Source organism: Acanthochromis polyacanthus, chromosome 4 (assembly GCF_021347895.1).
Source record: "Acanthochromis polyacanthus isolate Apoly-LR-REF ecotype Palm Island chromosome 4, KAUST_Apoly_ChrSc, whole genome shotgun sequence".
Taxonomy (NCBI): domain Eukaryota; kingdom Metazoa; phylum Chordata; class Actinopteri; family Pomacentridae; genus Acanthochromis; species Acanthochromis polyacanthus.
In genome coordinates this window covers 27,441,208-27,513,296 of record NC_067116.1, presented here as the reverse complement: position 1 = coordinate 27,513,296, position 72,089 = coordinate 27,441,208, and the positions used below count along the sequence as shown (strand labels likewise).

At 40.4% G+C, this 72,089-nt stretch overlaps 4 protein-coding genes, 1 long non-coding RNA gene and 1 pseudogene across 8 annotated transcripts in view; 3 read left to right on the top strand and 3 right to left on the bottom strand.

The window, feature by feature from the left end:
- Positions 1–28,737: 28,737 nt before the first annotated feature.
- lrrc8db (leucine rich repeat containing 8 VRAC subunit Db) lies at positions 28,738–37,122 on the bottom strand. Its single transcript, XM_022221565.2, has 2 exons — positions 36,223–37,122; positions 28,738–33,576 (listed from the first exon to the last, which is right to left on the bottom strand). The coding sequence occupies exon 2, from the start codon at positions 33,572–33,574 to the stop codon at positions 31,019–31,021; it is 2,556 nt and encodes an 851-aa protein (XP_022077257.1). The 5' UTR covers positions 33,575–33,576; positions 36,223–37,122; the 3' UTR covers positions 28,738–31,018.
- Positions 36,418–48,426, top strand: LOC127533634 (uncharacterized). The gene is made up of 2 exons (XR_007941398.1): positions 36,418–36,536; positions 47,282–48,426. It is a non-coding gene; the product is annotated as an uncharacterized LOC127533634 (long non-coding RNA).
- Positions 37,960–38,627, bottom strand: LOC127533633 (nicotinamide riboside kinase 2-like; annotated as a pseudogene).
- Positions 40,358–44,230, top strand: LOC127533632 (uncharacterized). The gene is made up of 3 exons (XM_051947178.1): positions 40,358–42,703; positions 42,804–42,903; positions 43,213–44,230. The coding sequence occupies exons 1-3, from the start codon at positions 42,267–42,269 to the stop codon at positions 43,660–43,662; spliced, it is 987 nt and encodes a 328-aa protein (XP_051803138.1). The 5' UTR covers positions 40,358–42,266; the 3' UTR covers positions 43,663–44,230.
- A 282-nt stretch (positions 48,427–48,708) lies between the features above and the next one.
- lrrc8c (leucine rich repeat containing 8 VRAC subunit C) lies at positions 48,709–61,343 on the bottom strand. Of its 2 annotated transcripts, none has more exons than XM_022192005.2 (3): positions 61,022–61,343; positions 56,759–56,904; positions 48,709–52,030 (listed from the first exon to the last, which is right to left on the bottom strand). In XM_022192005.2, exons 2-3 carry the CDS (start codon positions 56,894–56,896, stop codon positions 49,781–49,783), a joined length of 2,388 nt encoding a protein of 795 aa, XP_022047697.1. In that variant the 5' UTR covers positions 56,897–56,904; positions 61,022–61,343; the 3' UTR covers positions 48,709–49,780. The 2 variants fall into 2 exon arrangements, with proteins under 2 accessions (XP_022047697.1, XP_022047698.1); XM_022192006.2 differs by having other exon boundaries at positions 56,759–56,901.
- A 6,651-nt stretch (positions 61,344–67,994) lies between these two features.
- LOC110949778 (kynurenine--oxoglutarate transaminase 3) overlaps positions 67,995–72,089 on the top strand; it is an 11,034-nt gene continuing 6,939 nt past the window's right edge. The window contains exons 1-3 of one of the 3 annotated variants that reach the window (XM_022192003.2): positions 67,995–68,295; positions 70,612–70,702; positions 71,006–71,067. In XM_022192003.2, the coding sequence (XP_022047695.2) occupies positions 70,613–70,702; positions 71,006–71,067 (152 nt within the window). In that variant the 5' untranslated portion in view covers positions 67,995–68,295; position 70,612. Of the gene's footprint in view, positions 68,343–70,611; positions 70,703–71,005; positions 71,068–71,949; positions 71,998–72,089 lie in introns of those variants that run through there. The other 2 variants (XM_022192004.2, XM_051947439.1) reach the window with 2 other exon arrangements.

Here is a 72,089-nt window from a genome sequence, read left to right as displayed (position 1 = left end):
TTCTCTCTCCATGTCTTGGACCTGTATGATAGTATCTGCTTCAATTCCCCAGTCTGAGCAATCTGTTTGAATCCACAAGGTTGTGAATAAAACAAACCTGCTCTCCTGCTCAGCTTAGTGTATAATGCAGGACCTCGCCATTGGTCATGAATTGACAAAGTCCACATAGAGCTATATCCCGCACCCTTACCTGCTGGAAATAGCCATACAGCAGATATGCTACTATCCGAGCAATGAGGTGGGAGGAATTGCACAGCAAATTCTCGTTGAGTAGGGAAGGAAAAACCTTCGGTGAAGATGAGCAGAAAATGGGACATTATGTTTGGAGGGAGTGGACTCCTGAATTTCACCCCCTCAAGAGCATCGCAGTTCAAGGTGCAGAGTGGACAGTGGACAGGAGTGCAGGGCGAGGCGTGCTAACAAAGCCACAGCCACCAGCCTGGTCTCAGGGAAGCACTAAGCCTGAATATTTCATGGCTCCTCCAAGCACAAAAAGACTGCAAAACTGACCCAGCTCATTTGGAGCCGCGCGCTCGCAGAAGGTCAAGACCCGAAAACAGAAAGGCAGGGGCAAAAGACTTGTATGAAAAGAAAAAAAAAAGGCCCAACATCAAACGTAATGCTCAATAATATCAGTTTTTGTTTTGCATATCGCTGCTTCTCTCCTGGTGTGGATCCGCAGCTAAAAGTACATGTATTATTTTACTCTCCGGAGTAGTCGGTTCATTAGATTGATGTATTTTTCGTCGAGTTGTAAATGCATACAGTTTGTCTCATTACAGAAAGCCTTGACGAGGTGGGTGTAAAACTCACATTCGCTCACTTCTCCTAACAACACAAAAAGAGAAAACAATGGGGTGGTTTATACCCTGCAGACCCTAAAGGGAGGCGTTTAGCTCCTTGTGACTTTGTGTGCAAAGCAACCCAAACTCCCCGCGCTGGCGCATGGCAGAGAAACAACAGCAAGAACTCAAGGGCTGTCTCTGACAAAAGGGAGCAGGATAGCGGTGTCTGAAACCCTCGTGTACCTCTTCTCCTATTCCCTCCCTAATCAATATCAAAAGCAACAAAAACGCAGGCGCGAGGAAGACACACAAAAACACACGCAAAAGCAAACAAATGCCTGTTCAGTGGGGGGAGAGAATTAGAGCACAGCGCCATCTCCTCATCTTACCTGTCATTATCTGCTTTAGCTCTTAATGAGTGCTCCTCTACACTTGGTCACATCACATTTGTTTTATACAAGTCCTTTTGAACAGCTGAGAGATATTGAGCCTCCTTTGATCATGGAATCCGTCTGAATTTCAAATCAGATATGAAACACCCCCCCAACACCCACCACCGCATATCTCGCACTGGGTCGTCTCCACATTTTCAGTCACTATTTTGTTTGTTTATACTCCAGCAAAGGAGGGAAAAAAAAGAAGAAGAGAGAGGGTGAAATAAAAAGAAAGACTGATAAAGAAAAAGTGAAGATGTGGGAGCTAGGAGCATGTGGGCTGTATAAATTTTTGTTATTATTAATTAATGTTTATGAATTTAACATAGCAATAATAAAAGAATAAAAGAGAAACACTGCCACAAGATGCTGCCCACTTTATATATATATATAAATATATATATATTGTTTTTTTTGAAGGCAGCTGTCTTATAATGATGACCCTTGGCATGCTGTGGCACCTGGGACCTCCCCTAGCATGAGGGAGGCTGATGAAAATTAGCCCATTCACATTTCAAACAGAATTTGGCCTGGCCCCTGATCACAGTGCCAGGGCCCTCCTCACGGTCCTGCAGAGAGAACACGCACCACCAGAAAAGATCTCCACCCGGCCAGAGCCTCTCCCCTGGCGATCATTGCAGGAACACATGGTGACATGGCTGTGGGACGCGAGGGGTCTGGATGTACTCCGGCTGTTATTCCCTGTTAAAAGATTTAAACCATTGGGGTATGATAGGTCCCTTTGATGTTTGCTAAGCACAGAGCTGGGGAACAAGGAAGAAGAGGGACGGGGGGGAGAGACGTGGGGCGAGGTGCAGCGCTGATGGTTGCGGTGATGCGGGGCAGAGGCTTGTTACTAGAAGGGAATCATCTTTGTGGAGCCACACCAGAGGAGGGAGGAGACGCGTTCAGTCTCTGTTTCAACGCAGCCATGCCGACAAAGGCAAGATAAAAGACAGAGGTTGAAGCCTGGGCCAAGACCCACTGTGAAGCCAAGATTACTGCCAGCACAAAGTTTCGGCACTTCTACCACTCCAGCAACTTTTACGTTTCTAATTGCCCCAATTTGGCTCTTATATATGGAGGTGGGAAAGGGTAGCAGACATCACAGTCCAGGGCTGAGCGATTTGGAAGAAATATCCAATTGCAGCTGTTCTGACAGATATTGCTAATTAATTGACAACATAATTTGTGAAATCAAACTTGAATTCAACATTTATTGTGGTTTCTTTGAAAATGTGATGAACAAAGCTGCATGAGACATAATCAATAGCATGACTGTCAACACTTACTCTAAACTGCAGCCATTGTGGATCACTAACTGCGTTGTTTCAAATGAATTGTTCAGAATTGTTCATTGTTCGTATCACATAACAATGATGTATATTTTTTTTGAAACCGCAGGATTTAGAGGTCAACCAATACTGTTTTCATATAGTACCAATTTCACTGAGTAAGAAATTCTGATACATTGGCCAATATTGTAAATATTCCATATGCATATAGTATGTTGGAGTTATACTGAAAATGGAAAACAATGTGGTCATTGTTTGGTAAATTTCCAGCAATTTATTTACCAAACTAGTGTGCAACTTAAATTGAAGAACCTGCCTGACTCAGCAGCACTGTGACTCTGCTACATGTGCTGCTGAAAGGTTTGTCAACACTGGAGTCTGAGCTGCTTTACATTAAAAAAAAAACTATGTAATAGCACCATTTTTTTGAATTAGCCTAAGAATGTTTTTCTGTATTGTGTTTGATTAAAAAAGTTTTCATATGGGCACATGTTGCAGACACTGATATATCTGTCATCGGTCAATAATATCAGCTAACTGAGGTGTCCGTTGCGCTACTGGACATAGTTCCAAATAGTGGAACACATTCTCACTGAAGAAATCAGTATTAGTTTCTGTGAATACTTTTAAGGAGAATGTCATTTTCCTAACAGCAACCGTCGGTTCTGTAGGTAAATATGACATATCACTCATGGAACATGGCTGATGATCATTGCTATTTTGTAAATAAATAAATAAATCCATTTCACCAAGAAACACCAAAGTTCAAGGTATCCAACAGGTTGTTAGCAAACCCTCAGATTTGACACATTCATTTGGAAGAAGAGGTTGTTTTTTTTAAATGTCTTCACTAACTTTTTTTTCCAAACAGGAGGAGTGTCATTGAGATTAAGAATCACACATAAAACTCTTTACATAAATATTAAGAGTGCATTACAGTATCATAACATCACAAAAATGTGTCATCAGTCAGGGCCAGTGCGAGTCAGCCATAATACCCAAATATGTCTGCCTCCAAGTCACACACAGTTGCTTTGAATTCGTTTGGTGAAATGAGCTCTTTAAGACTCAACCAATTTTTGTCTGATTCCAGGCAAAGGGAGCAGCGTACTTAAACGCCCTTTTCCCAGTTCAGTAGGGGTTCTGGGAACATAGAGCAGAAAGAAGTCCTGAGGGGAAACACAACAGCTTCCTGTTCTTTTCTAACAGATATAGATCATAGATATGAAACATGCGGACCAATAGTAGATTTATAAAGACATATGTCATATGAGTGGACAAGATGGAAAGTCTCACTCACACATTTAACACACAAAAGAAAAAGCATGACTCCAAATTTCTTTTCATTATCTGTGTCTATATTTCTATTTCTATATTAAGTTCTGGGTCTTCCTAAGTTGAAGCTGTGTTTTTGTACTGAACTATACAAGTAAATTTTAAAAAAATCTACATACAATGCTAAAAGTAATGCAATGAGTGCATTTTTAGAAGATTCTTTTGGTTTTCTATTCGTGACCTATAGCTTGCAGTAGAATTCCAGCACTACAGTTACATTGTCGTTCGTGTTGTCGGTGAATAAGCTAAGGACAAAGCTCACAGTTTTCACAATGTGTATGATCCAAATAATGTGAGGTCACACAAATACGTCCACCGTCATCTCTAACACCAGATAATTCATATTGTGCATATTGAGAAACAAAAAAATGTGTCTTTGCTGTGTTGCCTGATTCTAATCTCTTGGTCCGGTTAGCTCATTAGCTTAGCTAAACACGCCATTGCTTTCTTTGTGGTTATTGCACAGTATTTACCTTTGTCTTTAAATCGTTTTATGTGTTATTCTTAATCTCAGTGAAACGTTTCCCAGTTAAATAAAGACAAGTGTCTTCATGCCATGAAGAAAGTACGAGGACAGATATTTTCATTGGCGCATCATCAAGTCCTGTGACAATCAAAGAGTTAAGTTTGAGTTAATCAAAGATGAAATGTGTATCGTTTGATCTTTAGTACAGACAATAGTGGCGAATTAATAGTTCAAAAATTAATGGGAGTAGCAGAACTTTTAGCCTCTAATGTGTGAGCAGAGCGTAATTATCAGAGCCTTACATTTGTCCTGTGTGTGCGTCTGCATCCCCCTTCATGGTACAGGGAGACAGATGGAAGACGGTCTCAGCAAAGGGAATACTAAAGATCTGAAAGCGTTTTAGAAACAATTAAAATCTTTGATGGTTTAATCTGTTCACATCAAAAGCAACAATCCCTCTGTTTGATTTTCTTTTGATGACACAGTATAAAACTGATTGAGCCAACTGTTGGCAAACACTGATGTAAACCACAGACTGAGGAGAGGAGCGTTATAGACTGCAGTACATGATCACAGTGTGAAGCAGAACCATGTTGTTATAGAAATCTGAGAACATGCAAACAGATGATGATCAGTGTTTGATGAATATACGCCGCCGTGTAGGATTTCTTTAGTTTTTTTTTCTGGTAAATGCTCAACTTAAAGGACGGCAACATGCAGACTGAGGCAGTTAATGATCGAAGGCCAAGTGTTTTATTTGCCCTAATCTTTTGGTTAAATGTTTGCCTCCGAGGGAATGGAGGAAGAATTTTTAATCTACACAACATCAGAGGACAAAAGTCTTACCAAACTGCCTAGGAAGCGTTATTCTGACCTATTTCATTGCTGTCTTTGTGCATGTTCATTAGACAGTTAATCACAGGAGGGAGTGCTTCACAGTCGAAGGGATTAGTCGAGTCAGGGAGGCTTTTTGACTTTCTGACAATGTTCCACCGGGTCACTCCTCCTCGTTTTCCTCCAGAAACTCAGCCTTCCCCAGATGCTCTCTGAATCTGATATCCCCCTGCAACGGAATTAATTTATTTTGTTAAATTAGCAGTAAAACAAAGGCAGATTTGAACTGCTTCCATTGTGTTGATGCCGGTTTTACTGTCGTCACATTGCTGTCATCAAATTTTCTTTTTTTTTTCTTACAGTCAAAAAATGTGTTTTCACAGCTATTGTTTTGAGAATGTACTTCTCATAAAACATATCTTTTCCTGTCTAATTTACACATCCTTTAGTGGAAGTCAAATCACATTCCTGCCTGCCTGCGTGCGATGACCCCACACTACTGAGATTTGCACTTGCGCGTTGCATGCGGCATGTTTACATTTGTCTAAAAGCAGTGTAAATTGAATTCCGCTGTATGTTCCCGACAGTGACTACAAGTGTAAAGTGGCGTGTACAGAGTTGTACATACCACTCCTCTGGGGCCCAACCCTCCCTCATTGTTCCATCAAGGCTCAGGATGATGGCTCTGAGAGCGGGAGGAAAATAATCAATAACTCACTTGGCATCCTGCATCCAGGAAGATTCTGCTGTAAATTAACTTGACAATGGGGATGAAAAAGGAGAGAAAGCTCCTCTGGATATCTGTTTGTCTGCTCTCTTCCTCAGATGCGGTGGGGAAAGAAGTACCAAACGGGGAGCAATTGAATGCAAAGTGCTCGTTTTCTCGCCGACTTTTCTGCAAGCGCAGCCTACCCCCCGACCCCTTGAGGCGAGACCAGCAGAAACCCGCGTCAGATCAGAAGGTGACATATCAAAAACCGTGTCACAAAAAAAGGCAGTAATGGTTGCCAAAGATGTGGCAGCAGTTCTAGTTTTTCTACTGGGCGCTTTCTATCGCTCCCCTGTCTATTGGGGTTGTATGGTATCAGAGGGAAACGCACTCTCAGGCCTGCCATGTAGAAGCGGGATTTGATCTTGATGGCTTTGTGACAGTTTGGGATGAGGGATAGCGGTTAGTGCTGAACAAGAGACTCTGCGCTGATCAATGGGGCTCCTCAGACAGGCCTATGTGCAGAGAAGTTATGGGATGGTACCTCTGTGCTGCTCCAAAGCTCCCTTTTCCACTTTTTCACTTGTTAATAACCACTCGTCTCTCTTCCTTCACTCTCAAAGAGCACAAGATGATAATATACACTTACAGCAAATGACCTGCTGTCCACTTGCAATTTTTATTCAAGAATATATAGTGTTAATTAAAATGAGCAAGCATATCCTACTGCTTTGGTGGAGACTGAATGGTATAAAAATTGGAATTTGAAGAATCTTGGATCTTGAATTGCATGAGCTGCCATATAAGTCAAATTACTACATTAAAAACAAAGTCGTAACAAACTGTTAAACCGTTAATAAGATGTGTATCTGGTCAATTTTACACCACAAGAGAAAACATTTTAAGTATCAAATACCAGCAACTGTGTGCAAAATTGTGATTTCACAGCTATTGTGGCTAATAACCATAGTAGCTATGGCAAGCTGACAACGTTCAAAACTGTAAGTCATCACTGTTTACTCTGAAAATGCTAAAGTAAAAGAATATTTGATATTTGGAAGGAGTATGTGGCCTTTATGCTTTGCAAACAGAACAAGATTGTGTCTTTGGGCATCGGTGACACAACATTTGAGGACAATTTCAACTTTAGCAGATTAAAAGATCCTCATAAAGAAGGTGGAGGTTTAGTGGTGGCATAAGTGACAGCACTGTCACTGAGAACACTGAGCTCTATGTCCAGTTTTGTTAACTGGGGTTTTATTTGCTCAAATATAACTGGCATTTTGATTGTTCCATGATCAGAAATCACAGAGAAATGCACTGATTTCTGACAACTAACATAGCACAGAGTCCTTACTAAGTGGATTGATCACGCTTCAAAGGCCTGTTCTGAGCCAATAAAAACCCCAGATCTAGGGCTGGGCGATATGGCCAACAAATAAAATCTCGATTTTTTTTTTTAGTCATCTTGGACGATTACGATTTTAATCGATTTTTGTTGTTTCGTTGCGGTCTGTTTGCTATGGCTAGTGCTAGCCATGCCACACTCCCGTAGCTGCGAGCACTCTTTCCATTCTTTAGGATGCCTCTGCCAGAGGTGCTGAAAGAGCTTAGTTGTGCTGCTACTCTTCGTTTTCACAGTACTTTTGCAAACCTTGCACATGACTGTAGTTTGCTCTGTGTCAGTCCTGTCAAAGCCGAACCACTTCTATATGATCGATGTAACATGAGGCCCTTTTCTCGCGACCAACTCTTCATCTGCTGTTCTGTCCGCCATGACGGGGGTGTGAGTGTTTCGCGGAAGGAAATGAGAGGTGGAAGCAAACGCCAGTGCACAAGTCGTGAAAGGCAGAAGTAGAATCTGTATTGTTATATATTTAAGCTGGCCTCGATTTTACGATTTGGCACATTTTCAAATCATCAGGTTTTAAAAAGGCGAATTAATTCAATTTATCGCTGTGCCATTTCAGTAAGTCTAACATTTTATTTGTTTTTCAGTGTGCTAAATTTGTAGTTTTTTTTGTTTACTTCTAGCTTTACCATTCTCCAAGTCACCAATTAAATGAACGCAGCAAGCGCCTGCACATTTATTTAGTTTCATACAGTACATAGTACACCACCTATACACTTGAAATTTTGTTTCTAAAAATAATTGCATTATAGTCAAAAAATAAGATATTTCTTCTTTAACTAATTCTACCAACTGAAATAACCGCCACTGAGGGGTATTTCTGTTGTCTGTTTATAGCAAGAGAAGAATTTCTTTGAATTATAGCGAGGTTAGTTTTCCACATTAGGGTCACAGGTTTGCTCAAAGTCGTAAGACATGAGGCGGTCTGAAAGGTCCCTCCTACTTGTTCACAGAGCCGAATCAAAGAGCTGCAGACAAGCTGAATGAATGAAGGCACCCAACTTCTATGCCATGATGACAGGTCCCAGAGTTGAATGGTCGCCAAAAGAGGAAACACGTTAAGGATCAAATGCCAGAAACGGTGTGAAATCAAAGGCAAAGACATACAGCAAGGCACCTTTTACCATTTAGAGGCAGCTGCAGAGGGAGTGCAGGTTTCATTATGGATGTAATGGAGAGCCGGCCAAGGTCAGAAAGCAATCATCATTCTGACACTTCGCCCAGCAGGCAGCGCTGGAAGAGCCGTCTTACACATAACAACAACAGGCAATAGAGGCCAAAGGCAATGTCACAGGCCACTCCTCCATCGATAACAGTGCAAAGGACCTGTAAGAGAGCGCTCTCGTGGCAGAAAATAGAGCCTGTCAGCGTTCAAAATTCTAGGGCTCCATGTCAGACACCGTCGTCCAGCGACTGATCCTGTGTGTGGACATGTGTTGACTTGACATACTGTATGTCAAAGCTGGCTGGAGGAGCACTGAGGCGAGAATCAGTGTCTGTTTTCTAGGAGCGCATCAGTGCTCAGCATATGGCGAGGCCTGTGGTGGTGTAAAGAAGAGACAGGAGGCAGAAGAGCACGAGCCTCGTCCCAGGCAGGAGCTGCCATCCCTGTAGAGGAGCCCTGTAATTAGCAAGGCTAATGAAGAATCGGGCTGAGACTAATGTCCCCGCTGACCTCTTAGCCCTCTTGGCAGGGCGAGAGGGTGGACTTCAACAGAGCAGAACATGATACTATGCTAAAGCCATTAACCCTGACCCAGTACTCCCCTCAGGCTTACATCTGGTGCAGGACTGGACCGGTACCAAGTCTCAGTGGGCAGCAAGACTGAATACCTGGGTCCACAGGTAATGAATTGTCAGATAGGCTCCATTATCTCATTATCATCTACTGCAATTCACTAACTGCAAGTTCACCCTCTTAGAAGGCGGCGTGTTATTATCAGGTTGTGCTTCTCCTACTGCTGCTATTGACTTAAAAATGCAATTCAAAAGTGCATCTGAAGCATCGTCAAGATTCCTCGTTTTAAGTCTGCATGCTGTGGATATTCCATCATTATAAAAACTGTTGTTGTCTGTTTTGCACAGCATGGGTCCTCACACTATGATTACATACCGGAGGAAGACACCTGTCACATGGAGCTGTTACTAGCTGTCATGGCTTCCTACAGATTGGTTGCTGCTCATATGAATGTAGAAAAAACCTGACAAATCCAATCCTGAAGCATATCATTTTGTCTTTGTGGATGCCCACATTCCAATTTCAGAAACAAAATGCTACATCCTAAAGAGGCAGAAGAATTACAGAGGTTTAGAATCATTTGGGGTTTTGGTGGAAGCAGTAATGTTACTGCTCGGTGTTTGAGAACAGAGGCAGGGCATCTAATATGCTGGATAAAAGGACTGTCCTGCAGTGTTTTTCTGCATTAAATTAGTTACTGTGACACATGTGAACGGCAACAAAGCAACATGACTGTCAGCAGTCACCATTATAAACAGCAGCCTCACTGATGTGTGTCAAGTTTTACATGTAAAAGAAGAAAAATACACATCAAGCAACGCAAATAATGGACATCCAAGTAGAAATTCATATACTGCACTGATGGCTGTTATAGCAATTCTCTCCCAGTCTGTCAAAAAATGTTAAATTATTTTAAAATCTTAAATAACTACTATAATGCACCACTTGCTTCATGGAAGAACTGCTTTAGCCATGTTAGCAACACTGGCCTGTTATGCTTTTCACTGCTTTGATCTAGAATGAAATATCTCAACAACTATCATAATAAATGCCATTATATTTGGTTATTGGCACGAATGTTTCTCAGTAGTCCAAGCCTAACATTTTTGGTAAAATACTTCACAAGTGCTAGATGGATTGCCATGAATTTGGTGTACATATTCATGTCCCTAAGAGGATTGATTACTACCAGCATCAAGATCAGGTTACATATTTAACCCAGTAAATGAAAACTCCAGCACTGAAAACACAATGACTTAGAAACCTTTTTAGGTTATCAATAAAATATTTGGTACCTAAAGGTTAATCTGATATATATAATCTCATCCCTGATTCTGTATAAAAAAATCATGTTTCTTTGGTGTTTTTTTTTAAATCTCCATCAATGGCAAACACATTCATTTTTGCAGGAATGTTGGATACTGTAACATGGGGGTCTGTTAGGACCGGCCCACTTTTAAAGCCAGCCTCAAGTGGAAATTCAAGGAACTGCAGTCTTTGCCAGGTTACTGCTTATGTTTAACCTAATACAGGCCAAGTAAAATATCTGATTGTGTATTTTGAATGGACCTGATTACACATCATTTGAAACCACAATGGTGAAAACCATTTTGAAATATCAATATCACAGAAATAATAGTTCCTTGGGATATAATAGGAATGTGTAAACAGCAAAATACTAATTTCTTAAATTCTCTGTCTTTTATGGGGGCATATACTTGTTTGAGTTTCTTTTTTAATAATTTGCTTCATAAACAAAACTCTGATAACCACCGCTGTTCTTTGTGTTTCGCTCAGTATCGAATGTTTGCGTGCTACCACGTTGATGTTGATCCAGTATAATGTTTACTGTGGTGATACTTATCTTCCAGCCTGATAGGGTGTTGGCCGGCCTGCCAGGTATTTTCTATTCACAATAAAAATAAACTGACACTTTTTTTTTCATCTAATATATGTTCAGTGATGTCCCATGGCTGGAGTTACTGTAATTTGAAACTAAATAATCACAAAAAAGATGAGTTCTGAGCCTTTTAATGTTTATTCATTTTACCTGATAAATATTAGTGTTTATTTATTAACTGGCCCTTGGCCTCCTGTCATTTTGCAAAAAGTGGCCCCCAGGCAAAGCAGGTTGAGTATCCCTGGCTGACTACAATATGCTCTCCATCTTAAGCATTATACCCGAAAAACACCAGTTAGCATATTAGCATGCTGCCACGCTAATGTTATGATGTGCAGCAGGTAAAATATTTACTATATTTACTGTTTTTGTTCAGCATTTTAGCATTAGCTTAGTAACTGTCAGCGTGCTGACATTAAAATGTAGTTTCGTTTTCTCAGAGCTGCTAGCACGACTTGTTAATTTTAGACATTAAAAAACACAAAATTACAAACCTTCAAATGAGACATAAAAAGTTCCTAACAACATTCTTTATATTTATTGTTGTACTAATACCATAGATGTCTTTATTTCAGAAGAGTAAGACATTATGTCAGCGATTCCAGAACAGTGGCTTTGTGTGAAAGAAAAATATATTGGCAGGGTAACCAAATGAAACCCCTTTAAAGTATAATTATATAGAGCAGGCTTTGACAAAAGAACAGCAAGAACACACTAGCTTTGTATGTATGTGTGTTTGGTTAGACCAGGTTGAGGAAAAGGACAGATAAATATTGCATAAATGAATTTATTGTGTAATGTGAGCAATCAAATTAATTAAGGGGTCCACAGCTGTTGGAGGCGAATAAGGCCATGAATTTTTCAGTGCTACCACTTCTCCCTAAGATTTTACAATAAATATTTCTGGAGGTCTTGGATGAATTTTTCATGGCTGAGTGGGGGAGATGAAAGGCGAATGAGGGATCCAGGGGACGGGCGCTCTCTGCTGCTGACACACCACTGAGAGGTGCATCGGCTCCAATCTTTATCAATGAAACCCAACCGGCACTATTGCTTTAATTACCCTGCTTTGTCAAGCATTCCACTATCAATAAAGAAAGGCTGGGCCGCTGGTCGGCTAAAGGAGGAGGAGGAGGAGAGGGGGTGATATCATGAGTTGCTCTTGTTTTCATGCCCTCCCACTGTAACAGAGGAAATGATGTAACCGTGATCGAACAGACGAATCTAGACCACCTCGTCATGTCACTGCAATACGGTTGCAACCTGTGTTTGGTTCAGAAAGCTCAGAGATTTCCTTGCGGTCATTTAAATCCCAGCAGTGGTGGTGGTGTCAGAAACAGCAGCACCACCTTTAATTCAAGGCCGTATCATTTATTTATCTATGATATCCTTGTAGGAGACAAATCAATAAAGCATCATCTGCTATATACACACAGTATAGTGTACAGATATATACGATATACCATGAATGAGTAACAGATGCCATTGATTTGCATGCTGTTGTCTAGTCATGAGGTACAGACCGGATGAATAAATCAGAATTGGGCACAACTTGTGTGTTTTCCCTGATTTGGTATTCAGGGAGGATCCAGAGGTAACTAATTCAGGGGAGACATCTGTTTGGTGGGCAATACACCAGCAATATTCCACCTGGGATAGCATCCATAAACAGCATCTCCTCGTCATAGTTACCTCCAGCAGTGAAAACACAGAGAACACAGAGCAGACGAGGGGTGATGGTGCAGGTTATATGCATATATGTACAGGATGTGATGGTTTTAACACCACTTATTCTAGGTTTTAAAAAAATAGCTAAAAGTCTGAACATCTGTATGTGGAAGAAATGGTGATTTGTGGAAGGTGGGAGGAGCAATTGTTGTCCCGCATTATCATAGAAAACTGCAATGGGTGTCAGAAAATATGCAGATTTTTGGACACTTTACATCAGAGGATTGTTTTTAAGTATTTTTTGGGTTCAGGTCCTTCAGGTTGTGTTAAGGGAAGCGTTAAAACTGCGTTCATGGATTTTTTACTTTCAAAGGGACAGCAGAAAGCTGTAAACACATCACTGACATGAGATCATCATATGAAGTGGAGGTAGTACACTGAATAAAAAATGTAACTAAAACATAACACAATTAAAAATTGGTACTATCCTGGACATGGAATACATACTGTAAAGTAACAAAGTAACCATCTCAGAAAAACAGTCCAATAAGTTTCCATATTTTTTTTCTAGCCCCAATTTTACATGACATCATGTGTTTTAGACATTTAAATGTTTAATGACGGGTATTTACATGTGTAAAAGCAATTAAATTATATAAATTATATCAAATTACTTAAATTTACTTAAATCGAATGCCAATAAAAACAGATGAATTTTCATCAACAACTTTAACATTTCTGCAGCTGGAGCAGTTTGTATACAAAAGATAAACTCTTCCGGACATTTGGTCGACCATGATGATAGTGAAGATTGTGGGGAAAAAAGTGACGCCAACCCATTTAAAACCTTAAATAGAAATGGCCATGGGCTATTATATGAGGCACCTTTGTTATGCATTATGCAGGAATGTTGGATACTGTAACATGGGGGTCTGTTAGGACTGGCCCACTTTTAAAGCCAGCCTCAAGTGGACATTCAAGGAACTGCAGTCTTTGCCAGGTTACTGCTTATGTTTAACCAATACAGGCCAAGTAAAATATCTGATTGTGTATTTTGAATGGACCTAATTACACATCATTTGAAACCACAATGGTGAAAACCATTTTGAAATATCAATATCACAGAAATAATAGTTCCTTGGGATATAACAGGAATGTGTACACAGCAAAAGACTAATGGCTTAAAGTTATGCAGCATAACTTTAAGCCTTAATACAATTTAAGTAGGTGAGTTATATTAAAAACCAGCCCCATACAGTTGTCCTGATTGGGTAAATTATCTATCAAGACCAAAAGAAATGTTTGTACCAGGTTGTAAATGTGTTTATTTATGCTGTGAAGTGGCTTGGGTTTGGCACAGCCTCAAGTGAACATTTAAGGAACTGCAGTTTTTGGTACTTTTACGCTGGCTTCATTTTTTAGCTTGGAGATTGTAAGCTTGGCTCAGCAGCAAACACTCGGTCTCTTTGTTCTTCAAGCATGAGGTGGGAACAGTCAGCAGGATTCTGCCTGACGGTCTTTGGCTATGTATAAGGAGATTGGAGTTTTGGGGGGCAATAAGGGCTTTGAAAGGAAAAAGTAATCTGCAAACAGTCCGTTATTCAGTACTATAATTTCAACATGCACACAATCAGGACCTTAAAAATTGGATTATTTAAGTTTGTAATTTTATTTGTTTTGGTTGATTTTGCACATTACAATTTCCATGTAGTGCTTGAATTGGTGCCAATACGCGAAGTAGCGCTGTGGTGGTTTGTTTGGAGTGTGAAGTCTAAAACTGATGTATTCCTCTTTAAAACATAACCAGCATTTCTTTAACTCTAACCACATTTTTTAGTCCTAAATCAATGGGGCGGTAACAAGAAATGCGGTTTCAATGGACATTAAAGCTGCATGTCCAGAATCACCATTCAAATTTAATAAAAAACACTTGAAAAGTTTGATGACTTTGACCTAAAACAAGTTTAAAAGGTCTTTTAACCACCAGGTTATTCTTGTGCTATGCACAGCTTCACAAAATTGTGCTTGCGTCAGTGTAATGACACAATTAGATAGATGTTTTCTGGTTTGGATGTTGCAAAGTAGACTGACTCTGTAGGAGCAAGGTCAAGGACATGGGTCATACAACCACCATCTTTGGTGGGATTCAACATTCTGTAGTAAGTGAGTCTCTCCTTTTATAATGTCTCTGAATACCCTCAGCCATCCATGCATTTGTCACTGGCAGATATTGAGTGTAATCCAGTGTTTTGGAGGATTGTCCAGTATCAACATGTGGGAACTTGATTGGTTTTATCCCAGCATCACAATGGAAACAATCCCAGCAACCCAAATCCAAAGAAAATGTCAGTGCATTATGGTGTAACATTCAGCTGTCCAAATACTTTCTACCCCACAGTGTACTGTATATTACAGCGCAATGTCAACATAGCATTCTGTGTTCTAGCAAAGATGGTGTTTGTGATCTATTAATAGAAAAGAAAGCAGGCAACAGACAGCTCCACTCAGCTCTGAGCAGGACCGATTGTTTAATTCTGTTATATTCTCACCAATCAATGCGTTCACTTCAAAGCGATGGGAAACGCTTGCATCCAAAGTAGATTGATCAGTTCTAATACAAGTCATTAACATACAAGTTGTTAACAAGTGAGGCCTCTGTACTGTATCACGGAATCAAGAGAGCCATCGATAAAGCCAATTTAAGACTTTTAACGTCTTAAAACCTCGAGTAGACACTCCTCCACTGCAGAACAGGATCAACCGCTGTTAAACCGTTTTCTTTCTTTCCATTTTTCTGTCTCTCTCTCCGGCCTTCGTTCACTCACTCCACCCCAGCCACTTAGCTTGAAGCCTGTACTACGGCATGAGACCACTGGTATACTTTACTGATGATAAATTTATAAGCCAAACTGAGGGGAAAGTATTAAACAACCTTGTGAATAGCCGGGGTTCACTTTAACCGAGGCGGCGTATCTTTTTCATCAACAAAAATAACTCTTCAAAGGCAGTAAAAGCATGCTTAGAAAGTAAAAGGCCATTTTAGCAGACGAGGCCAACAGTGGGAGGGGTGAAAACAGAAACAATCCAGCTTCTGATAGCCCACAGCTCCCCTCCGCCTCCCCTCTGGTCCTCCCTCCTCTCCCTGCTATCCCCAACCCCTGGCCACACCAGCAGCACCGCAGCACACATCCCATCCCTTAAAAAAGCTAAATCAAGGCTTTGAAAAACATACAGTGTCTTTAATAATTCAAGCATTGGTGGGTTTGAATAGCCTCTTTAGCGTAGAAATATACAGTCTCCTGATATAAGATCAGTCCCTCAGGGGGCTTCCTCCTCACTGTGCCCTTTCTTAACTGCAATATGGGCTCCTGCTTAAGATGCAACTACCTGCCTGATTACATTAAGCAGAAAAATGGAATGTATACAGGCCTGTGCGGGGTGTACCAGCAGTTTAAAAAATATATATTCTTAATGGGTGTACATTAAAAAACAGAAAGTGCTCTGAACTTGTATAACACCCTCTGAATCCATGAATCAAGCGCAAAGTTTTGCTGTAAAGCAATTATTGCAGTTGACTAGCATCTTTACTGGGGTTGTGGACTAACACAGGATTGTAAATATTTAACTATCTTTGCACCCAATGCACATTCATATTTCATCAGGTTTCTTGCAGTTTATTCTCAAAGCAAAGTGTTGGACTGCATAATTATTTCAGTTTAGCATTTTTTTTCCAACCTATTACTTCCATAAATACAGGAATTTGAGTTATAGCTCCTCAGAGGGCTAATTTAAGAAAAGCATGCATTAATTAATACAACCTAGATGGAAAGGAAGAAATCCCTAAGTAAGTAAGCTGTTGGCAGATATCAAGGATGATTTTCGCCTTCAAAGGAAATGGGGATGGATTTGAGAGGATGCGGCGGTTTAATCAATACTGTTGACTCTTGAGGTTGGCAGGTGTGGTTGGTGCGTAGCTCTCAGCAGAAGCATTTCCATCATTCAGGAGGAAAAAACCTCAACGCTGCCTCTGTGGAGATGCACTCCCAGCTTTCCAAGGCCCTCGGTTGTCATTCGGAGTGTTTAATCGTGGTTAATTTCCAATGTTTCACTGTAAGAAAACATGGCAAGCGCATTCATTGATATTCGCCCCGGCCCTTCTTTGTCTTACGGTTGCAGCATGTGACTTTAAACCTTTTGTTGCGCACTTCCATTTGTGTGTATGTCCATTCTCACATCCGATGTGTGGAATAATGAAATAAATATCGAACTCTTAAATATTTTAGTGCATTCTAGGAGTAAAGTGGAAGTGTTTTTCTGACAGACCTTGCCTGCACCCCCCCCCCCCCTCCCTCACCACCACCACCACCATCACCACCCCTCCTCTCTGTTTCTCTTCACAAATGCATTGTGTGCAGCGGCCGGCCCAATCCATCACTCGGCGTCTGGCGGGAGAAAAAGCACTTTCCCAGGGTGGGTGTTTTTTAGTTCTGCCAGCGCTGCTGTTTCAGTGGGCACCCGTGAGACCTCGCTGATGGACACTCTGGTCATCACTGGCAGGGAGCTTTGGGACTCTCTTCAACCTCCCATCCCTTCCCCTCCTTCCTCCCATCCCTTTCCCGCCTCCCCCGTCTCCACCTCAGCCTGTTCCACTCACCTCGTGTTTTCACCAGCACCTTCCTTTGTCCCAGCAGTGTTGTGCACTTCCTTTTTGACAATGATGACTATCGTACCTGCCCGAATTCTCCCTTGCAAAGTGGCCCCGGCCTTCAGAGACCAGCCACACTGCTGCTCGAGGGGCCTCTCTGGATTGTTGGGAGACTTTTACCGCATGAAAACAAATAGGCTATAATAACGTCGGCATTGGGAGATGCACATTTCACATGATAATTTTCCGTAGCTTGGGTCGATATTTAAGTTTGAGTAGACGGAGGGATTGTTGGTGGTGCAGCCGTGGGGAGGCGTGCGCTGTATCTTACCCATTCAGCCTCATTTTGCATCACAACCAGGCAAAGCACAGCAAAAGAGGGTTTTGTGCATGTATGTGCTCAGAACAATTATGTAGAAATAAATCTATTCAAATTGAAGTCTGCTCCAGTTTTACTCCGACAAACTGAGATTTGATTTCCAAAATGCTCGCTCGTCTCTTCTACACAAAGAAGCCAGCGGGGAGAGGGTGCAATCACTGGAGAGATATGGGCTGGAAGGCAAATCTAGGTGATGCGTATGTTCTTAGAGTGCCCCTGGGTCTTCTATGGGTAGGTAGGATCTGACAAAAGAGATCTGTACAGCAAAAAAATCCTCCACTCTGCTTGAGCATGGGAAATTAAGCCCAGATAAAGATTCTCTCTTAAACATATTCCCTTCTCTCTTTTCATCCCTCTTTTCTTCCCCCTCCCTCTGCAGTGGCAGAAGAAATTACCCATTGTACCATTAGATAAACCCAAACAGCCCTCTCCGTAAGACCTCCAGTTCCTCATGCAGTCCCAGCTTGGCGTCCCTCGGGTGTTTGTTCAAAAGGAAAACTCTGCGGTGCCTCCGGGGGATGTTTAACTCATTGCAATGGCAAGTATTTAGAGAAAACTCAACAAGTTTGAGGCTGTCAAAGCTAGAATCCAACTGTCAGGCAGAATTATGTCTCCTAGGCGTCTGATGTGAGGTAATGACCAATTGCATCATTTTGACAAACCCACCATCGATGAGAACTAGGGCAGACGGCGATCGCTTTTGCACAAGTGTTTCATTTGAATTTGAAACACTGCTGCTAAGTGCATTAAATGATGCTGATTAACTAAGATTATGGCTGCAGCAGAGACGTGATTTATGTTTTGATACGGAGCATAAATTGAGTCAGAGCAAACAGTTTTTTGAGTGGCTGATGAATAATTGAAAGTCAGCAGAGGATACATCAATAAAGTGGTAATGAGGCGTATTTGTGTGAAATGTCTAATTTTCCAAACTCTGTGACTCTTCAAGCAATCTATCGCATCCATTATTGCTACAAATCCAACAACTTATTGGTATTATTGCTGTTATTATGATTAATTCTGACTTAATTTTTCATGTCATGGAACTATTTTGTCATGATATGCTTATTTTGTACCTCAAACCCAGGGTTAGGTTAATAATAATTAATTATCACTAGTTCTTGTCATGTCAGTTATGATAGCTACAGTATAAATGTTTCTAAACCATAATCCCTACAGTTATTATTACTAATTATTAACAGATTCTTGTCCTGTCATTTAGGTATTTTCCAGAATATAATATTTTCTAACCCCAAACCAAAGAATTATTGTAATAATTAATTATTCCTTGTTTTTGTCATTTATATAGGTATCACACCAAAAATTAAATGTTTCTAAACCATAGTCCCTATGGTTATTATCATTAATTACGACTAGATTATTGTTCTGTCATGTAGCTATTCCTTTTGGAATAGATATTTCCTATCCTAGCCAATTATTATGTTATTATAATTATTAATTCCCATCAGTTTCTGTCATGTCATGTAGCAGTCTCACTCAAAATAAAATGTTTCCTATCCCTAACCAAGGCCCTCTGGCTATAGGGTTCAGAGCTATTATAAAATCACAATATACACTGTAGACAAAGCATTTCTGATCTTCTGTGTTGAGGCTTTAACAGCACTTTTTCCCAAAACTGAGCCTCTGGTGCCCTCTATCTTTGAATCAAAGCAGTAAGAGAAAAAAAAAACACACATTATGGATTAATTGTAAACTCACAAACTACTTTTCATCAGTTTCATTCATTTGCAGTCATTTGCAGTTAATTTTGGTTGTTTTAAAGGCATAGAGGCACAAATCTACATATGAGACTAAATAAGTGATTATTGTCCCACTGAGACATTTCTATGCAAAACTTCATGGTGAGATTGTAAGTGATTCTGAATAATTCACTTTGAAAAAAATTTACAAAAGCAACACATCACTTTGATTTTTTATTTACCACAGTGTCTACAGGTCACTTTCTTTGGAGTAAAACTGTTCCTTTGTTCTGCCTTTTTCTAACACAGTTGTGGCATGTTGTGTCCACCTGGAGTACTGTTGACCTTCTGCGAGGCAGCTAGCTAGTCAAAGAAGTCCATTTTCAAGGCTGTTCTTGCTCATATCAAAACTCCATTATAGATTTTACCTCCAGGGGAACCTAGGGCTCACAAGGTCCTTGGCAATTTTACCTGAGGAAGAAGCTAAAAGGATTTGAATCTCCGAGGATGGGTGAAGAGGGGGAGGGTGTGAGGACGAGAGAGAGGGTGGGATGCGCACCCCAGAACCCGAGCCCCTAATCTTTCTCTGCCAAGCAGGGAGCAAAGCAGAGCAAAAATGGAGATTTGGAGATGGTTCAGTGGCACTGAACCCTGAACATCAGGGCCTGCAGAAGTGGTGGAGGAGGCAGGGAAACCTTGAAAAACAAGAGGTGGAAAAAGAAGCACTGAGAGATTGTTGTCGAGGGATTGCCAGGGGAGCTAGTTTCAGCTCCCAGAAACAGAACTTCCAATACATTTAACATATATGAAAGAACAACAGCTCTCTCCTCACACCATCCTTAACTATGTGTACTAACAAGACAGATGGAGGCCAAAGATGCAGACACATCACATCAGGACATCTGTCACTTCATGGCAACAGCCTCCTTAATAAGTGACAAGGCTTCCTCACCCTGTGGGCACAGGATGGGGGGAGGCGGGGGTTAGTGTCTCGGAGCAGTGGCTGTGCAAAGCAGCCGTCAAAGTCATGCGGTGCCCTTTTTTTTTTTTTAAACAACTTGTCCCAATTACAGCCAATCACATGCGATCTGTGCCCTTGATTATCATCCTGGGCAGTAGACATCAAAGCTGCCTTCTATGGGTGCTGACACGAGGCTGTGCAGTAATTAGTGGACTTCACTGGAGAGAGTTTCATCACCAAATGTTTTCAAAATACTGAATGTCTTAATTTGCAGGGAGGAGGGAGGACGGAGGGGGGCCTGGTTTCACGTCGGGAGAGAATAATGCCCCACAGAAATAATTAAAGCATAATTACAGCTCATCAGCTGTGCAAGTGCTCACAAAGTGCTGTCGCTGAAGATCTGCTGCTTTCCTCGGGGCATCAGCGGAGTAGCAGGCCACAGACAGATCCAGGATTCACAGCACAGCCTCAGCTCAGACCAAATAAACGCTCACGTCTTATTACCAGAAAAACCAGGAGGAAAATGAATTGGCCGAAACAGTCCAAAATTCAAATTACATTTTCTCGCAGTTTCACTGGTGCTTAGAGCAGGAGTGCTTATTATCCTCAATAAACACCTGCATTTGTTAAAAATATGCTGCCTGCCAAGGACAAAGCAGGCAGCACTCATCAAACCCGAGAGCCCAGGATGCACAGCAGGTCGTTAAAGCAATAACATGTCTCCTCGGCTGACGTGTCACAGCGTATGCTCAGTGCAGGGCTGAGATGCACAGATTGAGGAGCCAGTCAACCTTTTAAATTGACATCATGTTAGCCCTGTCTCCAGGATGCACTGTGGCTGCTCTGTGTTCTGTGATGACCACTTCATACAAACATGGCTGGCAGTGTAGTCCTGAGAGGGGGGAAGCGCACGCTAAGTGTTTGTGACGAGTGCTAAGGCCATTGCTTGATCCCAAGGAAGTAATGAAGGCTGGACTGCAGGCCGTGTGTTTCCCTCGTCCACCTGATGGCAGACTTTTAACAACCCGGGTGTCAGGCCAGCTTAAAGTCATGCATCGTCTGTCTGCTGCTCTGCCCAGAGTTATCATGACATATGTTTACTCCTCCCAGCCCGCAGCCGACGAGCCAAATGGCGCAACAGTCGCCATCAAGTCTGCGGTGATGATGTCCGCCCTCTGTGTAGTTCAGAAAACAAGGCAGCAGGGAGAGAGGGTTTGTTTGCATGTGTGTATAGTTGGCAAAACATCAGCTGAAAAGGATGCTAGAATAAAACACAGTGTCCTCTAGTGGTGAAATACAGGCACAAGTTAGATCAGAAGAAACTGCTTGGAAAAGCATTAGATTGTGTGAAACCAGAATAAGGATAAACCATTTAACAACATACAAATATTTCATTATCAAACATAAGCCCATTTTAAGCTCTGGTTTAAACGTACATGTATACATTATGTTTTTTAGAATATATGCCATAAACTATAACTACTAATGAAGTATGATTCACGTTTAAACTGTTCATGAATACTTGATAACACAGTGTAACATGACTGAATGATTTTACAGTGTTTTAACTGTTTCTACACATGTACGGATCACTAATTGCATATATCGCATAGTTTGATCCATGTTATATGAAACTATGAAGCCTCCAATACTTGTTTGTACAGCAGAAGTAAGAAGTTATTGCAAAAAAAAAAAAAAAAAGAGGACTGCACAATGTCGGAAAATTAAAGTTAAAAAGATGTTATGTCAAAGTCGCCGTCGGGTTTTATGATTGCAATGCTCAAAACATATAGCTCAAATTAACTGAAATCTCTAAATTGTATTCAAAATATTTCTGTGAAAGTATTTTTGTCTATCTTACAAGTAAGAATTATGCAATATGACTGCATTAGTGCTGTAAAACGTGTCAGCCAAAGTTTTTGTTTTGTTTTTCTTTACTTTTGGGGGCATTGTTTGTTAATGGCAGATCAATCATTATAGAGTGCAGAAAAACTTGTATTTTGACACTCAGGGTTATTTTCAAGGCAAATGTTGGTAATTTTTCCTCTTTCAATAAAACCAAGGCATGTTTGTTAAGCCATATAGTTCTGATATGCAGAATTAATGCATGAATTTACGCATTTCCAAGAGTAGTTGGTGATGTTTTATTTTCACTAATCTCAATCAAGATGTGTGCAATGTCTTTATCAACTGATTAACTAGAGAAGTTTAGATTAAACATTTGCTTCTTTTGTGTAGCAAAAGCAGGAGTGAAGCAGGAGAGCACTTGTTTCTAGAGGCAGGAGCACCAAGTTGTAAACCTTTAGATTTGCATGAGCAGGTCACAAGCTGAAGACAACCATCTGGGAGAGCAGGAAGTGTCATCCACACAGGAACCAGACAACTTTGCTCCTTCATTCAGGCTGCTTTGTCAGATGACGCCTGGATGTGTTCCTGGTCTGTTTACAGCCAAATCTTGTCCTGGTGGTTGGCATGAGGAGTTTGCCATCTGGGGTTGTTTCAAGCACATCTGTGGATAATCTGCTCTTTCACAATGTTGTCTGGGACACAGTCACAGTTATTCTTGACAAAACCTATCCAGAAACTTTGTTAAATCAGACAGAATCAGCACCAGGGCTGCATGAAACCGGTCAGTAAGAGCTTCAGAGTGTGCAGCCTGGTCAAGAGCAAGACACTGGCCAGCATGCTTTGGTGTCATCTCGGAAACTTCATCTAGAGGATCCTGGAGAATTCGGCTGTTCTGCTCCTAAAACTTATTTACACCCCCCAAAGAGCCAATGGAGAAACAGATACAAGCTGTTTGGATCATTTCATCAACATGCTCTTGATCAAATCCATATCATATGCTTGATTGGCCAGAAGAGTCAAGTAGATCCAGTTTAACTCTGAAAGCCACATGTGCCATCTATTGAAAGATGTTGCCTTGTGTCAACAATCAGCTACCGTCATCTTCATTTGATTCAAATTCTGACTAAAACTTCTCATGTTTCATCTACTTTCTCAATGTTTTGGAGATCAAAAGAATCAGATTTGTCCTCCAGGTAGAGCAGTAGTGCTCCTTTTGAAAAAGGTTTTACATAGCTGGCCTTTACTCCAACCTGCTGTTGAAATTGGATAAAGACAGATACAATCAATAAGAGGGTACAAGACGATTTAAAGCATGGATACCATAAAACTAATAATAAAAAAAAAAGTTCTCATTAGAAGCCAAACTGATAACTTTTAACTACAAAACTAACTAACAAACACAGTAGAACTGGAAATAATAAAGCTTTGTGATTATGTTTAATATTGAATGCAATAAACTTTATTTATAGTGTACTTATCAAAATTACAAGTTACAAAGTGGGATTGCATGGAGGTTCAGTGGTTAGCACCCATAGCTAGAAGGTCCTGGATTCAAATCCTGGCCTAGGATCTTTCTGTGTGGAGTTTGCATGTCATGTCCTCCCTGAGTGGGTTCTCAACCCACAGTCCAAAGACATAGCAAGGCTAACTGTTGATTCTAAATTGTTTGTAGATGTGATGTTAGTGCTGTCTGTCTGTCTCACTATGTGGTGAACCCTGCCATCGCCCTAAGTCAGCTGGGATAGAGTCCAGCTCACCCACAACCCTACAGAGGATAACGTAGTGTATAGATAATGGATGTTTGGATGAATGTAAGTTACAAAAAACAACCAAAAAAAAAAACTAAATTTGGTCTATAACTACCAACACACTGTCTAAAAAAGGTAAGAAGATTTTTAAAAGAAATATATGAGTTCATCCATCCATTATCTACATCACTAAATCCTCATTAGGGTCTCAGGGAGGCTGGAGTCTATCCCAGATGACTCTAACCCTAACTCTATGCAAAGACGGTGGACATCCTGGACAGGTCACCAGTCTATCACAAGGCTACACATAGAGACAAACAATCACACTCACATTCACACCTACAGACAATTTAGAATCACCAGTTAACCTCAGCATGTTGTTGGACTGTGGGAGGAAGCCAGAGTACTCAGAGAAAACCCATGCATGCACAGAGAGAACATGCAAACTCCATGCAGAAAGATCCCAGGTCCAGACCAGGACGCAAACCGGGGATCTGCTAGCTGTAAGGCAACAGTGCTAACCGCTGAGTCACTGTGCAGCCCCATATATGACAGTTCAAACTTGAGTAAGGCACTAAGATACAACTATTTTAAAGAATCTACTTTAAAGAGTCACTGAGTCAGTGACCTATATTCCTTGGGCAGATCATTCCAGAGCCTTGAGGCCCTGACTGCAAATATTCTGTTCCCTTTAGGTTATAGCCGGGCCCTTGGAACAGTGATGTGTGGGAGTATTAGTGAGGAAGTCTATGCTATGTGCTACTTTATCCCTGTACTACTATGTAATATGGAGATGCAGTAATAGCAAAGATTCAAGGCTTGTACCTTTATACGTACCAAAAAACTTAATTTATTACCAACCTAATCAGTAGCTTTCAATTATGCCAAATTATTGTCTGATAAGCTGCTAAAAACAAAACAAAACAAAAAAGAAATGCCTAAGTCCTGAACAATATATGCAGTAAATGATCAACATTCACAGAGAAATTTGTGGTAATAATCTGCTTCCACCAGAGGGCAGAACTACACAACAATTCGGGAATTTGACATTTTTAGACACATACTGGCTCTAATGGGACAAAGCAGTCTGACACTAGGAACTTATTCATAATATATTCAAATAGAATTATGATTACACAAACCTACCAACAGATCTGGCAAACATCTTTTTTCTTTTTTTTTAAATCAGCAAAATTACACCATTCATATCAATTCATCTGTGACATGCTGTTCCATTGGAAAACTTAACCCAAAGTAAACCTAAAGAATTAAGAATCTTTATTGTCTTTGTGTTTCCGCACAGCGAAATTTTGATTTGTGACTCTGAGGTCTAGATAAAAAAAAGAAAATAGCACACTATATACAACTAAAATTAAAAAACATCCCCAAAAATGCAAATATGTCAACAGAATTAGCGCACTTGAGCAGTAGGATGACTGATAAAGTGCAGTCCAGTGCAGACTCAGTTCTTTATTGCATATAGTGTGTCTGTTGTGTGTGTAGTGGGGAAATGGTTTGGACAGCTCTGGGATAAAAACTCAGTCTGAAAGTCAGAGTTTTTATGCTTCTGTACTGTTTGCCTGAACAATCAGTCCATTTCTTGGGTGGATGGGATCGGCAGCAATACTTCGGGCCTTCCTCTGGACCTGACCCGCGTATATTGATTTCAGGTCTGGAAAAGGACTTCCCACAATTCCCTGTGCTGTTTTTACCACCCTGGGTAAGTTGTTTCTGTCCTGAGCTGTGCAGTGTACCACACTGTTGTTGAGGATGCTTTCTATTGTGGCACTGTAGAAGTTTGCCAGGAGCTGAGAGGAGAGACCAGCACGCTTCAGCTTCTGAAGGAAGGAGAGTCTTTGTTGAGCCTTCTTCACTAGGTGAGCTGTGTTCAGGGACCAGGTCAGGTCAGATGTAATGTCGACGCCCAGGAATTTGATGTTGTGCACATGCTCCACCGTTTCCCCTTGAATGAAGAGAAAAGTGTACTCTGTCCTCCTGGACCTCCTGTTGTCCACAATGACCTTCTTGGTCTTGCTGGTGTTCAGAACAAGGTTGTTATCTGAACACCTCTGAATAAGGTTCTGGATCTCCTCTCTGTAGTGGGTCTCATCATTGTCCAATATGTGATCCACTACGGTGGTGTCGTCGGCAAATTAATATCATAAAATTTAATCTAAATCTTTTTATTCTACAGTTTCACATGAAAAAAGTCCTTAGTTTGACTCAGAAGCTACCAACAGTCATATGAACAAAATTCAGATTATGACGAAAGTGCTAAAACCGCTGATAGAAGAGACATGATTTACCTAAATATTCTTATTTATACAGCTCATTTTGTCTTACACACACACACACACACACACACACACACACACACACACACACACACGCACACGCACACGCACACGCACACGCACACGCACACGCACACACACGCACACACACACACACACACACACACACACACACACGTGTGTGTGTCTTGCTGTCATTGTGGGGACATACCACTGACTCCCATTCATATCTAACCCCTAACCCTTGTCAAGTGGGGCCAAGTTATTTGAGATCCCAGGAGCAGCCACTACCTAAATAAAAGCTTTAAGCAAACCAATGAAAAGTTAAAGTGAGAAACATTAAAAGTTAACCACATGATTATGCTTGCTGAAATATATATTTTAAATTGTTGATTGATGATTCAGATGATTTATTATGTTTAGACTAAGAAGAATGATTTAAAAAGTGATTCTGTGTATCTGAATGATAACTAAAATAATCCCTGTTTAAGCTCTGTCTGTGCAGGGCAAAAAGCAGAAGACACTGCAGTTTCCTCAGAAATGGGGAACTTGGCGTCTCCACAGGCCTAACAGGATGGGCCGAGGCCTGCTAGCAAACATTGTCATGGCAACTGAAGTGTGTGTGTTAACAACGGAAGGTGGATGCTGTGTACTTGCTGGAAAAACATGATTACTGTATAACTGATGTATGTGATTACAAGAGTTAGACGGTGTCTAAATCTATGAGTCAATGGGCGTACCGAGGTAGAGATGTGTGTAAGGATGAGACTATAAAAGAGAGTCAAAAACACTGAATTCGGAGTTCTCCTCCGGAGGGGGGAAATGCTGCTCGCCGGAGCTGCCGGAGAGCATTGCCAAGGTCCTGAAGAATCTTCACTGGACCTTTTGCCCAAGAGACGTGGAGACAACGCAGGACTTAGGCTCCAGAGAGTGCTGAGGACATTGTTGGAACAAAGTTGTTCTTTGTTCAACAAGCAAAGACCACACTCTGCCAGACGGAGAGTCCTGAGAGGTCTGCAGTTATCCAAAGAGATGAAGAGAAGACAGCACCTACGACATCCAGAGAGGCAAAGGAGGAGGCTGGAGGACCCAGCGACCCACCACAGCCTGGAGAGTGAGACAGCTGAGACGCCGCACTTGTGTTCCAGCTGCTGCTACAAAAGATAACTGCCAGGCCAACGATTGGCTTTCGGGACCTCTCCACTCCCCCTGCCTAGGAAGAACACCCTCCGTCCACAAAAAAGACTTCGTACCGAGTTCAACTAGACGCAGGTCAAGACCGGGCGTGGCAGCTAAGGCCTGGCTGTCCGTCCTCTCTATCCAAAATTACTAATTAGAGAAGTTTGTAAGGTACGCTCAGCTTAGTTTAATTTAGTTAAGTTTTAGTAATCAGAAATAATTAATTGATTAATCATGAATTGATGCTGTGCCCCTGCTAATAATTGCTTAATAAAACGCTATATTGCATTTAAAGAGAAGCCTAATGAAATTATTATGAACCACTGATTCTGCATAGTGGTTAAAAGTTAAGCTGATTGTGTGCATTAAATCTAATGGTTCTCAAAGGTTACTTTAATCCAACTAGTTACCTTAAACATTACCCCTGAGGTTAGTTTTCCAAACCTCTAAAACGAACCTAGGAATATCAACAAGTGCAAACAGTTATAAGAGGAAAGCTGTCGTTAACAAACGTGATCGATAAATCAATTCTACTACAATGAGGGCTGCTTAGTAAGAGAGTATTTATTGAAATAAGAGGGGTAAGGTGTTTGGAAGAAGACAGTTAGGACCTAGGCGAGTATTCCTCGACACCAGCTTAATTATTCTACTGAATCCTGTTAGGTAAATTCTAATAGGCAGATAGAATCTTACCCTTTAAATGGAGAGCTGGTCCTGAAATAACCTGAGGAAAGGGTTAAGGAAGGCTATACTGACTGACACCCTTACCCTAACCCTAACCTTAACCAAACCTTTACCCTAAGCAAAACAATGGCTAACCCTAAAGAAATGTTTTTGCACTTTTACTTTTTTCAGTAACAACAACATGGCCAAGAAAACAGTGTTTAAACTTGTGGGTACCGAAATGAGGTCCCCACAAATGACATAGTTTTCGGTTTTCCTACAGTTGTGGGGACATTTGGTCCCCACAATATAGCAAAAACATGGGCACACACACACACACACACACACACACACACACACACACACACACACTGGGTTTATTATACTTTGTGATCAATTCAACCTTCTTTTATTTTCTAGAAAAAAAATTAGCAACAAAAAAATAATAAATCATGCATTAGAATAAAATGGGAAGTGAGCACATTTTTACTTTAGTCAGATATTGACACAGAAACTATGAATTTTTTTAAATGGCTTACAAAAACATAATTGTTTTGTTGCAGTTATCTTTGACAATCTCTGTTTTCTTAATAATGGATGAATAAATTAGATGTCAATTATTTTTAGACATTCAGGGACTTCAGAGCTGAAGGTTCAACTGCATAACTATATATAAAAATATATGTTATTTCAGTGCAAAAAATGACACTGTAGTGCAATTGAAGCATTGAATAATAGCATTAGCAACAGTATAATAATTCCTTTATTCGTATAGCACATTTTAAAAACCAGTTTACAAAGTGCTGTGCAGAAAGGACACATTAAAGACAATGAGAAAATTTACACAAAATACATGATAAATATATTGTTTACAAGAATAAAATGTATTCAGACACAACAGCAAAAGTACAACAAATAAAAAGCGTTGTGTTTTGGCTCAAAGGAATTTATTGTCTACTCATTTGAAAAAACAAACTACATTTAAAAATAATGGCAAGGGGACTCAAGAAGCAGAGAAAAAGGGTTAAAAGGAAACATGATATTGTTGCAAGACATGAAAAGTGGAATGCAAACATGTAATAGGAATTTTTAAATGCCATCTACGTATAGTCATTGCTGCACATAAATCAAACAAATTTTAAATGTGGGGACTAAAAGTAATTTTATGATTGCACTCAAACAGTTGTGGGACTACTCAGACTGTTTCTGGAGCTTTTTGTGGTCTTCCCCAGCAGATACTCACATTATTTCTGTAAATGTGTATATAGGTGAAGCGAGTAAGTGGACCTTGAGTTCAGACTTTTCATTACAAATATTTTTGAAAGGTTCTTTGATTGAAATTACAAAAACACGTTTTTGTATTTATTGTAATGGCATACAGCCATCAAAAAAGTTTGGGTCTTATATTCCAATATTTCTAAAAAAACAAACAAACAAAAAAACAACTGAGTTTTATTTTGCTTGTGCTGCAAAAAAAAAATTAAAAGCAGCACAGCTTCTCATGAACAACATTCTGTTTATTCTGGACAACTTTGCTGTAACATATTTACGTTGAAATTAGTTAGAAATTAGTTACTATACTAAAAACTATTTTTAAAAAATCTGAAACCAGTGAGATCTGTGAATTATCCATCTGAATGCACACAAAGTTTCTGGAAAGAGATGCTGCTGTTAAATGCAGAAATAAATAAAAAAGGCAAAACTTTGATGCATAAAGTTTTAAATAACTGTATAACATATTTGACATTATACTATTTGTAATTTCAGTGAACTGACATTTAAACATAATAGTTTTGGGGATTCTGTTTGTTTTTTGGAGGGTCAGAGAGGAAGATTGGTACCACTTTAAGGTATGCTAAATATGAAGCTACAGTTAGCTGGTTAGCTGAGCGTAGCATAAAGACTGTGCACACAGGGAAATTAGCAGCCTCAATTTTGTACAAATGACTTATAAAGTTAATAGATATACAAGTTGGTCAGTTTTAGCGGTACCGATAAATTGTTTTAGTTTTGCACAGAACCAGACTAATTGTTTCCAGTCTTAATGCTAAGCTAAGCTAAGTATCTCATGGCTGTAGCTTCAGATTTAAACCTGCAGTGAGAAATTTTTGTTTCTCTCTTTTGGCAGTGACAGTAGTTATGCAAACATCGCTGACATGGGCATATGCCTTAATACTGACGGCTGTCTTTTTAAAACTGTAAACCATTCCTATGAAGGCAAGTTTCTTTCTTAACTGGTGCTTCAGAATTTTTGCTTGGCACTTCTTAGGTTTCCTGCTGTATTCGTGGATGCTGTAGCCTCCATGTCTGTCATTATAGTTGTTGCCTTCTTCAGCTTTGGAAAAACAATCACTGCAAGTTGATGTACAATGAATGGCCACTGAGGCTCCAGAAACCAGACTTAAATGTACTGCAGTTTTCTGCTACAGCAAACTAAGCTACACACAAAGAGATTTACCTGACGGTTACCCTGGTGACCATATTTTCTTTGAATATTGCAGATGTTAATTTAAATGTGAAAGCCTTTCACTCCAACTTTAAGGGTCAGATATGACTATATAAATAAGTGGTATCAATCTTTTTATCGAACTCTTGGTATGAATATATAATAAGTTTACTCCCCATGGAGCAGAATCTAGTTACTCTAAAGAAAATCAAATAAAATCACAGGGGACTGAAAGGGGACTGTTTCAAAATTATACAAATATGCCTAAATCTTCTATATGTATTTGTGCATACAAAAGGTTTAGAAATAGCAAATCTTTGAAGTAATATACACCTACATTAATTTAAAAAAAAGAAAAAGAAAAATCCAGACATGACACAAACCATGATAGTTCCTGTAGTTCAGCTCATGTTTTTCCAGTGGTATCGACCTTTTATGTGCTGTGCCATGTTTGTTGTATAAGCTTCTAAAAGTCAATGAAACATACTCTAACCTAAACTACTGTTTCTAATGGTATCGTTTAAAAAAAATACTTTTTCAACAGAAGATTCATCATCATTTGATGTCAAACAGGATGTCACTACCGTCCATCAGTTAGACATTTACACCCGTTTGCAAAAGAAACACTAGATTCCTGATTGATGCTCTCTTTGACCTCGATGGGCAACGAGTCAAAGAGGTGATCCTCCACCATCAGGCAGCTCCTGCGGAGAAGGCAGCACTGACCAAGCTGAGCCGGAAGCCGATCCAGACAGTTTCCCTTCAGTTCCAGATGTGTAAGCTGAGAGAGTTGGCCGATTTTCTCAGGAATAGAGGAGATGCAGTTGTGGCTGAGACATAATGTTCGTAGTTTGGTGCACTTGAACAGTTGCTTTGGGACTACCTCAACTTTGTTGCCATTAATGGCAAAATGCTGGAGGTTCTGCAGGAAGCCGACCTCCAGCGGTATCACCACTATAGAGTTATGACTAAGATCGAGGTGCCTCAACTTGAGAAGGGTGAATAACGGTGATGGGAGGGATTCCAGCTTGTTGTGTGACAGATAGAGCGACTCCAGGTTTTTGACATGGCTGATTGACAGTGGAATGGTGATGATCTTATTGTGCCAAAGTTTGAGGCATGTTAGTCTTTTGAGGTGCTGGAAGCTGATGACCTCCTCAATGGAACGAATGTTGTTGGATTTTAGATCAAGTTCCTGAAGGTTGTTTAAACTGAAGATGGCGTGGGGGATTCGCTCCAGCTCACAATTAAGTAGCTCCAGCTCTGCGAGGTTCATCATTTTCTTCAAACTGTTCAGCACCAAGAGCTTCGTACCATCATTGTGAATGACCAGTTTGAGCAGGTGTGGTGACAGATCCGTTATGTTTGTCGGGATCTTTGTGAGGTTGCTTTTGAGATGAAGAATTTTTAAGTGCCTGAGATCTCGCAGGGACTCAAGTCCGATAAGTTTGTTGTTTTCAGAGTTCAGGTTACCCACCAAGTACAGTTCCCTTAAGTTTTTCAACAAGTAAACCCAGCTGGGAATCTCAGCAACATCTGTGAATTTAACATGAAGGCACCGGAGGTGATCGCGAAGGAAAATGAAAGCAGTCTGCTCAACTTTGGCAGGACAGTGGTAGAAGTGCAGCTCCTGGAGGTTTATCATCTGTGAGATCTTAGCAGTTATCCTGGCCTCTGGGATCAGTTCTAGTTTCAAGATTTCCAAGTCGGTGAGATCGAACACAGCATCCGGCACTCCTGAGAGCATGAAGAGATGAAGTTCCAGCTTCTCTTGAGGATTCCGCGTTACATGCTGCCGCAACTTCTCAAATGTCCACTCGTGGTTTAGACTGATCTCCCGAAGTTTGTTCTCACTCACCTCAGAGAGGAAAACCCCGAAGCGCTTTGAATACAGTTGGTCATACTGATCAACCATGTGGAGGAGGAAAGCAAAGTCGTTCTTAACATCAGGAATGTCACTGAAGCTGCTCTCCTCCCTGACCTTTTCAAAGGAATACTCCTTAAGAGGTCGCCGAAAGAGCCAGAACAGTGTGTAAATACAGATAATGCCATAAACACATATGAGAGCAATATAACTGACAAGGAGCTTCTTTAGCATAAACGCCATGTTATGTGTACACTGGAACTTAGCATATCCAGTCAAATGCTTTATTTCAGGCTCACACACATGGTCAAAATCTATAGAAGCAACAAATGTCATCGTGTAGCAAAGGATTAAGATAAACTTCACTGTTTTGATGACTGTCTGAATGGCATAGAGTCTGTAAATTAAATCACTGTCTTCCACATGGGCACGGAATTTCCTGACTTTTTCAAACAGGGCCTTGGCTTGCTCACCATCTTTCTTGTCCAGTATGGTCATGGAGGGAACTTCGCTCACCAGCTTCTCAGCAGAGAATGTGACCCCAGATTTAGTCAACATCGGGGCAGACTGGTTTGGACTCCCCTCCTCGCTGCTTGTGGACAGATGTTTCAGGAGGGAGGAGGCACCAGCCAGCCTCTGCTTGTTCTCCTCCGAATCCTCGCATGCAGTCTCAGACAGAGCTTTAGTCGTCCAAGGGGACTCAAAACACTTTCCCAGTATGGACACAAAATGTTCTATTTTGGAACTTGTCTTTGGATATTTGAACCAGAAGTTGCTGCTGACCATCAACACAATAGTGTGAATTAGAGCGAGGTAAGGGAAATATTTGGAGTACCAAGGAAGGGCGACATGGTAGCACATCTGGTTGACAAAAACATACTGCTGAAAGTCCAGCTTGGTCCTGACACCTGTAGGCTGCGGCTGCCCAAAACTAGCTGACTGTGTGACGTGAATTGTTGGGGCAATGCTGTCGGGAGGCCTTTTAGCCATCAGAGGGGCAGCTTGCTCCCCAATGGCACTCTCTTTGTTCCATAAACCATCAGTTGGCTCTGGTGTTTGGGCTCCCAAGAAGCCCCCGGCCACCTCTGGAGTTTGTTCCAGAATAGGAAGACAAACCACCTGGTCCTTAGTTAACTGCATGGTTCCAGAAAATATGGCCAACATCAACATGACAATACCAAGATAATCCATGAAGACATCCCACCATGGCTTCAGTATTCGGTATGTTGGCTGGATGTCGTTCAGGGAGGCGACTTCTGTGAGGGTGAACATTCCTGCAGCAGAGAACACAAATTAACATGCTTGATTTTAAATAACAATAAGAACATGTGCACAGCTATTCCTGTTTCTTAATGGTTTTTTGAGGCAGCTTCAAAGGTCTAAAATGCCCATGTTTGCAATCAGGAACTTACCCTTAGATGGGTGATAAAGTGGTAAACAAAAAAAGAAAAAATTGATTTTGCAGTATTTCGTTTTTCAGCAATATATATTATAATATTAAAAGAAAAACAAAACAGGAATGTTCACCAGATGAAAAACTTTATCTGGGAAAAATAATTTATTCGAGACTCATTTGGGCAATTTTGTTGGGGACTGCATCTGCATGGAAAATAAAAAAGATTTTTAAAATGCTGGGAAAAGCTACTAGGTGTGTGTGATTCCTTCAGGAACCTTAACCAGATCTAAGCGTAAAATTGTGCTAACTAATTAAAATGACATTATTCTGCATGTTTCATTTAAACATTTGCCAAAAATAAACCTGATACTGTAAAAAACTAAAAATTCTGCCCTCCTCAGCCCAGCCATGAAGCTATTAGTGACTCAGTTGCAACCAACAATCATGTGACAAAATTTCAGGGCTTTTCGACTGAACTGGGATGAACTGCAGGTCGTGTTGATGCAAAGTAGAGAGAAGACAAATATGAAAACAAAATAAAATGGAATTGTTAAATACCTATAGTATGAAGAGTCACCATGTCTTTCCATTACTGGTAATATCCACCGACAATTTTCAAAAATGTTGCACATATTGATTTCAGTTTTTGTCATTAAATAATAAAAAAAAATTCAATTTTAGTTATTTCTTTTTTATGACAAATGGCATTGTAGCTGTGTTGTACTGTAGATTAGACATTTTTTTTGAGTTGCCTATTCATCATTGTGCTGTTTCCATAAAGGCAGGACTTTCTATTTCAGTGAAAAATGAACCAACAGTGAGAAAAAAATGACCCAAACCCAAAAACTACTGCGAGTTCTGAGAGTTGACGTTGCATTTATAAACGGCTGCAGATTTTATGTCCTGTTGTATCCATTATTTACATCCTGCAGTGGTTTGGTCCAGTTCAGAGGACTCTGGTACAGAATGGCTCTGTACGTTGTAATCCAGTGTAATTCAGTACAACATTCTCGTTGTAAATCTCGTTTTTAAGTGATCCTGACAGACACAGAGAATGTTGATTACTGTACTTTTTGTTGGTGTTGTATTGGATTTCTTTAGACTATGATGTGTTTCTGTGTTTCATCATAGTTTAAAGTTCAAACATACAAGGGCTGCTGATAGGCTGCTAGACTGCTGATTATTCTGTTTGAGTATTTTTTTTAAAAAAATTAAAGAAAAATCTAAATTCTGTAATTCCAGCTTCTCAAATCTGAGCACTTTGTGATGTTTTTCCTCTTCTGAAAGTAAACTAAATGTGTTTGGTTTGGAAAACACTTAACATTTCTGCACTATTTTCTGACATTTTATAGGTTACACAACTAATCAATAAATAGAGAAGATAATCGACAGATTCACTGACTGAGATATAATCGTTAGTTAGAGGCCAAGTATTCAGGCCTGTTGACAGAGCACATGAGAAAATCTGTGTCTGTCTAAATGACTGCTGGAGTGCCCCCAACCCAATCTGAGAGTGTGTGTATCTTTAAATAAGGACCCATGGCAAACATGAATTCAATGGACAGTTCCATCTGTTAAAAATAAACTGATGGAACTAGGTGGTTTTGACTAGGGCCCACCAAGAACTCAGCATATTAGTGTCTTTAAAAGGCACTAAATAAAACATACAGAAAACAAAGACATGAAGTCATCCGAATCAATATGCTGGACTTAGTCATGACAAATTGGAATAATAGAGTAAAGCACGAAAGAGATATGACATTTTAGTTAAGAGTTACCTTCCTGCACTGCATGTATTTACAAAAGCCTATCAACTTTCCAGTGCGCTGTGTATTCCAGGTTACTGATAGGAGGAAAGAATAGAGTTTATTTTTCCCAGGCTCATTTGGAGGAGGCTCAGACTGGACAGCCCTGTGGATTTAGAGGAGGCTGCCCTTGAACTGGGACACAAACAATGACATGTGTTGTCTGTGTGGCTCCATTGTGTAAAGGCACTGTAACCCAAGTCTGAATCCTCTATCACATGTATTTGATGTGCACCTTACTCCAAAATAGCACACACAATTCACAATAACGTGTCCCTACACCACGATCATAGTGGTGCTGATATACAGTTTGTGTATATCATGGGACACTTAGTGCCCATAACACGCTGTTTCCGTATTTTAACATAAAAATACACATTTTATAATAAGAATATTAATTTCTGCACCACTGCGACGAGAATCTATTGTGTACACGAATCATGAAGGTCAGTGTTGTGAGCAGGCTGAGACCGGCTCCAGCAGCGAGACGCATCCATGGACGCCAAACAAGGAGGGAAGCCCTGAACCGCAAATCTTCACCGAAAACCACAATCTGACCACAATAAAGCAGCAAATCCACCACATGGTTGTTCTACCGCTCCACACGGTCCCTCTGAGTCCCCCATCGCCGGGTAGCTGCAAACAACACCGGGCCGAAGCGCTGCGGCTGTACGTGGAACTGATCCTGCCCAGATGAGCAGCTGCGCTCAGATACGCACCTTCAGGAGGTCTGGTCCGGTTATGTGGATGGCAGCGGTACCGAGCAGCTACAGGCCATGTTCCGCTGATGGGATGAAGCCGTCCATTCTTCGCACCGGTCGCTCCGTGGGCCTCCTGGCAGGACGGTAAGCAGCTTAGCGGACTACCCCCACTCCGCCTCAGATGGTCGGGTCCTCTGCCTGTGACTGGCGCGGCAGCAGCAGCTGCTGGAGGCTGATGCTGCTCCCGGGGAGCTCAGAACGGATGGTCTGCCGGGGTGAGCAGGAGGAAGATCTCCTGAAAGCGCACACAGCTCGATCTTCCACATCAGGAGGTGATAGTGTTTTCAGTGTTGGACAGTGAACTAGAGGATGACCAGCCGAAGTTAGGGACTGTCGCAAAAGTGCAGGCGCATAGCTTAAAGTTAAATCACAGAACAGGTCAGCTGTTCAAAACCATGATATTATATCATGGTTTTGAACATAGACTGTATATAAAGTGGACGTAGCATCTTGCTCCAAATTTGAAGCCCACCCAGAAGTGTCAAAAACTTGCAATATCACGCTGTCCGCTAGGGTTGGCTCCAAAAAGCTTTTTCTCCATAGACCCCAATTCATTTTTGGAAAAAATAAAATTTGATAGACTGATTTTCTACAGCTCAGGATTTTTTTCCCGTTAGTTTTCATGGTCAAAATGAGAGATCAGGTGGCCGATCTTAAAATAAATCGATACTGAATTTTATATAAATCGTGAAAGTTGGTGGAGCCAGGGGGCGTGGCTACACTTGATAGACAGCAACAGAAGCCTCTGCGGTAAAATGTGGGCGGGATAAGAGAGTCCTCAGCCAATCCTGCCCCAAGTTGCTCTCCGGTCCAGTCTGTTTGATGACGCTTTTTACGTCACTGGCTCCAAAAAATCCAAAACGGCGACCAGGAAGTAGCAAAATCCAGGCTTCATTTTCTCGGCGTTGAAACCAACGGGTGACGTCATGGTTAGTTCACGCCTGGTTTTGAACAGCTGACCTGGGCTGTTGCTCATTTGAAAACCCCCTCACCAAACGCTCAGAGAATATTTTCCTACATTATAAAAACTATATTTGAGATCAGAAAAAGCCCTGTTTGTTAAAAGAGACAGTGAAAACTGACTTTAAATGCATCTGGATCCAGGGCTGGCTCCAGATTAATTTTAGTGAGGGGGGGGGACAACAGATATTTTGGGGGGGGGGGGGGATGAAAGCTGCTACCCACCTCTCGCTTTCCAAAGCAATTTTCATGTTTGTTTTTTTTGGCTCTTTAACCCAGTAGGAAAGCTGTATATGACCTTTTCATTTTAGACTGCTAACATTCAAATTATGATGGACTTGTTTTCTTGCTTCTGTGAATTACAACATCATTAGCTGTAGCATTTTCCTGTTATGTAAAAGTGGTAAGCTCAACGACAGTATCCTGAGGGCAATTAAGTGACAAATGTTGTGCAAGAACAGCATGATATACAACCCCGTCAATTTCCACGTCTTAGAATGTTTACTGACAATTATCACACCTAAAATAAGAAATAATATTCTGTACTTTTAGCAACTAGTTCTCATCTGTAAACCATAAACATCATAGAGTTCTGTATACTAATCAGTCTAAATCAAAATGAGTACTACCCAATACACAGTCACCAACAACAATCTGTACCCTTGATCTGTGGTAAAATAATCTAAATGTTCTGTGCAGTAATGTCAATTTTAAAATACAATAAAATACAGTAAGTAGCACTCTATACATTTAATAGTAAAGCTGAGAACAATAATAAACAGTAACTATACTTCATATTCTTAAATCATTTAATAGTTTACAGCTCACCAAACATCATAGTGTTCTGCATAGAAATCACAAAAAGCTGCTCTCAGTAATCTTTCACAGTGAGCAGATGTTCTTGTGTTGCAGGTACATGGGCCAGAAGTGGACATCAAACAGGCTGGGGGGGTCTGGCACCATGTACTTCCTAGAGAACCTCCACTTTTTGCATTCTTCATATGGGATGGAAATAAAGTAATGTTGGTTTAGCACGTCGATCAAAGCCTGTAGGTGTAAAGCAGGAAGCCCTCCAGAATGAGGATGTGAGTCTCCTCCTCCTCGTTGTGGTTGGACTTCAGGACGATCTCTGTGTCCAGGGTGTTATTAGCGCCATGAGACTCCTCAAACTCCACCGGGTTCTCCAACCACGCGTAGATCGTACTCATCAAGGCATCCATGTCCAGAGCAGTGATGACATCGTACTGCTTAAAGCCATCTTCACCAACTTCAATCTGATCTTAGGGCTTGAAGAAGTTATCCTGATGGACCACGCAGCAGTTGGGCAGGTTCTTGATCAGGCGGTTGGTGAGGATGGTTTTCCCTCCATTGGTTACGCCGTTGATGTCGATGATGTACTTCATGTTCTCGGATTGGTCAAAGCTTGGAAAAAAAATCAAAAACGTCAACAAAAACCGGGTCGGGAGTGATTGGATGTGGAAGAAAGCTGAAAAAGAAAGGTTGTAGCAGGAAACGTCAACTACTCGAGTCCTCCTTGGCACTTGAGTTTAGTGAGTAAGGTAAGAGCAGAAAGGGAGCTGCCACTTGGATGCGGTTCTTCCACCCAGAGAGGACCTCTTTCTGCTGTTGAGGTTTTAGGTGGAATATTCCTTTTAACCAGCCCCTCAGGTCTCTTTGAGGATTTTAGATGGAATACTCGGTTAAACCAACATTTTAGGTGCACATCAAGGGATTTTTTGGTGCAATGTTCCTTTCAGGTCAATGTGTGAGGACCTTGTCGGGTGGAATACTTCCTGAAACCAACCTTTTAGGTCAACATTCAAAGATTAAAGGTGGATATTCCTTTAAACCAACCCACATTTCATGTTTTGATCATTATCAAGTGAGAAACCTCAATCCAGACTCCTCATAAAGACATTTGAGATTTATGCTGCTGTTATTTGTTTAGTCCAGACTAAATGACAGAAATCCACAACTGCAATTTTATTTCAGGACTCGGTTATTAAATGTCAAAACAATCCTCTAAAAACTCAACAGCTTTACAAACTCTAAGATTAAACTCTACACAAGGATCCAAAATAAGTTGGATTTCTACACGAGAGCTTTAATTATTCTTCATCTACTTCCTGAAAAGGTGTAGTGGTTAGCACTTTCGCCTTGCAGCAAGAAGATCCCCAGTTCAAATCCCGGCTTGGGCCTGGGATCTTTCTGCATGGAGTTTGCATGTTCTCCCTGTGCATGCATGGGTTTTCTATGGGCACTCCGGCTTCCTCCTACAGTCCAAAAACATGCTGAGGTTAATTGATTACTCTAAATTGCCCGTAGGTGTGAATGTGAGTGTGATTGTTTGTCTGTATATGTAGCCCTGTGACAGACTGGCGACCTGTCCAGGGTGTCCCCTGCCTTCGCCCGAGTCAGCTGAGATAAGTTCCAGCACCCCCTGCGACCCTAGTGAGGTAAATACAATTAAATTAAATTATATCAGACAGACAAAATATTTAATTAGATAATTAAACAAAAGATACAAAACATGTAATTATGAAATTAAACAAAGTTTTTCAACAAATATTAAAGATGAAATATTTTAGATAAACATTTAAAAAATACAATTAAACAAGAATATTAAACATTTAAAAAATAAAACATTTAATTAGATTATTAAACCTTTAAAAAGACAAAACATTTAATGAAAAAATTAAATGTTTAATTCGAAATTAAATCTGAAAGACAATAAAACTTTAAAAAGGATTTATACAGAAAATACAATGCAGCTTTTAAAAAACAAATTAAACATTAAAAGGTGGTAAAACATTTAAAAAGAAAAACTTGAACAAAGATTTAATCTAATAATTAAACATTGGGAAAGAAAAGGAAGTTTTTTCAAACAAGTCGATAAAATATTTGAGAAAACAACAATTAAACATTAAAAAGACAAGACATTTCAAAATCAAATCAGACATTAGAAAAGAATAAAAGGTGAGAAAAGAGCAAAACTAAACATTTAAGAAGAATCAAACTAAAGACAAAACATTTGAAAAACACCAGTTAGACTTTAGAAGATCAAATTAAACAGAAGAGATGATAAAATGATGAAAAAGAGCAAAGACAGACAAAGCTTTTAAAGCGTTTTCTCTTCTGAAATGAAAACATCAAGTTGTTTCTTCAAATATTTCCTCTTTCTATGTTCTTGGTTTGACTGTGGACAGATTTACTAAGAACTCATTTCAGAAAACTGCTTTCCAGATAAAGTCTACTAGTAGTTGAAGGCATTGATCAAACTAATGTTACCTTCTGATCTCCACAAAGTTTACTGTTCAGTGAAGAGAATCAAAGCTTGTTCAGGATTTCTAAAGAACCCACAGGTGAAGGTCTAAAAATAACTCAGATGGATGGTCTAAATGTGAAATCAAGACTCAGGGTCACAAGTTTTAAGGCTTCTGTTAACCACAAAGTTCAAACTAACAGCAAAGTACTGAGAAACTTTTAAATCTTCAGCCCTCAGACCAGTGGCGGCTTGTTAATAGGGGACGCTAGGGCGCCGCCCCCATCAAGATTTTGTGAAAAAAGTATTGATACAGTAAACATAAATACGTATTTAAAGTAATTAACACATCTGCACAATGTTCACTCATACAATGGGTCTCATTTATATTTTTTTAAGCCTTTCCATTCCATATTGGGGGGTTTCAGGGTTGTTTTACACGCTTCAATAGCGAGGGGCGCCTGCCAAATGAGCGTGCAAGTACATTCTAAAACTTTTGGCTTTCATGTGACTTAATACTGGTCTCTAATTGGTTACTTAAAGATCGTCCTCCGGGCGCAGCTCTCTGCATCCCTGGCGAATCAGCGCGTTTGGGTGGTCATTTTTCATCTGATCTGATTGATTCATGATACCTGTCAATCAAAGTCACCCCTGGCAGCGTACACAGACACATACGGAGAGAGACAGACAGACCACAACAACAAGACAGAAGATGATGGCGGCAGCAAAAGAAAATTCGGTTGTTTCTTTACGAAATAATCCTTTTACGAGGCGTTCGCTGGAGGAAAAAAAGGATAAAGGAGTTAGGACTGGAGCAACCTGATTTACAAATCCAGCAGCAGGCAAGTGACCGTGGACAGAGTTACAGGCTTCTCCCACCTGTGTTATGCTAAACACAGCTGGCTAGCTGGATGTGAAGTTAGCAGTGCTCTGTAGTGCTTTCCCTGCTTGCTTTTTCAAAGTGTTGGTACTGAAGTTCTGTGGACAGCAACGGGGGTCAGAGACCTGAAACATCTCTCTGAAAAATGCAAACGGCATGAAGGTAGCCGTAGCCACCTTGATGACAGCATGAAGCTACAGTTTTTTGGCCGTGTTAGCATTGCTGAACAACTAGATGAGGGCTACAGAGTTGGCATTAGAAGGCACAATGAAGAGGTGACAAAAAGTCGTCACATACTGCCCAGGATAATAGACTGTGTGAAATTTTGTGGGGCCTTTGAGTTGGTTTACGTGGCCATGATGAGAGTGAGAGCTCTGTTAACCCTGGGATATTACGTGGGTTGGTGGATTTTGTTGCCTCTCTGGATGGAGCTTTGAAAGAGCACCTTGAAACTGCCACTGTTTTTAAGGGTACTTCAAAAACTGTCCAAAATGAGCTCCTGGACTGTATGTTGTCTGTTGCAAGGGAGCAAATAATTAAAGAAGCCTAAAAGAGTGTTTTTGTGTCAGTCCAGGCAGATGAGACAACAGATATTTCAACACAGTCACAACTTGTGCTTGTACTACACTACATTGATGACAAACACAGTGTGCAGGAAAGATTTTTTGAATACATTCCTCTGCAGTCAGCTATGTCTGAGTCCATTGCTACTCCATTAACAGAGCGTCTTGCTGCCATCATTCCTGAGGATCAGAAAAGCAAGCTAATCTGCCAGGCGTATGATGGAGCCAGTGTGATGAGGGGTGCCACTGGGTGCCAAGGGGTGTTCAGAGGAAAATCAAAGATGTGTACCCAAATGCCCACTATATCCACTGCTATGCACACCAACTCAACCTGATCATGCAGCAGGCCACCTCTCACATTTCCAAGGTGAGAATTTTTTTTCTGACCTGGGTGGATTTGCCAGCTTTTTTTCCTGATCACCCAAGCGTACAGCTGTTCTCGATAAAACGGTGGCCCATAGACTGCCAACATCCAGCAATGTCAGATGGAACTTTCACAGCCAAGCCATCAACACTGTTTGAGCACAGAGAGGATCTCATTCAGTGTTTTGAGAACATACAAGACTCAGGTGACTTTGATGCCAGTACCATCAGAGAGGCAGGAGCCATGGCCATGCTGCTGGAACATCAGGACTTTAAGTTCTTTCTGGAACTTTTTCACCACATCATGCCACATGTGGACCTCCTCTATGCCAAGCTCCAGAAGAAGAACGTAGATGCAGTCCACATAAAAGTGAGCATCCAGCAGTTTGAACAGGACATCGAAAACATCAGGTAATAAGTATTCCTGTCAGTAATATGATCATCACATTTTTCAACATGATCTCTTTTCCCCTTTTTGGTTATTATTATGACTTCTCCTTATCCTTCACAGAAATTCTCTCCATTCCATGGGTGAGCCAAGAAGTGGCTGTCTGACAGCAAAGAGGCGTCGGGCACTCAGTTCAGAGGATCGTCAAAGGGTTGCAGAAGAGGTGAGTTTATGTTGTAGAAATCTCATAGTCTATGTTTCATTGGAGGTTGTAATGTTTGTTAGAGGAGAAATGTGTTTTGAAATATGGCATTTAAATATGTCATTGTCATGTTGCAGAGATCATCTAATCACAATCTGTTTAATGAAAATTATTCAAAAATATTAAAAATCACGTCACAATTGCAGTAGTCAATAATAGCAAGATATTTTTCCAAAACCGTGCAGCAACAGAGGGTAACAGTGTCAACAAAAGTATATTCATTTCATATCTATTTTTTCTCTATATGTTTTTGTATCCTTCTCTCTGTAGATCTGCAACACCATTCTGGGACACACCAAGGAGCGCTTCTCCTTCACCGACCATCTTGTCTGTGCAACCTTGTTGCAGGGGGACAGGTTTGAAGAGCATCACGGGTCATTTCCTGAAGAGGCACTGCAACGCACTTTGAAGGCCTACCCGATGCTGAATGGAAGCAAGCTGAAGACAGAACGCGGTCTCATCTCCAGCAAAGTAGAGTTCAGAGCCTGCTGTGGTGCACTGGACCTATTCCAGCTGGTCATGGAGAACAATCTTGAAGTTGTCTTTTCAGAAACTGTCAATCTTTTAAGGATCCTGATCACCACACCCATGACCACAGCTGAAGCAGAGAGGTGTTTCTCAACCTTGAAAAGAGTGAAAACATTTCTCAGAAACTCCATGACCCAGAAAAGGCTGAATGCCTTGGCCATGCTCTCCATGGAAAAAGAGACTTGTTTGTGAAATGACAGATTTCAATCAGAAAGTCATTGATAAATTTGCTGGTCTGAAGGAGAGGAGAGCAAAACTGATGTTCAAGTAATTGTTTTGTTGTGTTGTAATGCCCGTCTGCTAGTGCGCCCCCCCAAAATATTTTATCACCAGCCGCCACTGCCTCAGACTGTCTAAATGTTCAAACTAACAGAGAACTGCTCAGGAACTTAGAAGATATCAGTCGTTGGACTGTCTCAAAGTTCAAACTAACAGAGATCTACTGTGGGACTTAGAAAATTTCAGCCTTCAGATTGTGTGAAAGCTCAGGTCCTGAGGACTCGGGAGGTCTGGAGGCTTTGGAAAGTCTTGGAACTGAGGGTTCAACCCTCCAGCACAAAGGCTGAAGTCCAACCTCCTGAGAAAAACGGTCGAGTTGAGACTCAAGAAAAAAACTCGAAAATGACAAAAAATAGATGATAAATGCACAAAAAAAAAAGAAGAATTAGTATCTGAGTGAGTAGCTTAGAGCAGTGGTTCTCAACCCTGTTCCTCAGGACCCCATGTCCTGCATGTTTTCGATGCTTCCCTGCTCCAACACACCTGATTCAAATGATCAGCTCGTCATCAAGCCTCTGCAGAAGCCTGATAACGAGCTGATCATTTGAGTCAGGTTTGTTGGAGCAGGGAAGCATCTAAAACATGCAGGACATGGGGTCCTGAGGAACAGGGTTGAGAATCACTGGCTTAGAGGGATAAGAGGAGAGACTACCAAGTGGAAGGCAGCAGGATCAAGTCCTATCACTGGCATTTTTCTTTCTTTGTTGAAGTTTTTCAAAAAATTTAAGAAGGTTCTGGTCTTGAACCGGCAACCTGCAGCTCCATAGGCAAATCCTTAACTTACTGAGCAACCAATCAGATAAAAAGAAATAAACTCGTCGTCCCTTTGACATCATAGTTTTCAAGTGACCACATGGGTGAAGCCAAGGTGGAGTCTGGGTGGAAAGTAGGCGGGGAGGTGGGTGGCACCCCCTCCCTCTACCTCCCACCGCCCACCACACCTTCCCCCGCCTGACGAGTTTTTCGAAAATCTGAGTCTCGACAGGTTTTCACGACTTTTTGGAGTTTCCACCAGGCCGGAGGCAGAACAAGTTGTCATGAAGAGGTGTTGAAGTCGGCGAGGATGGAGTAACTTTTTACAGCGACTAGAAGGAAGACGACTAGAAGAGCAGGTCTTTAACCTGCATCCCTAAAATCCATGAAGTCGGCTCCAGAGAAATGAAGGGAGATCAACTTTTATCAACCTCCATCCAGATGTTCAACTTGATATCTTTATTTTGAGATTTTTAGCAGCAAAAACCTTTGGTATCACACTTTATCATCATCTATTAGGACTTCAATGGAATCCACCAGCAGATTTAGTTTTTGTTCAGAAATTTTATTCTTGTTCTCGTGGGACTGCAGTATTTAAAACCGCTCTTTCTATATGGCCTCATGTTTATTAGTTTTAATGGAGAAAGTTATTTTAATTGTTGATTAGTCTCTTAGAAACCAAATAATAAATTGAATTTGTCAAGAGGTTTAAATTTCTTACTTTGTCATATTTTAAATATGATAATATAAAAATAAAGCATTTTGAGACAATTTCACCAGTAATTGGCATTCCATAAATAAAATTGAATTTAAATTGTGTGTATCTTGTAATGTTGGAGTAATTCAGCCATATATGTTGGAAAACACATTTTCTTTGTCCATTAATCTGTTGATTGTTTTCTCCTGTAATTCATTTCTTGTTTTGGTTTATAAAATGTCAAACCCAAATATATTCAGTTTACTGTCATAAAAACCAAATAGATTTATGTTCATGATGCAGGAATCAGGCAGTTTTTCACTTATCTTAGTTTAGTCAGAAAGATAGTTGATAATGTGTGAATTGTTGCAGCTTGTGAGCTGTAAATGGTTTCAATCTTTGGGGCCGAGTGTCAGAAAACATTTAGAAACCAACATCAACAAAACACTCAACAAAGATCTGAACATCATTAAAGGGAAATACAACTTTTGCATAACAATGTCTAATTAAATGACATTTATTTCCAATGTAAATGTGTGATGTTCATCCTCTGGAGCTTCTCTTCACATTGTCTTCTACCTGGACTGGTTTTGGTCAGGAGCATGTTCAACAAACATCTGAAAAACTGCACTTTAACATCAATGAATGTCACTGACGTTTAATCTCTGCATAAATGAGACTGAGTCTGGATGTGCTGCTCTGTCATTAACTCCTAAGTTTAGGGAAAGTTCCAACAAAAGAGGACAGTTCAGATGAGACTTGAGAATGAGCTTATTTTGAACAAACATCTCAGACTTTCTGAGCTTCGGCACCTTTAGCAAGATATTTTAACAACAAGCAACTCAAGAGATCCAGAAGTTGGAGAGAGTTAGCTTTAGCTGATTCAAAGAACATGTGGAACGCTAACCTAGCAAACATTTCAGACTTTTCTCTGTGAATTCAGAGAAATACTTTCCTATTTAATGACAGAGCTACACATCTGAACTCAAGTCTCATTAAAACAGACTCTAATTCAGTGTCATCCATCCATATTAAAGTGCAGTTACCCAAAATGTTTTATGCATGAGCTCCAACAAAACATGTCTAGGTCGAAGGCCACTTTGACAAACAGGAAGTGGAAGATTCCACGCAAATTTATAAAAAGGGGAACCGGACTGTACCAAGTGTGGTCGAGTATAGAGGGGTGTTTTGTGGGTTTTTAAGGCTGATAATGTAGCCTAGCCGCGCTAGACAACCCACGGCAACAAAATTAATTCTCTGCCAGGATCGGTCTAGTTACCCTCGGTAAGGCTCAAGGTTGGATGCTCCTAAAACTGGCCGACGAATCACCATGAAGTGTAGAGTCATAAGGCGGGCGTAACTAAGTGACGACAGAGGCGCGACAATTCTGACAGAAACAACCGGAAACAACTAGCCTAGCCGCGCTAGACAACCCACGGCAACGTGAGCAGCGGAGCTTCTACAGCTGATCGCCGCTGCTTGGGACGCACGTCTCAATTCTGATCACAGATGAATTAAAAATGACTCCCGAGACACACATGTTTTGCACACACTGTTGCTCAGTGAAATCTGGCTGGTACAACCGTGTCCGACCAGTAGCGCAAACGCGGAAAGGCCCGGCAGCAGCCGACCACGCGAGTTTGGTGTTGAGGTGACCGACTGGCTTGGCTCCATGCCAAATCAAATTTTCAAAATCATCTGGTGGGCCAGATATTATTCCTGATGGGCCAGTTTTGGCCATATATTATACTCTGATGTTTTCTTGAATGACATATTATTCTGACAACATACTGCACTATGACATTTTCTGAACCACATATCATGCATGACAATTTTAGGCAACATCCTATCATTTTGTGCTTTTTGAACCACATAATAATCTATGGGTTTTTTTGTTGTTTTTTTGCTGACATGCTATTCTATGAACTACAGGACATACTATGCTATTATTGAAAAGTATACTGTACTTTGACATTTTCTGAACTACATCCCATGCTACGGCGTTATACACAGAGTGCTTTGGTTACATGTAGATTTCTAATCTCGATTTTTTTCTGGGTTTTTTTGACGGGATTACCACAGACCTGACCGTGAACACCTTTGACACCCACCTGAGGGAGACGCTGCCTAAGATCTCAAGGCTGCTTGGTCGTGGTCTTTGTGGTCCTGCTGGAGAACATCTTCATCAACTACGTCTTCTTTTGAAGAGGCCCTCAGATGCTGCAATCTCTGACCTTAAGGAGGAACTGCTACTTTCACTCTGTAACGAGACGGCCGTTATTTTAAAGACCCAGCTCCTGGCGGCTTTGAGTGAAAACTTAACATCCATCAAAACGGAACTGCAGAAAGTTAAATCTGAGCTGTCAGTCAGTCTTTCAAACATCAAGTCCGACCTGGGTGCCCTAAAGCACGCTGTGGGTGAAACGGAAACTTCACTCTCCACATCACCAACGACATCGTCACACTCCAAAGCAGAGCACCTATCTGCTGAACTTTTAAGAGTGGACTATAAAGGTGAAGAATGTGAGCAGCGGAACAGATGTGTTCAGAAAGAAGTCATTTTCTTAGTTACAGCATTTGCAACTTGCTAGCTGTGCTGTTTCAAACTGTGTCTATTAATTGGTCATCCCTACTTAAAACCCTCTCTTTGTTCTTAGTATCTTTGCACTTTACATATTACAACCTAACAGGCAAGAGTTAAAAATCAGCCCTTAGGCTAACACTGGTACATTAACAGTGATCACTGTGCATTATTCCTGCAAAAAAAAAAAAGGTAATGAATAAAATGAAAAAAATATTTAAATGTGTGAGAGATTTAGCAGAGCCTGACTTCATTTGTAACTTCAGCCATTCTTTTTACATTGATGTGCTTTATAATTAAATGCAGTGTGTGTTGCTTTTCTTAACCTTTTCATTTTTAATTTTTACTTCACAAACGTTATTTTTTTGGGGGGCAATTTTTTTGTACTGACAGAAAAACAAAATCAATTCACTGTGATAGTTTCATTTGTGCATTTGCAAAATTTAATAAAACTGGACACTTACTCATGATTTACTGTCTAATAATTCTGGGACGAGATCAAGATCAGTAAAAGATACCCGGGTTGAATGTAATAATCTTGAAATAAAGAGATACTAAGTCATAATTATGCATGGATTTTTTGTAAACACAATGCCGTTACACACTTAATAAATAAAATCCAATTTTTTTAATGACTGAATTTTAATGTGATTGCAGTCAAAACCTGTGTTCTTGTTTGTTTTTCTTTAATAACCTGGAAATTGTTGTTATAGAAACCTTAGACCAACTTTGTTTTCATGTGTGCCTCATGCATGATGATTAATAATAGATTAATCTTCTTTGCTCCTATTAATCCTCCTCAGCCAGCAGGTGGTATCTTATCCCACAACACAACTGAAAATAGGACAAGGTGCAATTTGCAGTTACCCCTTTCTGACACTGCAGCACTGCTACACTTTTAGTGGACTTTTATAAATTCCAAATGACATTTACAAGTAAATCCAATTTTATTGTTCAACAACATAAAAATACTGCCTATGAAAATACATGTTTGTTATCGGCTGCATACTTCATATGCATATTTTAACAGCCAAAGAAAAACACCAGTATGACATAGTCCTTTAGGTTTAATGCACTTTAAAATGTCAGCACTCTATAATACAGATTAGTTTATCTAACTTATCTTATGCCCTTGTGTTAGATCTGACCTTTGTTTTATTGTTCTCCCCTGCTGCGGTGCATGTGAGCTAACAGTCTCTTAAGAGCAACATAATATATGTACAATACAGCATAAGGCTACTGGCCAACACTTCAGTGAGGTCTTCAGTTTGGATTTACATTCATATTATTCTATGTAGCAGTGACAGATGTTCTTTAAAGAAGTACCTCAACATTATGGGAAATCAGCTCATTTCTTGCCTAGAGATAAGTGAGAAGTTCAACATCAATCTCATGTTGGTATACGAAACCAGAAGAGGAGTAGCTAAGCTTAGTGACGGCAGGGGGAAAGAGTTGGCCTGGTTAATGTACAGTCACCGTGCAGCTAACTAATATTTTCATTGTCGATTAATCTGTAATTATTTTCTCAATTCTCAAATCGATTAGTTGTTCTAGCTATAAAATGTCAGCAGATCGTGAAAAATATCAATTAGTGTTTCCCAAAAGCCAAGATTATACTCTCAAATGTTTTGTTTTGACAAAGATAATCAGTTTACTGGCATAGAGGAGGAAAGAAACCGGAAAAGATTCACTACAGGTATGAGGTTGATATGTGTCTTTTCCTAAAACTCTTGGCAAGAAAGTAAGCATGTTTTCCCAAAATACTAAACTACCCCTCTAAAAAAGGATTTGTGGCCGGATGATACGTCCCTGTCGCAGCCACTCTCAGTGTAACAATATATGAATATGTCATTTTTCTTCCATTAAGGATTTTGAAAATAAACCTATGAACTTAAACTCTCTTACCAGTAGTGTGATACATTTGTATGATAATGATTTCATATAAAACAAAATGCTCTGTATCGAGCAAACAGCAGGCACTGCGGCTACATTAAGGCGTCTCACTCAGCCTTCATTTGGTCCCTGACATCTGAAGGCAGAGTTTCAAAGAGTGTTTCCTCAACTATAAGGCCACTGCGCTTCAAAGCACGACAGCAACCCAGCTCCTGTGGCAGGAGCTCAAAATGATTCCCTTTGAGGTCCAGGTAGGTCAGCAGAGCCAGGTAGGAAATTTTTGGCGAGAGTATGGACAGCGAGTTCTTGCCGAGCTTTAGCGTTTTGAGCTTCTTGCAAAAGAACAGTTCATCTGGTAAGTTCTCAAGTTTGTTACAGGTGACAGAGAAGTACTGCAGACTCTGAAGGACTCCGATTTCTGGAGGGATGAATCGGATGTCATTGTTGGAAAGGTCCAGGTAGCGCAACTTGTTGCACAAGAACAGGTGTGAGGGCAATATCTCGATCTTGTTGTGGCTGAAGTAGAGGCGCTCAAGGCTGCCGAGCTTTTTGATATGCTCTGGGATGTACATGATGCCGTTGTACCAAAGCTTCAGGCATGTAAGCTTCCGAAGATGCTGGAAGCTGACAATCTCCTCTATAGAACGAAGGTTGTTCTCTTTCAGGTCCAGCTCTTGCAGACTTGTCAGGCTGAAGATTGCGTGAGGAATACGTTCCAGATCACAACGCACGAGCTCCAGCTCTATCAGATTGGTCATCTTTTTCAGGTTGTTTAGCATCACTAACTTAGTGCCATCATTGTGTAAGTACAGCCGTTGCAGATGGCTGGAAACATCCACAATCGACTGGGGTATTTTGGTCAAATTACTCTTAAGGGAGAGAGTTTTCAGACACTTCATCTCTCGCAAAGACTCCAGAACTATATTCTTGGAGGCATCGGGGCTGAGAGAGCCGGTGAGACAGAGCTCCTCTAAGTTGCGCAGGCCGTACATCCAGTGTGGAAGTTCCCTGTTGTCGTCGAACTTCACACGCAGCACTTTCAGGTTCTCTTTGAGGAAGGAGGTAGCAGTTGTGTGCAACTTTAAAGAGCATTGGTAAAGAGACAGCTCCTGAAGGTCTTCCAGCTGAGAGATTGAGGCGGGGATGGTGACATTGTTGATGATCTCCAGCTTGAGTGACTGCAGCTCTGTCAGTTCAAAGACGGTGTCAGGTAAACCAGGAAGCATGAAGAGCTGAAGTTCAAGCCTGTTGTTGGCGTTTGTCTGGAGTCTCTGACGCAGTTTCTCCGTCGTCCATTCGTGGTTGAGATTGAGCTGTTTCAGTTTGTTCTCACTGACCTCGGACAAAAAAACTGCAAATCTTTTAGAGTACAGCGGGTCATACTGATCGATCATGTGCAGCATGAAAGCAAAGTCATTCTTGACATCCGGGATGTCGTTAATGCCCGTTTCCTGCCGCACATACTCAAAGGAGTATTCCTTAAGTGAGCGGTAAAACAGCCAGTAGGAGGTGTAAAGGCTTGTTAATCCATACACAGCCACCAAGCAAAGGTAACAGTAAGAAAGCTTTGAAAACAGATGAGCCATGGTGTGATTGCATTCAAAGTCTTTATAGCCCGTCATATCCTGGATCTCAACTTCACAACGTACTCTGTTCCGCACCTTGTTCACCAGAGAGCTGTTATAGGCAATGATCAGGAGGAATTTAAACACCTTGAACACAGTCTGGCGAACATACATAAGGTAAAGAATATCTCCTTCTTCAACGTGCAGACGGAACTTCTTCACTTTTTCAAAAAGAGCTTTAGCTTGTTCACCCTCTTTTTTATCAAGAACACTTGCTGATGGCTTTTCAACTACAATCTTCTCCGGGATCGATCGGAGGGACTGTGTCTTCTCCAGACTGCCCTCTCCAGGAGACACAGCAATGTTGGATCTTGAAGTGTTGCTCTTTTTATGGTCCTTTTCTTCTGGGTTTTCTCCAGACACCTCCGACAGAGCTCGCGTGGTCCAGGGAGAGTCGAAGCATTTTCCAAGCATTGAGATAAAATGCTCTATTTTAGAGCTAGAGCCAGGGAATTTGAACCAGAAGTTGCTACACACCATGAAAACTAGAGTGTGTATGAGGACTAAATAGGGAAAGTACTTGGCATACCAATGCAGAGCCTTCTCGTAACACATCTGATTGATGAAACTGTACTGCTGAAGATCCAGATCAGTCTTCAGGCCTGTCATTTCTCTCGGTACAGCTGAGGTATTGGATTGCAGGTGTAACAGTGACTTCACTTCCACTTCACTACTGTTCTCTGAAGTCGATGATATTCTCTGAGGAAGGCAGATGATTTTATCTTGCATTACCTAAAACAAAATGTAGAAATAAACAGAAAGATTAGCACAATTACATAAAACAAACTTTTAGACATAGCAGTCAATATGTTTAGGAAATCAGGTTTCTGTCAGCTTTCTTCAGCAGTAAGCAGGTTTCATAAATGTCATGCAGGCAAGAAAAACTGCTTTAAAAAGTACAACCACTGTATTTATTTGAATGATCCCAGTCGAGGATTCTTGCAGAAAAAAGCCATCTGAGAAAAAAAAAAAAAGGAAACCGACTTGTATATTTGATTTAGCACTTTGCAATTTGATTATCACCGTCATAACACTACAAATCAGTATCATATAAGCCTTCAAATCATGGGTCTACAACTCAGACTGAACATCTTTCATTACAACACAACTCCACAGCACTTCAAATTTTGCTCAGTGCATGGCTACTGTTGGACTGAGTGACAGGAGAGTGGAGAGATCACTGCTGCAGTACCATGTGTAGCTTGCAGAAGTCTAAATAGGTCAACATCTACTGCGGAAAATTGAACTATTTGGTATATTCAGAAACCTTTGTACTCTGAGGAGACGCTGTACTTTCACTACACATTCTCTCCTCTGACTGCACCTGGTACACACATACATACAGACATTGAAAAACTGCATAACCAGCAGGCACTGTATACAGGGTGTCCCAAAAGAGTTGACACCATTTCGCAAGCCAATAATTTTGGCAATTCTTGTTGAAATAACCTGAAATTTTCAGAGAATGTATAGAAACAGATCACAATTTTATATTTAATGTTTCATTTTTATTCTGTTTTCAGGTTGAGCCATGCCGTTCACTCCTAAAGAGAAGTCATTTTGCATCTTGGAATATGCTGATGTTGATGATGGTCTACCAGATCCTTTAGCCCTGCATAAGCAGCCTTCCTCTTTAAATGTTTGGTACCAAGTCCAAATTTGTTTGCCAGTTGGTGAAGTTTTTCCAAATTTTGCATTGAAGGCACTCTGCGCAGTCTTGGGTGACTGTGTGCGAGCATATTCCAGGACCTAAAACGACTTCTCTTTGGGAGTGAATGACATGGCTCAACCTGGAAACCGGGCAAAAACAAAACATTAAATATAAAATCTTTATCTGTTTCTATACATTCTGTGAAAATTGGAGGTTATTTCAACAAGAATTGCCAAAATTACTGGCCTGTGAAATGATGTAAATTTTTTTGGGACCCATAGTTTGCCCCTTTATGTCAAATTACTGAAAGCCTCACATGTCCCAAGATTGTGTTTTTCTTTCAATTTTTCACCAGAATACTACACAGATGATTAATTTTTACCATGACGGTACAACCTCTGGTTTTGGTCTTGTTCTACACAGGCTGTTTCTGTAGCTTTACATGCAGCTGAGCTACTCCTGTCCACGACCCCTTCAGGAAGAAAACAGTCTCTGCATCTGTGACTGACAGTGTGCGGTGCAGGACTTGACCACTCAGCAGATGTGAATAAGTGTGTGAGACCAAGACCTTCTATTGCTTCTAACTTTCTCTCTGAGTGATTATTTTACATAGAAATACTGCAGCATTCACAGCACATTCATTATTTATAACTCATGCATTGTGAGTTTCTCAGACAGCAGATGAGTTGAGGTTTCACTGAAGCACAACAGGTAACATGAAAACCCATCTGGTCCTTCTTTGTTGGTTTCGGTTTGCTCATAACTTTTCCATAATCTCCAATGTTACAATTTCTACATAGCTTTAATCTGTCTACATACGGTCAGAGCAAATGGCAATGTTAGCAACATTAGCTGCACACTGCGCTAACATTAAAGCTGCTGTCCGGAGTTTCCGTTTGTTTTCAATTTATGTATCATTTTTTAACAAAGCTTAAATGTGTTAGTCTAGTTCGATACTATAATATAAAGTTAGTATAACGCGAAATGAAAATTTATTCCTGAGCTCCGCCTTCCTCTCATAGACCCCCATGTTATTCCAAAAAGCGCCGGTTGCTGCCGACCAATCAAGTTCGAGCTTCCGCTTTGTCTTGCTGTCAATCAACGGTTACGCGCACAGCAAGCAAGCCGATGCAGAGGTGGGCGAGCTACGCACTACGCAACCGCGCGCACATTTGTTTTGCTTGTGGAGGAGAGAGCATCAGGGCTCAGCAACTTCCAGAAAAGTTACCAATCCCACGGCTTGTCAGGCCAAGAGACTGCAGGACGTTTTTTGGCTCGGGGTGCTCGCGTCGCTCCCCGACCACGGCCTCCATAGCCCGCCTGACGGCTTCGTTTAGATGCCCGACCTCTGGAGGAAGATGTTGGGGCGTCTGGGACATACTCTTCGTCAGAGGAGTCATGCAATTCTGAACTCTAGATAGAAATAAATAAACAATCTAACACATATACACGCGTAAATGCACTAAGTTTGATAAACAACGTCATCGAGAGGGATACACGAGTGTAATCACATATTGAAACTTTACTCATTCGTCCTAACAGATTCATGTTATTTTGGTATTAGGACAAGTTAGACTCAATACAGAATTCTAACGTAATTCCTTTATTATTTACTAAATGTACTAAATGTAGAAGAGGGGAAAACAGCAAAACAGGCAAGATGCTGCAGCACTCCGGGCACTCCTCTCATGTACTCCGCGCGTGCACAAATAAAGGGGCGAAATCAGAGGGAGGGTGGGACCAACAGTGTTTTGGGAGACGCTGCGATTCAAACTCCGGACAGCAGCTTTAAGGATTTTCTCAAGACAAAATAAAAGTAATCTACTGGGTCTTCAGCTCCACAGACACAGGTAGCAGATGACAACACTTGAGTTCACTCCAGCAGCCAACAAAACAGCAAAACATTTGGTTTTAATTGCTCTTGGCTGAGACATTTTAGAGTTAAAATAAAAGAAGCAGCTCCCGAAATTAAATAAAAGCATGGGACTGCGAGGCAGCTGCTCATTCTGAATGTCTCACCTGGAAGCAGAGGGCAGTAAAGGGGCAGGATTGTGTAAATTGTTAGCAAAATGATTGTTGGTTCCTCAGTTTCTATATAGAAACTAAATAAAATTCTTGCTGACTTATAAAACAGGTGGGCCACCTAGTTGTCAAAGGTCATGAGGAATGGCAGTAGTAAGTATAGTAAGATTCTCTTTTATTTTACACTTCCAATTTTTGAAGACATACAAAACGTAATGAATATGAATTATTACCATAAGGTTTGGTTTTACCTCGGTTTTTGCTTTGAATTTTGAACCTTTAGTCAATCCTGGTGTTTTTTTTAACCTAACATGTGGTGCACATGCAGTAAGTGTGTTGGATACCAACAATATTTCAAGTTAAGTTACCAGAAGTTGCTGCTTGTACATAGAGATGTACCATGTTATGGCAGTGTATGTAAACGGCAGGGCAGCACGGTGATGCAGTCATTAGCACTGTCACTTCACTGTAAGAAGGTTCTGGGTTTGAACCTGCTGGTCTGGTGAGATCTTTCTGGGTGCAGGTTGCATGTTCTTTCTGTGCCTGCGTGGGCTTCCTCTGAGTGATCGGGCGTCTTCCCACAGTCCAAAGATATGCATAGACTAATTGGTGATTCTAAATTGGCTGCAGGTGTGAGTGTCTGTCTCTGTGCGTTAGCCCTGCAACGAACTGAATCTGTCCAGGGTACACCTGGTCTCTCACTCACTGTCAGCTGGCATATGCTCCTGCCCCCATGACTCTCTATCGAAAAAAGCTGCATAAAATGGATGGCTAAATGGATATAAACTCCGCTAGTTGTGTGTAATTTGTTTTCTAGAGTGCATGTAAATGTGCTGTATAAAGGTCAGTATCATTAAACAACAAATTCCTTTGGTGATTACTTGTAATGTAAATAACAGGCAGCTGCTTGCCTCTGCCAATAACAGGAAATGAGCATTTCAGTTCATTGGTGAGAGACATTCTGTACACTCTGAATGGCTGAAACTCAGTTACTCCACCCATTTTAGGGTAAGAAACTATGGCAGTCTATGAATGCACATTTATAAAGACTGGCTACAAAGGGCAACACAGTTGTGCTGCAGACATCACAGACACAAAGTCAAGTCTGCAGAGGTCTCTGATGAGCTGATCTGCACAATTTTACAAACTACATCTGTGTTTCTCCTACTAAACTCTAAATGAAAGGATTGTTGTGTCAAACAATGTAATGACAAAAATTTACTTATAAAGTAAACTTGGCCACAGACTTAATCATTCACTCAATTTACTGACTGTTAGATCATGTCCAAACACTGTTATGGTAACAGTGAGAAACAATGGCTGATCCCACCCTGATAAATATCCTGTTAACAGTTTTTCTCAAAATGTTTTCATATTATTTCCAGGATTTACACTACAGAGCCTCACAGCAGCCAAAAATGTCCCTATTCCACACAGAGAGAGAAGTCAAGCAGCAGGCCACAGCAGTTTGGAATCTGATGTTTACTAAAAGGGGCTGGGTGGGTAAATGTTTCCACTGTGAGCTCCTGATGGGCTGAATGCTTCCTTTGCTGCACGAAGGCCAGGTTGTAAAAGCACAGAATTAGCGTTTTGAGCTTGTGCCAGTGCAGAAGGCAGTGCAGTAATGTTCCATCAGAGAGCCAATAGACTTTCTCTGGTAGATTAAATTATTACAGATTTAATCAAAAAAATGTCGAGCAGCTGCTTTTACCTCATAAACATGCTGGAGTTCAAACTGAGCTACATTCCCTTAAGTAGAGATGTCTTGGTGAAGCATTGGTACTTACCTGAAGAGTGCATCCAAAGACACCAATCATGAGCATGATTACAGACAGATAGTCAGTGAACACATCCCACCATGGCTTCAGGACCCTGAACGCTGGCTGCTGTTCAGAGAACTGCCGGAATTCCATCACAGGAATCATGATGCCTGCTGGGAAAGAATGGGACATTAGACTTTTAGCGAGGACAATGGGAAAAATGAAATGGCCATGGAGAGGTGAAACACTGCCATTCTCTAATTCACAGGATGTTCCAATCAAACAGCTCACAACGGTTTAATGTATGAGCCTTAATTTAGGGTCTCTTCTAAATGCATTGTAATATGTGACCCTTTGATTTGGCATGTAGTGCCACCATCAGGCCACATTTGACCACTACTTGACCCATTTGCAAACACATTCAGCCTCAGTGTTTAGTGCTTATTAATAGATTTTACCCCAACAACATGCAAAACCAAGATGATGAAGATGGTAATAACACTAGATCTGCAGTATTTTGGCAGCTTAGCTACAGGTGGCTTGCTGCTGAAAGAACTCTTTTTAAATCAAATGTTACAAGTGAGGGCTGGATCTGGCGGAGCACTTAAAGGTACCATGGATAGCAATTTGTCGATCACAAAGTAGTCATGCACATACCTGGCTTTATCAACTGTTTTCCTCTAAGCGGGACCCTGATTTACTAAATGAACAACATGTATTCAAGGACGCTTGAAATTAGCAAGTGAGACCATAAGCTCTTCAGGAAAATGTTTATGGAGGGAACAGATCAAGTAAGAAGTTGGGCCATTTTCCTCATGGACTTCTATCCAATCAGACTTATTTTTGCAACCAGAGATGTCGCCCCATGCTGGCTGTTAGAAAGAATGCAGGTTAAGGGCACTTCTATGCTTGCTTCACTTTTTAAAACTGAAAGCTATGTCCATCTTTTCTGTTCAGTGCATGCTACAGTGCTAATGTTACAAACAGGAAATTGCTACATTTATCACTGCTATTAGCATTTAGCTCCAAGCACTTCCCCCACTATCCAGAGGAGCTTTGAATGCTCTACTTTTCCCTCTTGTCCTCCAAGGATTAGCTCAGCAATGATAAACATTAACTGACATATACAGTACTTAATGTTCCCTCAACCTGATGAGTACCTCTTGAGAGGAAATTTGACGTTACACAAATGCACATTTCCAAAGTAATTATTTAAAAGTCGGTGCCCACAAACACTAAATAAATGACTCATTTTGTAAACGCTTGTGACAAGTGTTTGGACATTAACGTCACAGTCCAAGAAGCCCACTTGTTTGCAAAGTGGTCTCACACCTGAGCACATGATGACTGACAAAACTAACCAAAACCAGATCTCAGCACTTTGGTTGTGTACATACAGCAGCATACAGTCTTGGAGCCATGAATCTCTTTACAGAATATTACCAACCGGACTTTGTTAAGAGCAGCAGGATGAAAATGTGTGGTGTTTCCCTGATGCTGCTGTCTGCTCACACTCTCTATGGTCACCTTCTCTAAAGTGCTGCAGCTGCAAGTATCCTGTTTCAAGCGTCTGTCTGACTTTAGATTGGCTGTGGTGTTCAAACTGAGAGGACATGTGATGAACACTTACAATGGAGATTTTTAAAGTAAAACATCTCAGCATGAAATATACATATGAATACTGGCCATGCTGTTTGAGTTTGATGAATAATCCAGAAGGTGGTAGATGTGCAATGTTTTATCATCTGCACCTCCACAGCATAAAAGAGACAGCTGCTATCAATAGGTCAATACTGTTCTATTCAAAGTTTAGTCCATTATTAATAAGATTAGGTTTTGTTGAATAGGACGCTAAAAGCCTGGGGGCTTTTAGAGGTCATATTTTTCAGAGTCCAATTAAATTTTTCACACATTATGTATTTATTGATTCTTCCACCTTAGTGTCAGAGCAACAGGAAGGTTTTAGAACAGCTATCCAGGCAATGTTTAAACCTGCTATTGATGGTTGAATCATTTTTGCCCCATAGCTTTGTTTGTATATAACATTGCAAATAGCTGTATGTGCCTTTGTTTACATCTGTCCCAGCGAGGTTTTGTTTTGTTGCTGAAAATGTAAGAAAAACTACTTCATAAACCCATATTATTGTATTTGGTTTGAACTACAGTGTGTGATATTGTTGCTCTTGTGCATGTAAAATGTCTGCAAGCTTACAGAGCCCAAAGACAACAGAAAAGGAAGTTCTTCATTCCCACAGAAAACACTGCTCCTTTCCTGCATAAAATGCTTTGTTTCAGCCCTCTGAACCCCCAAACTCACTGGAGGGTTTGAAAAGCACATTTTCTTTTTTTAAAACTTGCCAAAATTATGCTATTTTTTAGAACTAGAAATTATAAAAACAGAAAGAATCGTCTGCTTTTCAAGCTTGTGATGGTCCTTGATTGAATCCACCTATAGCTGATTTTTTAAAAATGTCGTCCAAACTTTTTTCCTGTTACTTCTTTGTGTCACCACATAATACAGAGCATCTGCCCAGCATCTAGTTTGGCCCTGAAACATATGAGCTTCTTCGCAGTCCTTCATTAGGGCCACATCTGTCAAAGCTACATCCCTATACTCAGAAATCTGGGGTTCCAATGTAACCTTGCTTCAAACATTTACTGCTTTTAGTATATTTTGATGCAAGGCTTTTACTTGCAATATTTGTTTTTAATTTGTTGCTACAACTTCAACAATGTGTAACTAAAAACAGTTTTCCATTACATGGTGCTCTTCGGGACAAAGCATAGCTGAAGGATGGGGATAATTATTATGAAAATATTACTTATATAATGCTGGGAGCACCACAAACTGCATTCCGTTATTTTAAAGAGGTAGTTCAGAAATTTAATGCTCAACTTCCAAAACGATGGCGTACTCATCTGATTTAGATAAAGACATTCTGACATTCAGGCCTGGACCTAAAGAGAAAACACACAGAAGGCACTTCATCTGTTGACTTCTCTTCTGCTCTCTCACTTATAGCTGAATTCTCATTACAGCTGTTCTAATTTTCATAGTTTCTGCTGTTTAAAAGTCACAGTGTGATCTGACAAACTCTCCACAGACATGACTTAGAGATGATGTGCTGTGAGTTCAGCTGTATTATCCTACATTTCAGAGCTACTCATAATATCTGAGAACAACTTCACAAGAAGTAGAAAATAACTTGTTTCAGTTGTGTTTGGACGATATTGACTGTGTCCATTTTGCGCTTTGTTTAAATTTAGAGACTAAACCTTTTCCAGTCTGTTAAGGGGTTTAATAGAAGCTTAACAGTGGCATCCTTCGACTGACATTCTGATATCAGTGATAAAAATGTATTTACATAGCTGTATACCAGAAGAAAAAGATATTGAGAACCAAGGAAACACTTGAAGAAACTCTGTGTGCTGGGTTAATAAACCAAAACAACTAATAGATAACTGATACACTGTAGATGTTCAGAATTTCTCATTCAACATTTTTGAAGTTTGCCTCTGACACTGATAGTTACATAGAGTCACCACACGACCCCTGTTGGTCTCCACAACTCACAGGACCCTTAAAGTCTCTAATAATAGGGTGACATTATATATATAAAAAGAAACACCACAAAGAAAAGAGGAGGAAAGAGACTTTAGGAAAGCCTACAGCTGCTGTAGGAAAACTACTGTCTTGCCGCTGGATGAGTCAGCCATTGAATAGAGCTGAGCAGGCCATATCCTCGTCCCTTCCTGACAGGAAACTTGTCTGAATCCCAGATATCCAAAAACAGACATGTTTGGAACACACCCAGCCCCAGGCACACAGAAGGTCCTGCCTCATTAGGGACATGGAAAAAAACTACCCGCATTGCAGGAACAGACTCGTTTCTTTTTTCTTTTTCTTTAATGAGACACACTTTTGTTGTAGACTTTGCTGTGAAACGGAAGAAGAGCTCCTGCAGTGAGAGCAGCTGGTGATTCATCCTGATATCAGCACAAACAGTCCATCAGTCGTCTGCTCCCAGCTCCGACCTTAAACACTGATGATGGGGGTTTTCAGGGTGATCTGAGCTGCGGATCGCTGTTAAACGCTCTGCTGGTCACTTTCCTTTACGCAGATCCCTCAGTGTTCAGTCCCTGCTCATGTGTCTGAGAGAAAACTAACGGGAATCAGTGGAAACTAGTTTGTGACGCGCTCCGCCAAAAACAAACTGCGCTATTGTGCTGTGAGCGGTGACCAGCAGTGTGTCCTGTAGAGATCGTGATCCGTATCAAAGTCTTACTTACCTTTAGATGAGAGTTGGACTCGAAGCCTTTACTCGATGGAGTCTCGGATCATGATGTGCCGTCTTTCCTCTGTGTCCGCCAACCTTCCTGGATCCTCAGCCGGACCATGCAGGCATTCACTGTCACCAGAGGGGCGTGGACTCCTGCACAAACCCCAGCAGACCCTCCAGCCTGCATGTTGTCTCCGGGACAGCTGACACTGATCTGCACAGAGTAACAATCATGATAATTGTAAGAGCATTACACAGACTCATACTCACACAGAAGCCACTCTGGGTTGGTTTGACCCAAGTCCTGGATTTTACCATTTAACTCAGAATACTGGGTTGTACATTTGCCCCAGCTTATTGAATTAGGTATGTCCTCTCTCACTGTCTTTTATATATATATATATATATATATATTATGGCATGCCGTTTAGGAAATTATATATATAATGAAAGTCGATATATATATAATGAAACTTGATATATATATAATGAAACTTGATATATATATAATGAAACTTGATATATATATAATGAAAGTCGATATATATATAATGAAACTTGATATATATATAATGAAACTTGATATATATATAATGAAAGTCGATATATATATAATGAAACTTGATATATATATAATGAAAGTTGATATATATATATATATCAACTTTCATTATATATATATCGACTTTCATTATATATATATATCAACTTTCATTATATATATATCTCGACTTTCATTATATATATATATATCGACTTTCATTATATATATATATCGACTTTCACTATATATATATCAACTTTCATTATATATATATCAAGTTTCATTATATATATATATCAACTTTCATTATATATATATCAAGTTTCATTATATATATATCGACTTTCATTATATATATATCAACTTTCATTATATATATATATATATATCAACTTTCATTATATATATATCAACTTTCATTATATATATATCAACTTTCATTATATATATATATCAACTTTCATTATATATATATCAATTTTCATTATATATATATCAAGTTTCATTATATATATATCGAGTTTCATTATATATATATCAAGTTTCATTATATATATATCGAGTTTCATTATATATATATCAAGTTTCATTATATATATATCGAGTTTCATTATATATATATCAAGTTTCATTATATATATAATTTCCTAAACGGCATGCCATAATATATATATATATATATATATATATATATATATATATATATATATATATATATATATATGCATACACACACACACACACACACACACACACATATATATATATATATATATATATATGGAGAGTTCATTTGCAAAAACAGATAACTCCGTTTTGATACATTTTCAGAAAACTTTTTATTGTTTACTTGAGATAATATCAATCAAACTGAAGTTGAGTGTAGTTGACTCAGTAGTAAAATACATGACAAAATAGAGAAAAAATAAATTATTAGTGTTAATATTATTATTATTATCTCAAGTAAACAATAAAAAAAATGAGTTTTCTGAAAACGAAGTTAACTGTTTTTGCAAATGAACTCTTCATATATATATATATATATATATATATATATATATGTATATATTCATCAACATGACTGTCAGAGGAAGTTCTCCTGTATTTTCCACCTTGAAACTCTTTGTGATGGCATATAGGGGCTTATTGGTGCACAACCATCACAACACTCCATTAGAGTTGACTGAGGAACATTGAAGTGTAGAGAAGCCCCTGGAGATATATCCATCCATCCATCCTCTATGCACCGCTTTATCCTCACTAGGGTCGCGGGGGGTGCTGGAGCCTATCCCAGCCGACTCGAGGCGAAGGCAATGGACACCCTGGACAGGTCGCCAGTCTGTCACACGACTAAACAATCACACTCACATTCACACCTATGGACAATTTAGAGTTATTAATTATCCATCCATCCAGTCTCTATACACCGCTTTATCCTCACTAGGGTCGCGGGGGATGCTGGAGCCTATCCCAGCTGACTCGGGTGAAGGCAGGGGACACCCTGGACAGGTCACCAGTCTGTCACACGACTAAACAATCACACTCACATTCACACCTACAGGCGATTTAGAGTAACCAATTAACCTCAGCATATTTTTGGACTGTGGGAGGAAGCCGGAGTACCCGGAGAAAACCCACGCATGCACAGGGAGAACATGCAAACTCCATGCAGAAAGATCCCAGGCCCAGCCCGGGTATATATATATATATATATGTACATAAAGTGAATAACACTGATTATCTCTTCACTCTTCATCATGGCACCTGTCAGTGGGTTGGATATATTTGGAAACAACTGAATATTTTGTCTAGAAGCAGGAAAAACGGGCAGTATAAGGATATGAGTGAGTTTGACAAGGGCCATATTGTGATGGTTAAGCCACTGGGTCAGAGCATCTCCAAAACTGCAGATCTTGTTGTGTGTTCCTATTCTGCAATGGTCAGTAGCTATCAAATGTCATCCAAGGAAGGAACAGTGGTGAACCGGTGACAGGGTCATGGGTGGCCAAGACTCACTGATGCACGTGTGGAGTGAAGACTGGCTCATCTGGCTATCCAACAGACTACTCCTGTTGCTTAAATTGCTGAAGAAGTTAATTCAGGTTCTGATAGAAAGGTATCAGGAAAGGCAGTGCATCACAGTTTGTTATGTACAGAGCTGCATAGCCACAGATCAGTCAGAGTGTCCATGCTGACCCTTGTGCACTGCAGAAAATAGCAACATTGGACATGTGAGCATGTTGGGTTTAAAACCTGAAAAACACAGAGACAGCACAAGGAAGGAGAGACAGTACTCGAGCTCTTGTATTTTACTTGCCGCAAGGGGAGAGAGACAGGCTGTACACACTGTAGCATCAGCCACCCAACTCCAAAGAGCCTGTGTCTCCCCTGCGTCTTTTTATTTGTTTCAGACAGGAATGTAACATAGAGGGTGGTACCATGGGTGGTACCATGACTCAGTATGAGATGACAATGGAAAAAACCTGCTTCACAAGCAGTGAGATGTTAACAGAAAGACCTTCAGAGGCAGACATGTGGTATTTGCGTCTGCTTGTCTTGTTATCTAGAAGGCCTAGTTCTGGTCGCCTCTCGGTATGTGCCGTGGCTACATGTCTCTGCCATAGAGTACAAAGGACACATAGAATCATGGTTTAAAATACATACAGAGACATGGTTCAAAAGGCACATACGTTTCAGTCACTCAATGATAAATTAATGATAATCTAAAAGCAAGTATTCTATTCTAAGTATCCTAAGTATATTTCTTCTAACATAAGTACTATAAGTATTCTAAACATAATTCTTCTAACAGAGCATCAAAACTGCATTAAGGAGCTCGTACCTTTACCATTGGTTTCCATTTTTATCAGCTCCTGCAGCTCTTTTAAGTCCCCCTCAAGTCTCTTCACGAGTTGCTCTTCTTTCATCTTTTTAATGAATTCCAAGTCACCCGGAGTCAGCTGATACCCCTTCATCCCCTTCAGCATGTAAATGGGGTCATCTGCTGCTGTTTTTGCCTCCAAGCTGCTGAAATCACATGTCCGGGTTTGGTCGCTGTCATCTGGATCACCCTGTGTCTGGTGTCTGGAAAACAAGAGAATGTATTTGATATGTTAAAAACAACAGCAGGAATTTTGACACAATGTAAAGGAAACACATTCAGCTGAGGCGTTCATACCTTCAGTGTCCATGTGTTCTCTGTGGAAGTAAAGTAGAGCTGGGTATTGGTACCTTCACTCAGCAGCTCATCCTCCGGGTGACCCAGAGTTTTCATCTAAACAGAGAATATCAGCTACATCAACACTTCTGCATCTATTTGAGTTTCAACGTAAACCTGTTCTAATAAATTCTTGGACACTGGAGGACATACCAGGTGATACTGACACCTCTGAGGGAACAGTGGGCTACCAAGGAACATGGTGGACAGAACAGCACCCACAGACCACATGTCTACTGCCTCTGAGACAGGAAGGCCCAGAAGAACATCAGGAGACCTGAGGAAGGAAGACAGCAGTCAGGGATTACGGTGACTTCCTGCACAGTTTTACATGTTCATTGTTGTTGGTCACATCAGATCAGATCAGACAAAGAAAAGCAGCAGCAACTGAAGCTGGAAGACAAATCTTCAAACCCACCGGTATCCAGCAGGCTGCATGACAGAGCTGCACTAAACTTCAGCAGCTTGAATGGCTGAAACAAAGTCGATGAGTTTTACTCTGAAGGGCTGCTGGTCTTCCTGCTTCACCAACATCACATTATGTGGTTTGATGTTTGTGTGAATGATGCCAGCAGTCTTCAGAGTGTGGAGTGCAGAGAGCAGCTGCAGGGCCAGACAAAGAAACAAAGACTGAATTTTGACGTTCAGATGTTGGTGATATGCTGGTTTGATATGTTTTGTAAATCTGGAGACATTGTTTGGTGATAGAATCATCAAATCCACGTACCTGCTGAGTAACTGGTCTGATGACATGAAGTGGGACAGGTTCTCCACGTCTCTCCTTCAACAGCTCATGAAGGTTCTTGTCGAGCTTTCCAAAAACTAGACAAGTGTGTCCTTTGTGGTCAAAATGCTCGAAGAACTGAACAATGCGGATGGGATCCAGGCCTCAGAGCTTCTTCAGAACGTCAAGCTGGAGAGAAAACAGAAGACATTAGACAGACGATGCAGCTCAGTGTCAGTTCATGTTAGCAATGTAATAAAATGTGTGAGACTACTACTCAGGATCTACCTCTCTGTTGGGCTGCTTGGTCTTCTTCTTGAAGATCTTGATAGCCATGGTGTCATTGGTATCCGTCACTCTGCAGTGAGCGACTTCACTAAAGCAGCCACAATAAACCATAAACCTCCCAAACCGGTAATTGTGATCCTGCCGGACAGCAGGTCCCAAGGATTAAAGACTGAGCAGTCAGGTCCTGTTATACAAACATGGAGAGAAAAATGTGTTCAACTTCAGGGACAAACACACAACTAATACTGATGATTTCTGGACCATTTAAATAAGGGGCATCTATCAGAATATTACAAATATAACAGTGATGATTAAAACAACAACAGATTCAATGTTCGTTATTATCAAACTTAGTTTTAAAATTTGATTTTGTTTGCAGCCTGATCTTCACTTATTTTATTTGTGTAAATCAGTTTGTACTTTGTGCTGATTTTTGTCAAAAAAAATAAAGGTTAAGAAGTTAAAATGTGGATCAGAGAGCTCCTTTATAGGTTACACATTACTGTACAAATTCCTGTTGCACACAAACTGACTTATCCTCATCTTCATCAGCGATAATTTCATATTAATTTCTTCACAAACCAGTTACTAAAGACCACTTATAAGCACATATTTCATCAAATTTCAACATTTCCAGATGAATCCAGGTCTTTTTAACCTTTATATTATGTGAGATCTTGTTGGGGATTTAATGTCTCTCACCTAGTTGACCTGAGGATCCTGAAGGCTGCAGATTTTTGTTGTTAAGGGTAGTTCAGTGTGAGCTCCATAACTACACATGGAAACAATGGTCTGTAAATTCAAATTCACAATGCATGCTCTTCTGTTTGTGGCCTCTACCTTTTTTGTTTAATTGTACTTATTGTTTTGAGTTTAGGGCCAGTATGACTGATCAAGTGGGGAGCCTCAGCCACATCACAGCACAGATGTATCTCTTGTAGTATAAAGCGGCAACAATGGTCTAAAAGCAACAAAGGTAAAGATGTTTTGGAGCCACTGTTTTAACATTTGGTATTGCATTTTCTAATATAAGTCTACACGTGATGTTATGGTAAAGTCTAAACAGTTATGCCACAACTGTAAAGCCTCTCAGTTAAAGGCAACATAGTAAAAAGCACATTGTTGCCACTGAAACGCAATGAAGTAGAAATATAAAGTAGGTGAAAATTGAAATACTCAAGTAAAAATATCTCAGAATTGTCTGTTGTCCACTATCATATTAAACTTTGTGAATTACCAACTCTCCAAACTCCACTTCTCTCCGCAAGAGGCTTGTTTTGAATACTGTTAGCTTTCACAGCTGTTGGAGACAATCGGGCATTTCTAGATTCCCTCCACTTGCTGCTGCACAGGATGACAGTGCAGATTCAGTGTATTGTGTTAGTCAACTAGGATGCTTGTATTGTAACTATTATTGTATCTTAGTTTCAGTCTCCACAATTTCATGGAAACACTGCTTTAAGTGGAGGAGAACTGGCAGACCAGAAGCTAGCTGATACAGTCCAGATCCTCTTGTTTAGAACAATTTGTTCACTTAGTGAAACACACACAGCTTCTAAACCAACACAAACACTGGTGACATATAAAATATACACATACAGTATATCAATTTATTGTTAGTATAGGCCTAGCTTGATTAATCTAATGTAATGATCACTGTGGTGACTTAATGTAATGGTCTTGTTGGATCTTTAGTTTGCGGTGCTGTTTCATTGTCTTGCATTGTACTGAGAGGTGTTTCGATTATTTTCTCCCATTTAAATCAAATGGGGGTATCTATTTTTCCTTATGTTGCGTAATTGAAACCCTATACCATTGTTTGCTGAGCAATTGTTGCTCCTTTCAACAAGGAAGAAAATTGCACATAACTTGGACAAGCCTTTATTCAGGCACCTCTCCTGTGGTACCAGCTTTGGGTGGCAGACACGCTCTCTATTTTTAAGAACAGGCTTATAACCTTCTTTTTGACAAAGCTTATAGTTAGGGCTCCAAGTGACTCTGAGGGGGTCACTTGGAGTCCAATATATACGGGGCACAACTGACTTTTTCTTTAACGTCCCTTAGTTACACCCCCAGTTATGCTGCTGTAGGCCTATGCTGTGACGGGACTTCTCTGAACGCACTGAGCCCTTCTGTAAATACCTATGCATTTTACTATATATACCGTTATTGCATTGCATTCACTTTGTGTTCCCCCTGTGTTCCTGGTCCCAGAGCTGGATGCGTCTTTATATTTGCATGTTAAGACAGTTTGATCCAGACAAAGGCAACTACAGACGTATCGAAACCTGACGGATCAGTTTTTGGACCAGAAACACTGTTTTGGCACCACACGCGCCAATGCTCCGTGTCTCGTGGAAAGGGCTTCAGATAGTCGCCGACGCCGACCTGCCAGTTTTCGACGGCAGTGAACGCAGCAGCAGCACTGCGTGGCGTATGCTTGCAGCCCGTCTCCTCCTCTAGACCGCTACCTCTCAGCAGGTCTGTCCGGGCTGTTCAGTGTCACAGCAAGTAAGTTGTGGTTGCTGACCTGGTGGCTTAACTTCTATCATTTCATGGTACGTGCTTCCTATAGAGCGGCTTTCTTCACTGCGCTTCACAGCCAGAGAGAGCTGACGGCCTGTCCGTTACACAGCTTCCGTTAGCTAAAGCTAGCTAGCTAGCTAGCATTGACGTGCAGTCTACCGGGTTGGCTGTAGCTAACGATAGCACATGTTATTGTCAACCTACATGTTTAATATGAGCCGGTAGCGTACCAAAGACTTGTTAAGGGAGAAATATTAGCCAGTGTAAAGTTGCCATATCATTGTAAACACCAAATGTCAATGAGTTGTAGCTGTTAGAAGAAGTACCGCGGCGCCACCTGCTGTTGCATTTCGATAAGTCAATACAGACATCTGGGAGAGTGCAAGGTGACATGAGAGCTCCATGACAAAACTCACCAATCTTTACAAAGGTTTGTTGATATTCAGCCGTTTTCTGATTCAAAATGCCAAAAGAAAGCAGTGAAGACCCAATATTAAGCCTATCAAGTGAATTTACCTGCTCATCTGTCTCTGTACTTCTTTGATTTATGTTATTTCTAGAGATTCAGCTGGGATTTGTGAGAAAGAGGTGTCCTTGTCCATTGAGCTCTTAAGTCACAGATCATACAGCAGACTAGGGCTACATGATACTGTAAAAAATGACATTATATATTTTGTCTTTCTAAAAAATATATATTTGTAGAAAAATACAAGAATTTTTAGCAGATGACTTGAATAGCTATTTTTTTCTTGAGAGACTTATTCAGTTTTGAATGATTGGGGTGATTTTATAGAGGATTGAATCTGCATAGAAAAGTAGAAATAATAAAGCAAAAAAACAAACTGAAAACAGCAGTTTGGAGCTTTTCTCATGTGGTATAACACTGGAAAAGGCATCTGAAATAGTTATTTTCTTTGACTGCTATTCAGATCCAGGACAGCACATCCAGAGCTTCGTGCTCTTGGTTTAAGTGATCAAACAAATTAGTCATGTTGCCTTGCACAGTGTCAACAGTTGCAAGGCGCTGCTGACAGAGTACCTGTTTTTGGTCAACATCATTCCTACATACATTTGTTTTTGCAAGCAAATCTTCCTATTTAGTGTTTCTCACTTTTTACTTCCTGTGCACATGTGGAAGCCAAAGAAAGTAGCAAGCCCCAGTATTTAGATAATGAAATGAAATGACTTTTATAAAATAAATAAAAAACATAGCATATGATTCCAATGAAAGTTTACCTCATAATGACCAAATAAGGCAAATTACACAAGCTACCAAACGTGAAGCTGAGAAAACAATTGATATTTGTGTAAAATAAACATTTGCAACCACAAAAAACTTGTAAGTTGTCCATTTTAGTGATCTTTGTGGTCATCTGCAGCCTCTACTGCAGAAAACGATTTGCAGGGAACGATTTACTAAGTCCCAATACACAGTACGGCAAATGTGGCATGCCAAAAATAGCAGGTTGTCCTACTCCGTTTCATAATATCGCAGTATGCAGGCCGACATGTTTTTTGTCCATTCTGACCCACAGTCCTCTGCGCGGTCATGTACGTACGTCATGGTGTTTGGCACGAGTCGGAACAAGCTTGAGTTGGCAAGAGAGCACAGACACATGACAGCTCGTTTTGTTTTACAGGCTGCTACGGTCAAAGTCTAAGACAGATTACTATGATGAAGAAGGATGTCCCAGCTGCATAATACTGTATCAGACAGTACAAAGCTAAAGTCAAAATAAAAAGTAGGTGAATTGGAAACCCAATACAACAGATAGAAAATTTAGAAGTTTCAGAAACATAGCAAAGTTTGAGATGCTGGAATTAGCAAAAGTTTGCCTTTTGTCTTAATAAATGGCTCAATTGTTTAATCAGTAACAGAGAAATTGTCTTGTTACACATTTTCAGTAGTTGGTTGACAGAGCCAGATTAAAGGATGCACACTGATGTGGTTTTGTTGTCTTACTGACATTCCTCAGAGGAGCATCGCGTTCACAGGAACAAAAGTGCACGGTTCATGCCTGAGAATCTTTTGTTTAAAAACTTCTTCAGTTTTAAGGTAATTCATGGGTAAGTCAGCGCACACAGTGATAGGCAATGTGCTGTAGACACGCAAAGACTTCAAAACAGAAGTAATGGTGGCTACGTTTTGAAACAGGCGTACAGCTGATAACATTACTGGAACAGGCAGCAATATCTACCTGATCAAACAGTCACTGTGACCACAAAGCTACCAGTTAAACCAGTAGTGAGAGAAGGAAAAAATAAATTTCACAGTTTGTTTTCCTCTCTCTTTTCGTGCAGCATGAGCATTGCACGACAGGTCCTCACCTGCTCCAGGTTTGCATGTCGTTTAGTTCCCATAAACTGCAGACGGAGGTTTTGTACTTCACAGGTAAGTCCACTTCATGAAGCTTTGAATTTACCTTGCATAATAATTTCCTTATCTATCTATCCTATATACTGAGGGTGAAATGATTTTGATTTGAACTGCTGTGTTAGTAGTATTGTTGGAGAACTTGTAGATAACACATTAAAAGTTAACTATCATGTGACCTCAAAAGCGCAGAGTGGTTGATGATTATTTTTTCTCCACCACACTCACACTGCTTGCTGCATAGGTGGTCCCTGTGTTCTTTTGTGTTAGGCTCCTGAACATAACATATGTAGCCCTATGCGTTTTGGTTTTGTCTTACAGCATATAATGATGTCGCGGCACACACACACCAAAAGAATTGAGGGCCTGGACCAGAATGTCTGGTAAGTGAGCAGTGATTGGAGCACTTATCTGTTTGCATGAGACAGCAGGACCGAGGTTTTGTTAACAGACTGCGGATCAGGTTCCATTTTATATTGCAGTGGTATTACATTAAAGCCAGGCATTTACAGTGCAGTAGTTCATTATGCTGGATGCTGCTTAGTTTGAATGGGACTGAGACAAAACGATGTCTCACCATGATTAACAGAAAGCAAAGAGAGAGCACACATACAATGAAGTGATGATGAGGCACTGCTGATATCCAAAGATTGTAGAAATGATTTATTATAGCATGTATTTCGCAGTTAATGTCCAGCAAATCTTTCTCGTAATTTCCTAAAATATAAGCTTGTCCTTTCTTGGGGCGATATGTGTAATGTGCGGCTAAATACATTACACGTATTGCCCCAAGAAAGGCCAGTGCAATTTTTGGTATTAACTATAACAAATGGAGAAAGTGTTTGCTTTTGAATTCTTTACGTACCTGCTCATTACATTTAAGTGTTTATTCCTTAGTATCCCAATCAGTTTCTGTATGTTTTTTGCAAATTCTTAAGTGTGTGCTCATTTTCACTACAATTTAAAGTCCTGGTAGTACAGTCATAGCTAAAAGTAGAGAGGACTCAAAAATGTTGAATATGCAGTTAAACTTAATGTGCAAATAGAAGAGAAAAACATTACAGTTCTTTGATGGATTTGATTCATTATTTGACAAAATGGAGTAAACACAAAATCAACATGTGCAACATTTTTCCAAGTGCCCACAGTTGTTACCAATACCGGAAAAAATAGCAACTCTATGCTATGACTATAAATATTTGCCCACTTCCATTTTTAATCTTTAGTCTTTCCGCACTTGTCTCCTATCTGCTTTGTGTAAACAGCCTGCAGTTAAGCCCAATTCAGTGAAGATGTTCCTGAGTTTTTGTCATGTGAGTCAGTCATAGCTTCCCTGTTGTGCTTAGGAACACAGACTTTTTATTTTTTTTTACAGAATCTTTTTAGTCAAAACTGTTTATTTTTG

Bases quoted from the DNA above. Each gene is read 5' to 3' on its own strand.
- lrrc8db (XM_022221565.2), bottom strand. From the start codon at position 33,574: ATGTTCACCCTCACAGAAGTCGCCTCCCTGAACGACATCCAGCCAACA.
- LOC127533632 (XM_051947178.1), top strand. From the start codon at position 42,267: ATGCAGCAGGCCACCTCTCACATTTCCAAGGTGAGAATTTTTTTTCTG. The intron at 42,704-42,803 runs GTAATAAGTATT...TATCCTTCACAG, and splicing joins CAGGACATCGAAAACATCAG to AAATTCTCTCCATTCCATGG. The intron at 42,904-43,212 runs GTGAGTTTATGT...TTCTCTCTGTAG, and splicing joins GTCAAAGGGTTGCAGAAGAG to ATCTGCAACACCATTCTGGG.
- lrrc8c (XM_022192005.2), bottom strand. From the start codon at position 56,896: ATGATTCCTGTGATGGAATTCCGGCAGTTCTCTGAACAGCAGCCAGCG. The intron at 52,031-56,758 runs GTAAGTACCAAT...ATTTTGTTTTAG, and splicing joins TCTTTGGATGCACTCTTCAG to GTAATGCAAGATAAAATCAT.